Genomic DNA, 72,089 nt, shown 5'->3' with positions numbered 1-72,089 from the left:
AGGATGTGGCTGGGGTGGTGCTGTGAAAAAATCACGGGAAATGAACTCCTCCCATGAGATGCCCTGCTGAGCCAACTGATGCAAGACTACGAGCTGAATCAAACCATAATGACATAGGCTCCTGTACTGCTGGGCCGGGCTCTTCCTCTGCATGACGGAGACCATCCTTTCAATGTTCTGATAAAAGAAGACCGGGATGTTCATCATCCGCACTCGAGTGAAGTGCATCAAGAGGCGAATGTGATATGAGTATACCTAGGAAAATCTGCCCTCACAGGTGAAATAAAGCATAATGAGTCTCAACATGGGGGCATACTGACTCCGGAGGAACCTGAAAGGAAACACACCGGCAAAATGTCTCATGAATGGTGGCTGGACAAAAGGCTCAAAGTGAACTGTATCCAATACCTTATGCTTATTCCAAATTTCCCCGACATTTGGAATCCCTGTAGCCTGTGCAATGATCTCGGGTGTCAAAATGAAATCCACCCCAGCAAGGTTAACATGTCCCTCATGCAAGTGCAAGACAAAGAGGCGGGCCAACTCTCGGTGATGTTGAATTCGAGAGATCCTCTCACAAAACTCATAACAGGACATGTACTGAAAGCAAGAAACTGCCAAAGGACAAGCTTGTAGACCTGCCAAAGAAGTAGGCTCCTCTCTCCTGTGATGGCCACCTTTTCCACCTCTATGTGGCCTCCTCTGTACCTCAACCTCTGACACTGATGCTTGGTCATCACTCTGCTCATACGTTTCGGTTTCTGACATGTTTGAGGAGCAGAGTGGACAAAATGTACTGCTGTTTCTGCTTGTAAAAGTGTTGAATTCTATGCTGTTTCAAGGGGACAATGACATGAGGGAAATGTTACGGGAGGGACCTCTTGCACAAGGAATTGGGAATATATGAATAACAGGGAATTTAGGGAATACATTGCAAACAAATATTTGCATATATACAGGCATACATGTACATAACAAGGATATAGGGAATCATTTACAAAATCACTGCATATAGGAATACATGTATAAACAGTGAACATATGGGAATATGAATACATGCATTAACAGGGAAAGATAGGGAAACATATTTACAAAACTATTTACATATTCACCAACAAATTCTTGTGTTTACACATGCATATGGTGCAGCAAGATTAGGGTTTGAGTTTTTTGATGCTTTGGGAGAGGGGTAGGGTTTGTATTTTTAGTGATTAGGGAGAAGGGAGGGTTTGCATTTTATTTATAAAATAGTATGGGAAAATAGATATGAATGCAAATATGAGTAAAAAGGGAAGGAGGGAAACAATTTACCAAGGGAAATACCTTGAAACAACACAAACCCTAGCACATTTAAACATTAACAATGCAGCCATATAGTGTCTTTTCACTTGCATGATTTGAGGTTAAAACACAAGCATGAGGGCTTACATTCATAACCAACCACCAAAATGATGTGTAGAGAGCCTATCTTGAACAAATTCGATGACTTGGAGGAAGATTGAGCAAATTTGAAAGGAGATTGCAGAGAACAGGTTGACGGGTCGCGCGCCCCTCCCAACGGGTCGCGTGCGCTTGACGGGTCGCGCCCGTTCAAAAACTGAACTGCTGGATGGCCTCTGACGGGTCGCGCGCACCTGACGGGTCGCGCACCTGTCTTGAGCTCGAACCTTGACCAATTTTCGCCCAATGCTCTTGATGTTTGCTCACTCTCTCTCAACCATGCTTTGGATGCACAATGAGACTAATAGGAGGGAAATCGAACTTTTATAAACTCCATTTGAAAAAATTTAATGCTCAAACCCACTTTCTAAAGTTTATCTTTGACACTTTATAAAACTGACTTTTTGGCTTCCTTTTGCCCTGAAATCGACTCTTTTAGTGCTTTTTCTTGATTCTTTTTGCAGGTAGATCATCTGAGGGATCTCGGCAAGGGGACCATGGTTTTCATGATGTCCGCTGCAGTCTTTTGAAATTTCATCACTTTTTACAAAAATTTTAAAAAAATGACCTTGGCTTTAAAAATAGAGTTTTTAAATCCAAGGTGAAAATTCATTGTACAAGATAAAAATATCGAAGAAACATGTTTACAATTCCTCCCTCTGGCTTGCTGAGCACTCATGGACTTTCAGAGACATGACCTTGCAGAGATAAATGACCAAAACCCTAGACCTAGGACTTTGACCTCAAGACAAAACAAGACAAGCTTGAAAGAGCTTAATGACTGATATGACCTGATCCGGCAAAGCCAAGAGGGATATAAATAGACCAGCTCCTCCATTAGGGTTATGGCATGCCTAACGGGATGCAAAACTTGACACTGATGAGACACCTACCTATGCAAATGCAAAGAGCTTTGATCGCTGATGGAGGGCTTTCAAGACCGACACTAATAGGTACCATCATAGATGAAGGGGCTTCTGTGAGTATCCTTTCCTCGACTGCTTGGAAAGCGCTTGGTTCGCCATCGCTTTTGCCTGAGATGAGAAATCTAACAGGTTTTGACAAAGGAACCAGTCGACCGTTAGGGATCCTTCCCAATGTGCCCATAACATTGAGAGGGAAAACCATTCATATGAACGTAATGGTAGTCCAAGGACCCCTAGATTATAATCTACTCCTTGGACGAGACTATATTTATTGCATGGGAGCCATTGTCTCATCACTCTTTAGAGTAATGTGTTTTCCGCACGAAGGAAGAGTGGTCAAGCTCGTAGACCAGCTTTCATTTCTCGGATCACACATAGCAAATAGTCATATACCATCCCTGAATGGTCTTTTCACACAAGGAATGTCTCATCAATCTCCAGTCCGTCCACCTGATGAGCACGAGTGATTTGGGGGACATGACTGAAACCCAGGGGGCATGCACCCTGGTCTGCTTCGGCAGGAAAACTTCGGGTATAGGGTAGGTTTCCGCGAGAGATATATGACTAGTCTGTACTCCCATCTGTGATTGGAAAAGGGGGTTAGACTGGAATAAGATTCCCTCGTCAAAGTTATGTGAGTGGATTGGCTCGCCTTTGTCTATTTCGGTAGACATCGCCGAAGAAGTGTTTTGTTTGTGGTGTGAATAGAACAATCTTTGGTAACCTGAAAGAGGTAGACCTTTCCTGATAAAACAAATGTTTTGTCGGTAGAATAAAAGGTGACCTTGAAACTTTATTTTATACCTGGGGGCATGCAAACCTTTTGGCGTGCAAGCGAAGAGCGACCATTTATTTTTTTTAAATTTGTAGGTCCTCTAACCCTTTAAACTCGTAGGATTGGTAGTTTCCTAACTTGCATAAAGAAAGGATGTGGGGAAAAACTCTAAAATTTGCCGTTTTCATATATGAGACATTCTTGTTATACAACTGGATTAATTGACCAGTTTTAATGCGGACTTCATGCTCGTTAAAAAATAAACATAAGCAATGAGAAAATGTTTCCCCCAGCATTTAAGCTCAATAAAAAATGAACCAATTCCTGGTAAATGATCATCGTGAATGTAATACTTCAACCTTTAAAGCCTTGGTCGTGTTCCCATCATCACCTCCACTCTGTAGCGGCCGATCATTCACCTCCATTTGATTGTTTACCCCTTTTGAGGAACAACTGCGAAGAGTGATCCCGCTAGCCATCCTTGTAACACTGCCGTGATTGGAAAATTCCAAACCTTACCTGGAATCATCTGCTACCCAATTTTATCACTCGTTCCTCAAAGACGAGTCTCCTTTAAGCTCTTTTCAACTGACTCGTAAATATGAAAAGATTGCCGAGCCATTGGCCTCTCCAGCTCGTTAAAGGGACCGGAAGTGCTATCCCTACTTTAGATTTTAATCTTTTTGGACCTAAGGGATTATTACACAAAAAGATCGAGCACTTGTTTTGTTCGACTCGTTAAAAGTATCGAAAATTCATCCCTTTTGTATTGTTTTATACTTTTTCGGCCTTAAGGGATTAGATGACGAAAAAGGAATTTTGGAGTTTCCTTTACGTCCCTTTTCAAACTCTCTAAAATTGAAAAGGACCGAGTTATCTTTGTCGTTAAACTCGTTAAAACCTAATAGCGACAAACTTGTCCATAGCAGACAAGAACAAGTTTCACTATCTCTAGGCTCGTTAAAACATAGCGATGGGTTTGCCTGAAGGGAAAATTATAGAACAAGCATATGTTATCCTCCTCAAGCTTGAAAAAAATAAAGAGGTACTGGTCAGCAATTACTGGGGAAAAATTGGGAAGAAAATTTGAAGAAACTTTGTTGGTAGCAAGTCGCTCTTGAACATGACACTTTCACTCCGCATCCAAATCGGGTTGGGTTGTTTCATTCACTGGTCACATCACCATGGTCCCATCACACCATCCACATTTGGGGTTAATGCTACCAATCCATCACGTCAGTGTCGCCGATATGTTCAAGAGAAGTCACTCAGAGAATTCACCTGTGTCTCACCCGCTGCAATACATTTATGCTCCATTCTTTCATGACCGCCACCCTGAACCTTATATCACCAGATCGTTTTCACCTCCATTAAAATCATTTGCTCCGTTCCGTGTCATTGATGTGGGATTCATTAAGACCCTCCTATGACAGATCACTTCTTGTCGACATCGGCTCATTATCCAAGAAGTCGATCTAGGGACACCCCTTTCAGTACTTTGAAGCTTGCATGCCTCAATGGCAAGTTTCTCACTTCCGGCGACAAGTTTACATCAATGGCCTTCGATCGAAAGATTTTGCGTGGTGTTCGACGCCAAGTCCTTTATTCACACCACGTGAATTGTACTGCAGTACCTTGAGGGTCATTATCATTATCGGTGATTCCTCTCGCGCCTGTTAACAACTTACATCATTGGCTGGTAATCAGGCAATGTCTTTCCATGTTCGACTCCAGACCATCTCTCACATGGATCGACTTGTACTTCGAGTGAAGATAGAACGAGATTGAAGACCCCGGATCTAGTTTCATCCATCCGGGCTGCAATATATATTCAGGGAAATAAAGACATCAAATGTACATCGTTTCTGCACAGATAATCATCCAATCAAAGGGATGATGGCTCTACCAGAATCATCAGTCTACACTCAGACGATTGTCTGTCCTATGTACATGAAAATGAATTTATAAAGCTGAGCATGGGAATGCCCGCCTCAGCTAGATCATGTAAATATTACGAAGATAATGTATTGTATTGTATCTTATTACAGGTCTCCTCCCAGCTTGAAAGAACTTCGGATCCTCATGATAAAGCATTTCACCCGACATCAAAAAAGATTAACGACCTCATGCTTTAGGGGGCACCTGTTATAGAAATTTTTGGGCACTACAACCCCAAGCATAAAATGTCCATAAACCAAGGGCTCCTAAGTCCCTAAAAGTGTTGTTCTAACCCCTAAAGGAACAAGGTCAATTGATTACAGCTTCTCCCAGAAGTTCTCCATGAAAAACTACTCAGAACTGGTCAAAACAGGATCATTTCACCTGCTCCATAGGAAAAGTGCATTGCATCTCACCTAAGTACACTCTGTGGGTGCGTTGCATTTCAAAAAGCCCTTATATGGGGTGCGATGGGTGAGAAGTGACAAATAGCAGTATCAATCCGCGAGGTGGAGAGGCATGGAATCTTCCAAAAACTTCTCCTGTGACACTTGCCTCTCTGAATTCGACCAAGGATGAGTAAGAGATCATCAATCTCCAATTGGAAGCAAGAACTATCAGAGGGAAGACACTAATCAAATCACAAGCTGACTCATCTCCCTTATAGATATCTATATATGGATCCCTCATCCAAGAGATCCAGAGGCTGGAATTTTGCATCTTGTAAGGAATTGCTGTTGGTTTCTTGAGGCAACATCATAGTGTTGGGTGATCTAAGCTTTGCATGAGGTGAAGAAGGGCTTACTTGCTGAGAGGATGATGCTGGGTCAGAACAACTGGTTGTAACTCTCTTGGCTCTTTCTTGATTATCAATAAAGCTATTCAAGTTTTCCTCCATACTCTTGTGTCGTTTATGTTTTATGCATTTGTATGGTCAATTTACATCTGATCCTAGATTGTTTATGATAATAGATCCATGTTCTTGTATAGTGTTATGCTACTTTGATTCTACAGGTACTCTATGAAGCTGGGTGTAAAAGGAAGAAAGTAGCAAAGGACTATCAGAAGAGAGAGGAATCGAACTAGGAGCCAAGTGCAAGACAGTGGTTGGTCTCCTTTATTCTTCTCTCATCTATCTTTCATAAAGGAAAACGAAAATAGTTTTACTTTGTTTCTTTCTAAGGTAGCTACCACACCTTAGTGGGATTAGCAGTTCTGCATAGACACTTTTCCCTGTAACAGCCCCCCCCAATATGACCATTACCTTGGTTTTTAGGCCTCGGCGGAAAAATTAACAGTCCTACAAATATGACCAAAAACCGGCAAAAATGTCGCTCCGTTAGAGCGCTTAGTGGGTGATATTGTAGGATGATGTCAGATTTTGGGGAAAATGTAGAGCGAATAGTGGGAAAACTAGGAGAGGTCATAAATTCTCCAGTTTTCGACCAAATTGGATACATAAAGAGGCTAGGTAGCCATTTTTGGGCATTATGGACTCATTGGAGCAGGTTTCAGAATCAAAGGAGCACTTCTAGATATACTTTTTTCAAATTTAAGTCTATGGGTGCCATGGTCAACCAGAGTGTTGAATCAGTTTATGGAGGATTTTGAAGATGGAGATGACCTTGAAGGGGTTTTCCAACCTCCATGTGTTTTCTACAACAGCTGTGACATCAATTATGTAGCTTTTATTCCTCTTTTCTCTATGTGTTTTGGAGGAGATACTTGTTTATGTACTTCAAGTGGATTGTGGTATTGTTGATGCTATTTGAAGTTGGAGTATGGGGTATTGGTGCAATATGCCTTTGTTTTCTAAAAGTTTGCATGTTTGACTGTAGGTTAACATGTATATGGAATGATAACTCTTGCAGAAGTTTATTTCTTTGAAGGAGAAACTAACCATTCCATTTCTCAGCACTTTATGTACTCTTCTTTTCCTAAACATTGAGCATAATGAGAAGGGGTCATGCCAGAGCTGATCCAAGGAGATGTAGCCTAGAAGGGATGAAATCCTTTAATAGTGGCTAGTGTATTACTAATTGATGCATGCTTCCATTGAGTGTTTTGATTTCATGTTTAAAGTTTTTCATGAAATTAACTTAAGAAAATAGGCATAAAAACGCATGTTTTTACTTGCTATTTTGGAGTACAAATCTCAAGCACATTTTTGTTTTCTGATGAGGATATTAGCATTGAAAAATAATATTCCACATTCAGATCACTACCGTTGAGATCTTTGAGATGGCTATTCCTGCAATTTTCCTAAAATTTTCATGTAATTACCAGATTCCAGAATTCACCTTCATCTTTGACCAATGAATTCTTTAAGACAATTTCAAATATATGGGATTTGAGGAGGTTGATATTGTTGTGGTTATGTTTCCATCAAAATATCTCGATGACTCTTTGGTATAAAATCAAAGTTGGAATTGGTTTCAAATCCACTTACTAAGGGATCCTGAGTTAATTGTAGATCCACATATTTTGGATCTGAGATTTGTTGATTAATAGAGATCCACTTGTTATGGATCTAATATTATTTTCTTTTTCTTTGAGAAATTTGTATAAATGTGGGAGGATATCATTAATCTTAGAAGTGGGAGAGTAGAGTTAGAGGATTGAAGAAGATAGACTATTCTTGTAATCCATTGTAATATTTTGAAGTTGGAATAAAGAAACTATTGTTGTATTCCTTTTTGCTATAGTCTTTCTTGGTGGAATATGCTAAGAGAGGCAAGGATGCCTCTCTTTTCTATATGTTTCCCAACTAGTTTCTTTTTCGTGTCATTTCCTTAGTTTTTTATTTCATTTACTGCCCATTTCTTTATGCTATTTCCATTACTGCAACTATGGTTTCTCTACAAAGTTAGGAAGTGAAGGCAGAGTCTTCATAGTAACTATAAAACCATTTGATCCTCTTAATATCAACAAAAGGAATGTCTTTAATAATTAAAGTATAAGTTCATTGACCAAGATAAAATTTGTGGTATTACATTTATGTAATTTCTTTCCTACAACATCATCTCTATATGTGTGATTAGCCATTTCTAAGTTTCCTTAGCTCATCTCTAATCATGCACATATTTTGTATGTACCTCATAAGATTATGAGCCCCTGGGTTGGCAATTAACTATTGGAATTAATATGCAAAATATTTTTCCCAACACCCTCAACACTAGTCAATCATTCAATTGATTTGACCCTCTGTGCACCTCTACCCAATGGACCAATATACTACCACTCTCTTATGAAGAAGGAGGAAATCAAGCACTAGATCCAAGATCTACTCCAAAAAGGGCTCAATTGACCGAGTTCCTCACCTTGTGGAAGCCTAATTTCACTCATGTAGAAGAAAGATTGTACTTCATGACTCTACATTGTTTATTAGGCCCTGAACAAAATCATAGTTAGGAACTAGTACCCTATTAGAAAATTATATATTACAGAGTAATGGAACACATAAAATATATTGCAAAAATGTAAACACAAAAAAAACATAAAACAAGAGAGACACAGATATACATGGTTCACCCAATTTGGGCTACGTCCATGAAGAAACAACTAGTCCTTCCTTTTAGATTATCCAACAAACTGAAGAGCTACAACCTACAACAGATCCGATGTAATTCTCTCTTCGCTCTCACACAATCTCCTCTCTCTTACTCACTGAGAATACATATCTACATAGATGCAATACAATTCCCTCATATATAGCAAGGGTTTCCTTCTATGGCAAAAAACCCTAAATTAAACATAACATACCATCAAATATATGCCTAATGAATGGCCCAGAGTGACTACAAAATTACAACATTTTACAAGGCAATTTTATATCTATTTTTAGCTTCGGGGGTGCTGCCCCGATCCCCTGCTAGTGGGGGCTCCAAATAATCATTGTCGCCCCCCCCAAATCCCCCAGACGTCACACATTTACGGGCGGCGTTGCTGCCACATTACTAGCTAGGGTCCAATGCAGCGATACCTCTAAATAAAGAAGATAATCAGTCTCCACACCCAACAATCTCCCACTTGGAGACTCATTATAGCAACTCCACCATTTCTTCATTTACTGGACAATGACTCCTCTTTTGACCTGGTTGTTTCTCATATTCTTCATCATACTTGAAGACCAATTGAAACTGAGTAACCTGCCCAACTCCTTCTTCTTACCCAATTCATCCAGAAACCTTTGTAACCAAATCATTTCTTTACTAGCCTCTGTAGTAACTGTTAGAGCCTAGATTTGCCTCGGGCTGAAAAGGCAAGGTTCCAGGACCAACATCAAACCAAGATCAGCCTCGTAGCTAGCCCTACGAGGATAGGAGAGGGCTCTCTCCAGGTCAAACTCGGCAAAAGGTAATCAATGAGGCTCGAGATGACTAAGTTTGCAATTGATCTTAGGCTAGGTATTAAGTGCAAGGATTTGATTTGGTTTTTTAAGGGTTTTGTTGAAAAAATGGGAAAAGCAAATTTGGGCTCGGGGATGAGGCACAGTTTCTGCAGAGGTCTGATTGGGGAAAGGAAGGCAATCATTTTGATGCTTTAGAGTAGGTGATATGGGTAGATCAGACAGGTGAGGAGCTAAGGAGAGGAAGAGAGACTCAAGAATTTTCCTTAAACTGAAGAAAACATGAAAATTTAAACAAATTCAAAGGCAGAGCATAACAGTTATGGATTCCACCTTAATCACTCATTTGTTTCAAATTCAGAAGAAGAAGCATGAAGATGATACAAAAAACACTAGATAAACTTACAATTACTCAGAGAAGCACACCATCAAAACATAAAGCCACATGGATCCCAAACAGTGCTTCAAAACCCTGGTCTTTCCTTTGCCAAAAATGCAGAAATGAATGTACAATAGAGTGCCAAAATTTTCCCAAGAGTCCAACCCTGAAAATGACTTGGAAATTACATAATATAGATAATACAACCTCTTCCCTTGCCTCTAGGGGTCGAGCTCATCCTTCTAGGAGCTGTTTCAACCAATTCTAAACAAAGCACTAAAATCTAGGAAATCAAAACAACTTGCCTCTATAAGGTAGGAAACTGATTCATTCATTAAATTTTCACTCTTTGGTGAATGAATCCTCTAGAACAAGTAACTAAGTGTCAAAATTATGTCATGTTCACTCAATTACATCAAGATAAGTAAAAAATTACATCACAAAGCAAAACTAGTCAAACTGGTCGAATTTCTGAGCTGGAAGGTGAAAAATTGGGCCAAAATCCTTTGTGCGTCGCGCCAATTTCTGTATGCATCACACTACTTTGCTGCTGATTTTGAGGCACTTTATGAAGTCCAAATTGAGCCCAAGTGTTCTTGTTGGAAAGACCTGCCTGTCTACTTTCCAACCCAAGTGGAATTTCTGAATTTGGTGCCCATTTGCCCCTCCAAAAACTCAATCTCCCAAGACTGCTTTCTGTGTGTGAAATTAGGGGCAGAGAGGTCATTTTTAGGGTGTTTTGGACCTCCTGAGGACTCAAAACCTGCCCAAACTTCTTGTCCATGCACCAACAGTCATGATTTTTCATGCTGAATCCAAAAATGCAAACCATTTGTGATTTGGAGCTCCCAATCCTAAGCGTCGCGCCACTGGGAGAAAAAACTTGTGTTGTGCCCAAAAATTTGTCATCCTTTGATGATGGTAGTGAAACTGAGTGTTGTTGTGATATCTGCCACCAAGGGGAACAATGTAAAAAGGGAGTGTTAGGAAGGGGAATAATATGATGGGAATAGGGGTTATGGGGGGGAATTTTGTTCAAGGATATGTAGGAGGGTTTGGGGATTTTATAGTTGACAAATGTGTGGAGGGATAGGGAATATGGGTTTAGTAATGTTTTAGGGTAGGGAAAATAGGGAAAAATGAGATAGGGGGGAAGGGAACAATGGAAAGGAGTGAAAAAATGAGAGGTGAAAGAGGAACCTTGGCATCAACACAACAAGTCTTCAACCCTAGAGCAATAGCTTTGGTGATTTCAAGTGGTAGGGTTTAGGCTTTTTTTTTTTTATTGCAATTATAAACGGCCATAACCATCATCTTATCCACAAAATTGGATGACCAAGCCAAGAGATAGACCCTACTTAGAAATTGGAAGGAATTCCAAAATATTTGATGCAATTGGGAACAATTTCGGGCCTCTGTGGGTGTGCGCCGCGCAGCAAACCCAATGCGTCGTGCTCTTTATATGTGCTGTGCCCGTGTTAACTTTATACTGCGGGGTCGTGCTCTGTGCGTCGTGCTCTTTATATGCACCGTGCCCCTCTGTGTGTGCGTCGCGCTCCTGAAAACGACTCCAAACTCACTCCAAACGCATGCTTTGCACTCTCAATCACTTTGCTATGTTTCTCTATGACCTTGGTGTGCACAATGATTTGGTTGCTTGTGGAAACTTGTATATAAAGACCTTGGAGTCATGGGTTTAATTTTTGCTTTTTCCTTGATTTTTGGTTGAAATAATGAATTTCTTGGCAATTTTTACAGGGATAGCTGACATGTGATTTGGCAAAGGAGACCAGGGCTGTGCCTGAAGAATTCAAGAACTAAAAATTTCAGAAAATTATTACAAAAAATGAAATGTCGACTTGTCTTCAAAACAAAGTTTTGAAGAAAAGTCATAATCCATCCATATGAAGATAAGGATATTTTGAAATAACAACTTATCAAGGACCTCCCTCTGGCCTTCTAGCTTTATTAGAGTTTGTGGAAGACCAAATTGACTAACCCTAGACTTGATGATGAAAATGACTATTATGACCTAGAAACTGCAACAGGACTGCAAATGACTTTAAGATTCGATTTTTATAGATAAAATTGAGCCAAGAGTGAAAAGCATGAGGGGGATGAGTGACAAAAGCCTTTTTGTCGTCAGATTTATGGCATGCTCCTAACGAAATGCAACTGATTGAAAGCGATGGGACACCTAAACATGAAATGCAAAAAGAGTTTTGATCTCTGACGGAGGGATGACCAGAACGACTCTAATAGTAACAACATACTCTACTTTCATTGTTGAGAGTGCAACAACACTTTGCAGTTTTGAAACCTAACGGATAGTTGTTCCACATACAATAAACACATGCCCTATTGTGCTCCTCTTGTTATCTCTATCACCCACCATATATGCATCAACATATCCCTGTAGAGAAATGTTTGAACCACCAAAGCATAATTCTTGATTTGTGGTACTTCTCAAATACCTGAGAATCCAGTTCACCGCCATCCAATGTTCTTTTCCTGGATTTTTCATGTACCTTCTTACAACTCCCACTGCATGTGCAATATCAGGCCTTGTGTATACCATTGCATACATTAAGCTTCCAACTGTTGATGCAGATGGAACTTTAGACATATGAGCCATTTATTCCTGAGCCTTGGGACACACCTCCTTACTTAATTTGAAATGGGTAGCCAAAGTTATACTAACTGGTTTTTCATTCTACATATTAAATCTTTTCAACACCTTTTCTATGTGCTCACTTTGAGACAATGTTAATTTTCAATTCTTCTTGTCTCTAGTTATTCTCATACCAAGGATTGTTTTGCAGCACCCAAATCCTTCATTGAAAATGAGTTCACCAATTTTCTTTTGAGCACATTTATTTCCTGCATGTTAGAACCAGCAACAAGAATGTCATCTACATACAATAAAAATACAATATAGTTGCCATCATTTTTCCTTTTGAGATAAACACAATGATTAGAGTGACATCTAGTATAAGCTTGTTTAGACATAAACCTGTCAAATTCTAGATACCACTGCCTTGGAGCCTGTTTTAAGCCATACAAGCTATTATTCAACCTACACACTAGTTTCTCCTTCCCTTTTACCTCATATCATTGTGGTTTCTGCATATATATCTCTTCCTCCAAATCCCCATGGAGAAAGGTTGTCTTTACATCTAACTACTCAAGATGCAAATCTTCAACTGCTACTAGATTTAAAATAGTTCTGATTGAAGTCATTTTAACAGTAGGAGAAAATATCTCATCAAAGTCTATACCCTTTTTTTGTGCAAGCCCCTTCACCACAAGTCTAGCTTTATACCTTTTCCTACATCCATCTTCTTCCTTCAACCTATAAACCCATTTATTCTGCAATGTTGTTTTACCTGCAGGCAACCTAACTAAGTCCCAAGTCTGGTTATGTGCTAAGGAGTCCATCTCTTCTTTCATGGTTTGCTCCCACTTCTTCCTGGTTTCTACCTACACTACTTCTTCATAACATTTTGGTTCACCAGAATCAGTCAACAATACATAATATAAGGAAGGAGAGTATCGTTCAGGGGGTCTACTTATCCTGGTAGATCTTCTAAGACCACTTTCACGTGTTTGAGGTTCTTGTTGCTGTTGTGGTTGTTGTTGTTGTTGTTCTAGCTGTTTATCATTATGATTTTCAGGCACCTTCACTTTTTTTGTGATCTGTTGAGGCCTCGAAAATCGCTGCCACAACAAAGGGGAAACCACCCGGTCCGGACCTTAGTGCAGCTCCTTTTCCGTTTGGAATAGTGGTTCTGACTGGGGATAATGGGACCAGTTTCCCAAAAAAGTATAAGTGAATGGGATGGATGAATGACTTATGAGATAAGATGATAATGAGCGGATAGCTAAACCATAAACAAAATGTAATAACTATAATCGGATCCCGGGACTTATCACTTGGCAAAGCGTAGCGTTTGATGATCTGTGCTTTAAGGCAGGCATATAAATGACTCTAACACTTTAAGCATAGACGTTTAAACCATTTAAACATTGCTCTACATAATTAGTTATGCAGAGCGATTAGAGCGAATTACTATGCTTAATCATTCATATCATTGATACATGCATGAGTGAAAGGGATAACAAATCAACACAAACATTCAATAGTGAAGTGAAATGACGATTCGCTGTTATATCGCATACATGCATCCAACAATAACAAAGATAATAACACAGCAATTCATATAATAAGAAAGAACACAGATACAGATAATAGTATCATGTAAGCTGATCGATCAATCCAGTACATCAATCACTATGTCGCAGTCCTTCCTTCAAATTGGAAAGCATTCCAAACAACAGACAGTCGTGCGCAATTGTATAAAACAGCCTTCAAATCAAAATTAAGGACCGTTGGTCGAGTTTCACAAAAAGAATATAGACTGAAGCACAATAGTGCAAACTTCAGCCTTTAAGTCTTATTACAAAATTTTACGACCCTTTCCAAAACAATGAAAGGGTCTATAAATACTATACTAATCTAAATATCTAAACAACTGAAAAGCTATTAAATTGGCATCAATAAATGTTTGTTCCATCTTTCTTGGCAATCTGGCAGTTGGCGGCAATGCTTCATTCGATGGGTTCTTTGCCTTTACTCCTTAGCTGACATATCGCCAGCATGGGCTCTACTTCTGGTGGAGTGTTGAGACGCGAAGTTAGCTGAGCATCATATGTAGCATCTTGAATGTCGAGGATCAGGTATCCAAGGGCATCTGTTAAACACTTGAGAGCAGACCTTTGAGTATGTGGCTTGATTAGAAAGAGCCAATATGCATCAGAGGTTAAAGTATTTACTCCGGTAATTAATTTCCTCTGTTCCTCCAAGTCAGGATAACTTGATTCTTCAAGCATACCTGCTGTTGTTATGCTTCCAGGTGTGCACTTGGAGATCATGTTCGCCAAATAAAGTGTATCATTGACTAGGTCGATCATATTGCTGGAAATTATTTTACACCTGGAAGCCGCCCTTTCTACTTTCATTACCTGAGTGTTCCATTCCGTGAAGAGGATGTCTTTGTACGCTTCATGGATTCGGGACAAATTCGCCGCTTTCCCTTCGTTAGTATCTTGCCACTCAATATAATCGGATATGGCTTCTTCGGCCTGATCTAGCTCATTCCTGGCCTTCTCTATTTGCTCACACACTGTTGTAGATATTTCGCATAATTGCTCAGCCTTAGCAAGTTTTTGACATAAAAGTCTGATCTGAGACAGTAATGCGCCATTTATTTGAGTTGCCTCTACTCTGAAGACTTTCACATTCTGTGTGCTCTTGATACCTTCGAGCTGTGTTGATAGTTGAGCTATTCGCTCATCTTTTGATTTCATCATCAGCTCATTTGATGCTTCCAACTGTGACAATGCCTCCGACAATTCTTTTGCCTTCTGAGTTTCGCTTTGGTCTATCCTTTGTCTTTCAATTTGCAGCTGCTGGGTTAACAAATTGTTTTCTTGCTGTTGAGCCAGCAACTGCTCTTCCACCTGTGCTGCTTTGTTTTTTGCCTCAATTACCTCCGCCTGTAATGCATATATTTCATGGTCCTTAGTCTTCAACAGAAGACTTACCTCCGATGCTTTGTCGATAGTTGCTGCAGAATAAGCTCCCGCGAATTGCGACAGCTTTGTTAGATCATCGGAGGGATCCAAATCCTCCTTCCAGACCATATTGCCCGTGACTGTTTGCTCAGGAAAGATAGAAGGTTGATCAAGCCTTCGTCTTTTCTTAGAGCGCTTGATAACGGCTCTATGCTTTGGGCTATAGAAAATATCCAGGGGAGGAATTTCTTCCACCTGGAGAACAATTTGATCGGAAGGGTCCTTATTGATTACCTCGACATCCTGTGAAATGGGTGGGCCGCTGGTTCCTCCTAGAACCTGAGAAGAAGTGGTATCGGGCGCATCGCTTGTTTTAGAGGAGCCTTTGTCTTTGGAGCCTTCTTTACCACTGATAATGGAATCGAATTGGTTCCATTGTTTAATCAATTCAGGATCGGTGGAGGTTTGCTTATGTTGCTATGTATGGGCTTTGCTTCGTTCTTCTTCTTGTTCTAGCTTCTGCTGTTCTTCAAGTGCTTTTCGCTGTTGCTCCTCCAATTCCTTTTTCTGCCTATCTGCTAGTTCTTTCTTCAGTTTTTCTTCTTCTTCCTTCTTCTTCCTCTGCTCTTCTTCCTTCTTTGCCTTTTGTTGCCTTTCTATCTGCTCCTTTTTCTGCCTCTCTGCTTGCTCTTTTCTTTGCTTCTCAGCCTGCAGCTTCTTCTGTCGTTCCTCCTGTTGTTTATCCCGTTCTTTAGTTGTGACAGGAGGTGGGTGTATCTGTTGCCGACCAGGCTCGCTTGAGGAAGACGCTGGAGTTGTGGATAATAAATCTAGAGGCAGAGTTTGCAACCTCTCCTCCCTAAGTTTATTAAACTCAGTCAACGCCTCATCATTGTATTTCATTATTGCAAACTGTTTGGCTTGGCTGATTGTCTCGGTACCTACGAACAGGTCATCAAACATATCCTCTTGATGATCAACTTTCGTCAACTTTGCTTGTTCTAGGGCAGTGTAGGCAGTTTGCTTTGGATCATAGAGTCTGCTTGGGAGAGTGGCCAGGGATAAAGATTGGAGTTTTGTCGCTTCCTTTTCTGCATGCTTGTAATTAAGCAAAGTAAAAACCCCAATTCTTAAAGGAAAAGGGGGCCAGCCTTTCTTCTTCTCCTCTTTGAGAGTTTGTGTGACACTCTCAGCCATAATCTGGTAGCAGATTTCCCGGGCTAACAGCTTGTCTGGGACATATAAAGGGAGGACATGTGGCCTAGCCTTACTCCCAAAAACTCTGATATAGGTGAAATACTCTTCCCCGAACCAACTCGCTATGGCTGGTAAGTCAAAAGAAGCTTCATAGGAAATTCTGGGAATGGGTTTGTCATAGATAGAATAGTAAATGGGCACCATGAAACCATTACAAATTTGGTACAAATGATCCTTGTAATAGGACTTCCACAATTTCTGATGGTATAAATGAATGGGTGTTGGATCTTGGGTGGTCCATCTCCAACCGAGGACAGGAAACTCAGAATTAAAGCACAGGGTATCCATAATGTAAGCGGTATAATAAAATGGCGGGATTTTCCTTTCGGTGACTTTAGTTTTGTGTCTAAATTCACGAACAGCTACGACCAACTTATCAGAAAGAATAGTGGCCCAATCCATAATTGTACTATTGATAGCCGCTTCCATTAAGGGAACCATGTCAATATTGATATTAACAGAGTCATGTAATCCCCACAATCTACACATCATAATCCCCGCATAGCAATAGGGAGAAGCCAAAGAAACGTTGGAGTACTTACCCGAACTTTCATGCTTGTGCTTGGCTGGGTTCTGCCTCCAATCTCGGAGGGGTTCGGATGGTGATTCATTTTCTTTTGCGAATTTCTCCATGAAGGCTCTGTTGTAGACTAGCTCCGGTTCAGGCAGATGATACATTCGCCTTAGGTCATCAGAATTGAATGACCCGAAAATCCTTCCGTCCCTTGTATGAAAAGTTCTATCAGTGATAGGGATTTCTTCAATTGCCCAGCGCACCACATCTGTGTAAGGGAGCACCTGCTCTCTGGCCGCTATTCTGTGTAAAAAGGAGTCGGCCAAGTCTTTGAGCGTTGCATCAGACTTCCTTAGTACATCAACACTAGCCGTTCTCACTGTTACTTGTGGTTGCTCGGCCTCCAACAGATTATATGTGCCCTGCCATGTGGTCCTAGCAAGACCAGCGCACGTAGTGTCAGAGATTAAGCCTTTCTTCGAAATTGGAGCAGCTTGACCTGCAACAGATGTTGTAGTAGAACCAGAACTCCTCTTATTCTTCTTCCCCATCATGTTCAGGCTTTCTTCAACAAACGAACTCTACACAAGTGCAAGAGAAATCGTAACACGAGGAATAATGAAGACAAAGCATAATTGGAAAGGTATATATCACTTGAAGCGTGGCGCTATTAATTTTCGAAAAGTGGCTGCGGATCCAATCACTGGTAAGAGATCGCATATGCATTAATGGTGATTTTAAGGCCTGCTACCCATTAAATGACCTTTACGCTGTTATTCAGTTGAATGACCTCCCAACGCGTGCAACAGATATGCTATGCCTTAGACGCAAGTATTCGTTAATCGAAGGGGCAAAGTTATTAAATACGCATGGATTACCTTATCCCTGCATTTAACGGTTTTTGAAATCTGCGCCTTATCAACCGGTTTTAAATATAACTTTTAAGCTTAAAGCAATCGTTTTTTGAAAATGTCGACTACCGATGAACAATGTCGCATCGCATGGGGGGAGAGTGTTACATTATCGTTTGAAAGTAGCCCTGGCGAACGCCGATTGCGATATTGCATCGGACTAGCATATGAACACATTACCAGATACAATTTAAGTGATTTGCCGAACTTCGATAGCGAATTCGCATCGCATCGGGGAAAGAGCTGGGCGCCTTATAAAAAATGCATGGGATACCGCCGACGGCCGATAGCGATATCGCATCGGGTCGGGGTTTATAACTTGAAGCGTTTTCTCATAAGAGGCAGTGCCGATAGCCGATCGCCAATATAGCGTCGCATCGGGAAATGAGATATGTGCTCTTTTTGTGTATGCAAATAAAACGCCGACTGCCGATAGCGATATCGCATCGGCAAAGGCCAAAGTGCCGTTTAAGTGCGTCTCTCTTGTCATTGCGATATGCGATCTTGCGATCGCTTTATCGCAATAACAAAAGATTGTTTTATTTTGGAAACATTGTTATTCGAAAAAGGCTTCAATTTACATACTCATTTGATTATCATACCTTTTCCGAACTAATTCATTAATACCAATTAATTTTTTAAAAGGGACCCATTTCATATGTTGATTATTTGTAAATACAGATGATATGAAATGGGGGGTTGTTGTAGGGCACAACAATTGGCGATTCGTTGGTAGAACCAGTTATCTCTGAAATTAACATAAACATTCAAGCCTTTCATAAATAGAAACTCAATCAGAAGGAGAAATTTCTAATATAACTAGATATTCATGTGTTCTGACAAAAGTGAATTCCATTTTGTTAACTTCGTCCCATTTAGTTTAAAGAAACCAAATACATAAAAAGTTTCTTAAAATAAGTCTTTATTGGTTCTTAGTGATAAAATAGAAAACTTTCCCACATCAGCCTTTATAATTAACCCCTTTGTCATAGGTAGAGCCTCTGTTGCCAGCAAACATTTATAGTCTCGACAGGGATACCTTTTAACCATAGTATTGTCCACTTTTCCATTCACATAAGAGTGTGATTAACAGAATGAATCCATAAAATGTTTTCATATTTTATTTTTCATCTGTTTTTCTTTGTAATAAATAAGATAAAAAGCCATTGTCCTGGTTTGGTAGCCAGCTTATGACAATGCCATTCACAGGTAATAATTTAACTGATCAAGCCGGCTCGTGATGAGACCCCTTGTCTTGAAATTTCAAGCCATTACCCTGTTTTGGTAGGCAGTATTGGTAATGTCAGTTAAGCTGTTTCCCTATGAACATGGTAAGCAGGCTTATGATAAGACCTCTTATCTTTAATCTTTTATATTTTAGAATTACACTCTGAATAATCACAACCTTTAGTGAATGGGGTGAACAATTTTCTCCTTAAGAGCAGATGGATGACAAGTGAAGAGTTGAAGATACTGAAAAATGGTTTAGCCTCTATTTCTTTTAACAGATAACCTTTGGAGACTAGTTTTGGAAACAGAAAATGATTCAGAACTTTTACTTCCTGAGAGGAGTCTTCAAAATTTAGATTAAAGTTTCAGAACACAAGGATATCTAATTTCCTAGAAACTATTTCTTTTGATTGAGGGTTCTATTATCTAAAAACAGGTATTTATATTATTTCTGTGAGACAGCTTTCTCAAACATAACAAAAGGTCAATGGAGGTACTCTACAGTTTTATTTCCTACTAATCCTACAAACTACGCAAATCTAAAAAAAGGAGAAGGGGTTACCTTCTCAATTAAAGAATTTCTTCAGGATCAGGCCATTGACGGGGAGAGAATCTCTCAACCCTGATAAGCTTTGCAATATAAAAGTTGAATGGCCTATCTTTTCACAGATCTGAAATGGTCCAAGCCACATTTTCTGAAATTTGGTATGCTTACCTTTATCCTCATGGGCCTTGTCCCATTTGAGAACTAAGTCACCAACTTGAAGCTGTTTGGAATCGGATGATGCTGAGTCAAAAGATGCTTTGATGATTTGTTGATGTTTGGCATGAGTGATTCTGGCCTTTTCCCTTTCTTCTTCTAATTTGAGAATTTGGTCATGTCTAAGTTGGATAGAAGAAGACGGAGTCTCTTGAATAAACTGCACTAGGGCTAAAGATGGAAGAACAAGATTTGTAGGCAACACGGCTTCTTTTCCATATACCAGATTGAAAGGAGAGGTCCCTATAGAAGCCTTTTGTGTTATTCTATCAGCCCATAATGCAAAGACCAAAGATTTATGCCAGTTTCTATGATTTTGTTCAACAGTTCGCTTAATGATTTTGATGAGATTCTTATTAGTTGATTCGGCTAAACCGTTCCCCTGGGGATAATAATTGGAAGAATATTTCAGTTTAAACCCCCTTTTAATAGCAAACTCATATATAGCGTTTCCTGAGAAATAAGAGGCATTATCAAAAACAAGAGCGTTTGGAACACCAAACCTGGTAATGATGAACTGGTCAATGAACTCGATGATTACCTCTGCATTTGCTGCCTTCAAAGGAATAGCCTCTACGCATTTAGTAAAATAATCAGTAGCGGTAAGGATATACCTATATTGTTTGGAAGATGGTGGAGTAATTTCCCCGATGATATCTAATCCCCATTGTTCGAATGGCTGTTCAATGTTGACAGGTTGCAGAGGGAAAGCGGATTTTCGTTGTCTTCCACCAGATGTTTGGCAATTAAGGCATTTTCTTACGTACTCATGGCAATCTCTAAATAGAGTAGGCCAATAATATCCAGCATGAATAATCTTGTGAGCTGTTGTGTCAGCTCCAAAATGTCCTCCAGCTGGTCCATCATGTAGCTCCTGCAGAACCTTTAGTGCTTCAGTTTTCTGAAGACATCTTAGCAGGATAGAATCATAATTTTGTTTAAACAACACATCATCAATGAGAGTGAAGTTCTTAGCTTTCAACCTAATGGCCCTTTTATTTTTGTAAGATAAATTTGGAGGAGCATAACCGTTCTTCAAATAAAATATCAAATCAGCATACTGAGATTCAGAATCAGTGAGACTTATCTGATTGATGGATTCAATCTGATCTTCATCGCTTGATTCGTGAATGTTTGATGCTCCTGCCAATATCCTGCAAAAACCTTGGCCCCTAACAATCTTTGCTGGCTTTATTTCTAAATCATACTCTTGAAGCGCTGTAACCCAATTGGCTCTCTTTTCACCCAATTCTTTCTGAATTAGTAGTTGTCTTACCGCTGGGAAAGGAACTACTACTTTCGTGTGGGTTTTCAAAAGGAAGGGTCTATAATGTTTGACTGCTTTGAACACAGCAAAGGCTTGTTTTTCCACATCTGAATAATTCAACTCGGCACCTTGAAGATTTGAACTGAAAAATGATATGGGTGCTTCTAGGTTGTTATCATTCAGTTGTGTGAGTACTGCAGCATATGAAGTGTTGGATGCTATAGTATATAGTGTAAAATGATTAGAAAAATTTGGAGTATTCAAGGCTGGGGCATTGATTATTGACTGTTTGATAACATCAAAAGCTTGCTTTTCTTCTGATCCCCATTTGAAAACTGAATTCTTCTTGATCATTGTCTGAAGTGGTAATACAATCTGTGAAAAATCTGGAATAAATCGTTTGACAAAATTAATCTGACCTAAAAATGACTGCATTGATTTTTTGTTATGTGGGAAAGGGATTTCAGAAATTTCATTAATCCGATCAGGATCAATATAAATACCATCTTTGGATACTATAAACCCTAAGAGTTTTCCTTGATCTAGAGCAAAGAAGGACTTTTTTGGGTTTAGGGAAATACCATATCTTTTGCATCTCTGAAAGATCTGATTTAAGTCGTGCAAATGATTATCTCTCTTTTTAGAGTATACAGTAATATCGTCTAGATAGACGACTACTGATCGATTAATTAACCCTCTGAAGGCCATATCCATAGCAATCTGAAATGTCGCTCCGGCATTTATAAGACCAAAAGGCATTTTCTGATATGCATAGGTTCCCCATTTTGTCCTGAATGTAGTTTTGAGCTGGTCATCGGGATGTACCAGAACTTGATTGTACCCTGAAAAACCATCTAGAAAAGACATCAATTCAGAACCTGCCACTGATTGGAGAATTTGCTTCATAGTGGGCAATGGGAAGTTGTCTTTTAAGCTCGCTTTGTTTAAATTCCTGAAATCAATACAAATTCGAATGTCGCCATTTTTCTTCCTGACTGGCACCATGTTAGAGACCCAGTTTGAATGTCGGACTGGGAAAATAATTTTGGCTTTCAAAAGCTTATTAAGCTCCGACTTAATCTGGCTCTCCAAATTTGGGTGTATTTTTCTTAATTTTTGCTGAATTGGTTTTTTATCAGGAAGCATAGGAATGGTATGCTGGATAATAGATGTATCGTATGTCTTTAAGTCATCATATTTCCAAGCAAAAACCTGTTTGTTCTTTCTCAACAATTTAATAAATGCTTCCTTTTCGTTCTGAGATAGTCCTGTTCCTAAATTGATGTTTTGAGGAGACTCGTTGGTTCCTAGATTTATTAATTCAAACCTAAGGGTAGAACTTTGAAGCTTTGTGTTAATTACAGGTTTGAACCTGTCTTTAATATCATAAAGGTCTTCTAATTTTACCACTGGTTTGGGGATCGAATTTTCTTTGGGCACTCCTTTTATCTGGGAATCATGATCATCTTCCTCGATAACTTGCTTATCATAAGAATTCTCAGAAGTTAAAAACTGCAAAATATCATCGTCATGATTAAATACTCTCCAATTAGTGACATTGTCGGGAATTGAAGGTCTGAAAAGTAATTCTACGGAAAATCTATCAAGGCTGTAGTCTTCAGAAGGTAGAAGCTTTGAAGCTACATTGGCTAGTAAATCTGCGGCTGCATTTTGAGATCGAGGTATAGAAGAAATGTTGAATGCAAGAAAGTGTGAGGTAAGTTCTTGAACGAGCGATTGGTAATGTTTAAGGTGAGTCGAAAGGCAATGAATTGCATTTCTAACCTGTTTGACAATGATTTCTGAATCGCCGAAAACCTTTAGATATTGTACCTCCAGACCGATTGCTTTATATAATCCTTGGATTAAAGCCTCATATTCGGCTGTATTATTAGTGCACTCAAACTCTAACCTACAAGACAACATTGTCTTTTCTCCTTGCGGACTAACCAATATACATCCAGCTCCTGAACCTTCAGGGGACTTAGAGCCATCAAAATACAGAGACCAAAATAAAGGAATATTAACAAAAGTATCTACATTTTTCTCAGCATCATTAAAACATCTGGACCTATCAGTTTGTGAAAAATTTTCTATTTGAGATGTAAAATGATTGACTGAAAAAGGAGATGGTTGGGCAACAAAGTTGCCAAAGAATGATTCTGCCGAATAATTCCCCAAAATGTTGTTGTTGAATGCCACAGGTTGGTTTTCTTGCTCGAATTCAGTAACTGTGTGGGTCATATGTTTCTCACGATCGATCCTTATCTGATTTGGCTTTCCCTTGTAGGGAAGCCACATATGTGACCAATCTGTGGAAATATACCCATGTAATTTTTCGGACCAATCTCTGCTTAAAATCAAACCATAAAATTCAGGTATGTCTGCGATTAAAATGTCAATTCTCTGGACAATTCTGGGGTCGGCTGACAACCTGATGGTTACAGAATTAATTTCTCCCACAACCTGCACTTTAGTTCTATCCAACTGTACAATATGAATTGCAGACTTCTGGGGTTCAATGTTCAGCTTAGAGCAAATTGAAGCTGGCATTATATTAGATGAGGCCCCTGAATCTATTAAACAGTTGTGTAGGTTTCTATTATAAATCTCATAAGTGAGCAGGAAGGGTGGAGTTTGAGAATTTGATTTATCTCCGATTAAGACTGAATCAGTAATTTCAACCATACCTGCGGGAGGTTGGCCTTGATCGTTGGCGGCTCTTGTACTGGGAAGGGGAGTAGAGGGAACAGCGTTTAATTCTTTGAGAAGTAGCTTTTGCTGATGTTTCAGTTTACTAAGTTCAAACATGGCTATATTTGCCTTGGTTTTCTTCATATCATCAACAATGTTATATTCCATTGAATCGGATACCACTAGAGTCTTGGATGTTGAAGGAGCACTAGAAGTTGAAGGCTGGTTTTGAGGAACTACCACAGATGACTTTTTTGGGGGAACTTTTTCCTTTGTTGTAGTAGCGCCTGCGCTCCTCTTCTTTGAAGTTGCCTGGGCGGGTTCAGGAGTGCTTTTACTTCTTGTAGTAACCGGAAAGGCTTCTTCTTCATTCTCCATATCAGAGTTTGGGAGTATAAAATCCCACATTCCGTGGCATTCAGCTACTTCTTCTTCATCATCGATCTGTGAAGGTGTTTCCTCTTCCTCTTCTTCTTGGTCCGAATCAGCGTTAGATATAACATTAGGTGGCTTTGATTCGGTTCTCTTAAAAGTCCTAAATGGTCTTTTGCTTGAAGTTTTGGCCACCTGCTTTTTAATCTCAACCATTTCATTAGACAATGTTTTAAGGACCTTTTGTAAACCTTCCATGTCATATGGGTCCTTCGGGGTTTTCTTCTTGGAATCTTCTTTAAACGAGACTTTTTTAGCTTTTCTATCTTCTAGAACAGCTTTCTTTTCAAGAGCATTGATGCGCTTTTCAACGGCAAGTGCTTCTTTCATATTTTCAGCTAAGGTAGGTTTGCCAGCCCTGTCTACAAAGATAGCTATGTTGGCAGGTAGGGCAGTGATGTACCATTCGCTTTGGATTTGCTCACTTGGTTTAGAAGCGGTAGGGATTTTATTCAGTAGTTTATTAAATCTGGCATTAAACTCCTTTATTGGTTCCCTGTGCTCTATTCTCAAATTGGAGAGGTCATTTATTAAAGTTGCTAGGGATCTATCATCTCCATATTTGGTGAGAAACTGCTCTTGGCATGTATTCCAACTGGTAATCGAACCAGAGGGTAAGGAGAAATACCAGGATCCTGCTGATCCTTGTAAAGTGTAAGGGAAAAGTCTTACTACGACATCTTGCTCTGTCACTCCTTTTAGGTTAACTGCTAACATGAAATTGTTGATGTGTTCTTCAGCCTGGATCCCATCATCTGGATTGAATTTAGGCAGCCATTTTTCGGGGTCATTGGGTAGATCATGCAATGGTCCAGGCATGTTGACTGCTCCTGGCCTAGTCCATGGATCTGCCATTATAATGGCGGCAGTGGTTGGGACTACTGCTGGGATTCCGGATGTGTTGGAAAGGGTTGAAGATGAGGAGTGAATAGATTGGGATATTGAGGTTTCTGTTCCCTGGTGAACAACAATATGTAATGGAGGAGTGGGTGGTTGACTTTGCAGATGAGGAGATGAAATGGAGGAAGTGGAAGAAAAATCCCCAGTATCAGATCCTTCAGTATTTTTCTTTGGCTTTTTCCTTTTGGGTAAAGGAAACTCAGTGGGTTCAATACCAAGTTTTTCGCTCTTAAGTCTGGTAAGAGGATGTGTGAGGTTGAACTGCGAAGTCGCACTGCTTTCTGATATCTCAGATTTCTGTGGTGAGATCGAGAAGCTCTGAAGTTTATGGATTAGAGACTGGACTTCAGGAGATTCAAGACTTAGCTGTTCTGGGATATGATGGGATTGAGCAGTGGTGGTAGATTCCTCTTCTTCTTGGTTATGGGCTGGAGAACCAGCATGCAATTGAGAAGAACGAGGAGATTTGGAGGGAGAATTACTCTTAGAATGACTTGCCGATTTAGGTCGGCTTGCCATTCACAGTTAGGCCCTCCTTCTAGCGCCAATTTTGTTGAGGCCTTGAAAATCGCTGCCACAACAAAGGGGAAACCACCCGGTCCGGACCTTAGTGCAGCTCCTTTTCCGTTTGGAATAGTGGTTCCGACTGGGGATAATGGGACCAGTTTCCCAAAAAAGTATAAGTGAATGGGATGGATGAATGACTTATGAGATAAGATGATAATGAGCGGACAGCTAAACCATAAACAAAATGTAATAACTATAATCGGATCCCGGGACTTATCACTTGGCAAAGCGTAGCGTTTGATGATCTGTGCTTTAAGGCAGGCATATAAATGACTCTAACACTTTAAGCATAGACGTTTAAACCATTTAAACATTGCTCTGCATAATTAGTTATGCAGAGCGATTAGAGCGAATTACTACGCTTAATCATTCATATCATTGATACATGCATGAGTGAAAGGGATAACAAATCAACACAAACATTCAATAGTGAAGTGAAATGACGATTCGCTGTTATATCGCATACATGCATTCAACAATAGCAAAGATAATAACACAGCAATTCATATAATAAGAAAGAACACAGATACAGATAATAGTACCATGTAAGCTGATCGATCAATCCAGTACATCAATCACTATGTCGCAGTCCTTCCTTCAAATCAGAAAGCATTCCAAACAACAGACAGTCGTGCGCAATTGTATAAAACAGCCTTCAAATCAAAATTAAGGACCGTTGGTCGAGTTTCACAAAAAGAATATAGACTGAAGCACAATAGTGCAAACTTCAGCCTTTAAGTCTTATTACAAAATTTTACGACCCTTTCCAAAACAATGAAAGGGTCTATAAATACTATACTAATCTAAATATCTAAACAACTGAAAAGCTATTAAATTGGCATCAATAAATGTTTGTTCCATCTTTCTTGGCAATCTGGCAGTTGGCGGCAATGCTTCATTCGATGGGTTCTTTGCCTTTACTCCTTAGCTGACATATCGCCAGCATTGGCTCTACTTCTGGTGGAGTGTTGAGACGCGAAGTTAGCTGAGCATCATATGTAGCATCTTGAATGTCGAGGATCAGGTATCCAAGGGCATCTGTTAAACACTTGAGAGCAGACCTTTGAGTATGTGGCTTGATTAGAAAGAGCCAATATGCATCAGAGGTTAAAGTATTTACTCCGGTAATTAATTTCCTCTGTTCCTCCAAGTCAGGATAACTTGATTCTTCAAGCATACCTGCTGTTGTTATGCTTCCAGGTGTGCACTTGGAGATCATGTTCGCCAAATAAAGTGTATCATTGACTAGGTCGATCATATTGCTGGCAATTATTTTACACCTGGAAGCCGCCCTTTCTGCTTTCATTACCTGAGTGTTCCATTCCGTGAAGAGGATGTATTTGTACGCTTCATGGATTCGGGACAAATTCGCCGCTTTCCCTTCGTTAGTATCTTGCCACTCAATATAATCGGATATGGCTTCTTCGGCCTGATCTAGCTCATTCCTGGCCTTCTCTATTTGCTCACACACTGTTGTAGATATTTCGCATAATTGCTCAGCCTTAGCAAGTTTTTGACATAAAAGTCTGATCTGAGACAGTAATGCGCCATTTATTTGAGTTGCCTCTGCTCTGAAGACTTTCACATTCTGTGTGCTCTTGATACCTTCGAGCTGTGTTGATAGTTGAGCTATTCGCTCATCTTTTGATTTCATCATCAGCTCATTTGATGCTTCCAACTGTGACAATGCCTCCGACAATTCTTTTGCCTTCTGAGTTTCGCTTTGGTCTATCCTTTGTCTTTCAATTTGCAGCTGCTGGGTTAACAAATTGTTTTCTTGTTGTTGAGCCAGCAACTGCTCTTCCACCTGTGCTGCTTTGTTTTTTGCCTCAATTACCTCCGCCTGTAATGCATATATTTCATGGTCCTTAGTCTTCAACAGAAGACTTACCTCCGATGCTTTGTCGATAGTGGCTGCAGAATAAGCTCCGGCGAATTGCGACAGCTTTGTTAGATCATCGGAGGGATCCAAATCCTCCTTCCAGACCATATTGCCCATGACTGTTTGCTCAGGAAAGATAGAAGGTTGATCAAGCCTTCGTCTTTTCTTAGAGCGCTTGATAACGGCTCTATGCTTTGGGCTATAGAAAATATCCAGGGGAGGAATTTCTTCCACCTGGAGAACAATTTGATCGGAAGGGTCCTTATTGATTACCTCGACATCCTGTGAAATGGGTGGGCCGCTGGTTCCTCCTAGAACCTGAGAAGAAGTGGTATCGGGCGCATCGCTTGTTTTAGAGGAGCCTTTGTCTTTGGAGCCTTCTTTACCACTGATAATGGAATCGAATTGGTTCCATTGTTTAATCAATTCAGGATCGGTGGAGGTTTGCTTATGTTGCTCTGTATGGGCTTTGCTCCGTTCTTTTTCTTGTTCTAGCTTCTGCTGTTCTTCAAGTGCTTTTCGCTGTTGCTCCTCCAATTCCTTTTTCTGCCTATCTGCTAGTTCTTTCTTCAGTTTTTCTTCTTCCTTCTTCTTCCTCTGCTCTTCTTCCTTCTTTGCCTTTTGCTGCCTTTCTATCTGCTCCTTTTTCTGCCTCTCTGCTTGCTCTTTTCTTTGCTTTTCAGCCTGCAGCTTCTTCTGTCATTCCTCCTGTTGTTTATCCTGTTCTTTAGTTGTGACAGGAGGTGGATGTATCTGTTGCCGACCAGGCTCGCTTGAGGAAGACGCTGGAGTTGTGGATAATAAATCTAGAGGCAGAGTTTGCAACCTCTCCTCCCTAAGTTTATTAAACTCAGTCAACGCCTCATCATTGTATTTCATTATTGCAAGCTATTTGGCTTGGCTGATTGTCTCGGTACCTACGAACAGGTCATCAAACATATCCTCTTGATGATCAACTTTCGTCAACTTTGCTTGTTCTAGGGTAGTGTAGGCAGTTTGCTTTGGATCATAGAGTCTGCTTGGGAGAGTGGCCAGGGATAAAGATTGGAGTTTTGTCGCTTCCTTTTCTGCATGCTTGTAATTAAGCAAAGTAAAAACCCCAATTCTTAAAGGAAAAGGGGGCCAGCCTTTCTTCTTCTCCTCTTTGAGAGTTTGTGTGACACTCTCAGCCATAATCTGGTAGCAGATTTCCCGGGCTAACAGCTTGTCTGGGACATATAAAGGGAGGACATGTGGCCTAGCCTTACTCCCAAAAACTCTGATATAGGTGAAATACTCTTCCCCGAACCAACTCGCTATGGCTGGTAAGTCAAAAGAAGCTTCATAGGAAATTCTGGGAATGGGTTTGTCATAGATAGAATAGTAAATGGGCACCATGAAACCATTACAAATTTGGTACAAATGATCCTTGTAATAGGACTTCCACAATTTCTGATGGTATAAATGAATGGGTGTTGGATCTTGGGTGGTCCATCTCCAACCGAGGACAGGAAACTCAGAATTAAAGCACAGGGTATCCATAATGTAAGCAGTATAATAAAATGGCGGGATTTTCCTTTCGGTGACTTTAGTTTTGTGTCTAAATTCACGAACAGCTACGACCAACTTATCAGAAAGAATAGTGGCCCAATCCATAATTGTACTATTGATAGCCGCTTCCATTAAGGGAACCATGTCAATATTGATATTAACAGAGTCATGTAATCCCCACAATCTACACATCATAATCCCCGCATAGCAATAGGGAGAAGCCAAAGAAACGTTGGAGTACTTACCCGAACTTTCATGCTTGTGCTTGGCTGGGTTCTGCCTCCAATCTCGGAGGGGTTCGGATGGTGATTCATTTTCTTTTGCGAATTTCTCCACGAAGGCTCTGTTGTAGACTAGCTCCGGTTCAGGTAGATGATACATTCGCCTTAGGTCATCAGGCTTGAATGACCCGAAAATCCTTCCGTCCCTTGTATGGAAAGTTCTATCAGTGATAGGGATTTCTTCAATTGCCCAGCGCACCACATCTGTGTAAGGGAGCACCTGCTCTCTGGCCGCTATTCTGTGTAAAAAGGAGTCGGCCAAGTCTTTGAGCGTTGCATCAGACTTCCTTAGTACATCAACACTAGCCGTTCTCACTGTTACTTGTGGTTGCTCGGCCTCCAACAGATTATATGTGCCCTGCCATGTGGTCCTAGCAAGACCAGCGCACGTAGTGTCAGAGATTAAGCCTTTCTTCGAAATTGGAGCAGCTTGACCTGCAACAGATGTTGTAGTAGAACCAGAACTCCTCTTATTCTTCTTCCCCATCATGTTCAGGCTTTCTTCAACAAACGAACTCTACACAAGTGCAAGAGAAATCGTAACACGAGGAATAATGAAGACAAAGCATAATTGGAAAGGTATATATCACTTGAAGCGTGGCGCTATTAATTTTCGAAAAGTGGCTGCGGATCCAATCACTGGTAAAAGATCGCATATGCATTAATGGTGATTTTAAAGCCTGCTACCCATTAAATGACCTTTACGCTGTTATTCAGTTGAATGACCTCCCAACGCGTGCAACAGATATGCTATGCCTTAGACGCAAGTATTCGTTAATCGAAGGGGCAAAGTTATTAAATACGCATGGATTACCTTATCCCTGCATTTAACGGTTTTTGAAATCTGCGCCTTATCAACCGGTTTTAAATATAACTTTTAAGCTTAAAGCAATCGTTTTTTGAAAATGCCGACTACCGATGAACAATGTCGCATCGCATGGGGGGAGAGTGTTACATTATCGTTTGAAAGTAGCCCTGGCGAACGCCGATTGCGATATTGCATCGGACTAGCATATGAACAGATTACCAGATACAATTTAAGTGATTTGCCGAACTTCGATAGCGAATTCGCATCGCATCGGGGAAAGAGCTGGGCGCCTTATAAAAAATGCATGGGATACCGCCGACGGCCGATAGCGATATCGCATCAGGTCGGGGTTTATAACTTGAAGCGTTTTCTCATAAGAGGTAGTGCCGATAGCCGATCGCCGATATAGCGTCGCATCGGGGAATGAGATATGTGCTCTTTTTGTGTATGCAAATAAAACGCCGACTGCCGATAGCGATATCGCATCGGCAAAGGCCAAAGTGCCGTTTAAGTGCGTCTCTCTTGTCATTGCGATATGCGATCTTGCGATCGCTTTATCGCAATAACAAAATATTGTTTTATTTTGGAAACATTGTTATTCGAAAAAGGCTTCAATTTACATACTCATTTGATTATCATACCTTTTCCGAACTAATTCATTAATACCAATTAATTTTTTAAAAGGGACCCATTTCATATGTTGATTATTTGTAAATACAGATGATATGAAATGGGGGGTTGTTGTATGGCACAACATGATCTCATCAAGCACTGTATATTCTCTGTTTTCTTTTTCCTATTACTTTTCCTGCATCTGATCGTTATACAAAACATTTTCATTGAATATGACATCTCTGCTCCTAATTATTTTGTGTTTTTCATAATCATAAAATTATAACCAAAATCATTAACACCATATCCAATAAAGGTACATTTCTTTGATTTTGCCTCAAGCTTTGTTCTATTTTCTTTATTAATGTGGACAAAGGCTTCACAACCAAAAGTCTTTAAAAATGAGTAGTTTACCTTTTTACCTATCCATGCCTCCTCTGGAATGCCACCATCCAAGAAACTTGAAGGCCCTCTATTTATTAGATAAACAACAGTATCTACAACATCTGCCCAAAAATTTAAAGGCAATCCTGCATGCAATCTCATGCACCTTGCATGCTCCATGATTGTCCTTTTCATCCTTTCTAACACACCATTTTCTTGTGGTGTTCCTGGAATTGTCTTCTCTCTACGAATTCCATTCTCTAAACAGTACCTATCAAACTTTTTGTTGCAATATTCACCTCCATTTTCTGATCTGAGACACTTCAACCTTTTTCTGTCTTATTTTCAACCAAATCTTTCAATTTCTTGAAAGTATCAAATACATTAGATTTATTTTGAATACAATAAATCTAGGTTTTTCTGGTTGCATCATTAATAAAAGTAACATAATAACAAGAGCCACTGAGAGATGATACCTGAGCAGGTCCCCAAACATGTGTATGCACAAGCTCTAATTTTTTGCTCTTATTTTCTTTCTCAAATCTGAGGAATCTGACTCTCTTCTTTTTTCCATAAACACAATTCTCACATAATTTTAAATCAACATGCTTCAAACCTGGAAACAAATTTCTTGAGTGAAGAATCTGCATCCCCTTCTCACTCACGTGCCCAAGTCTATGATGACACAATGTTGTATCTTCTCCTGTAGAGGTTAAAGCATTAACATAATTAGAAATACCATTGCATAAATACAATGTACCAACCTTTTCTCCTTTTGCTATTACCAGGGCTCCTTTAGTGACCTTCCAGGTTTTATCTATAAAAGTAGTCACACAGTCTTCACCTCCCAACTGCCCTGTTGAAATTATATTTTTCTTCAGATCTGGAACATATCTTACCTCCTTCAATAGCCATTGATTTCCATTCTGTTGTTTTATGAAAATTGTACCAATTCCAATGATTTTACAAGGTTTATCATCACCCAATCGAACCTGTCCAAAATCTCCTTGAACATAATCATGAAAATGTTCCCTATCAGGTGTGTCATCGAATGAGGCCCCTGAATCTACCACCCAAGCATCAATAATATTTTCTAATGAAAGAATCAACGCATCTTGCAACACATCACCTGTCACATTCGCTTCATGATTGTTTTCTTTCTGCACGTCTCCTTCGTTTCCCTTCCGAGACTTGTAGTCTTTCTTTAGGTGTCCTTTCTTCCTACAGTTCCAGCACGCTATCCCTAATCTAGACTTGGATCTGCCTTTCCTTGACTTATTGCAATATCTTAGACTCTTTTCCCTTTCCATTTTTCTTCCCCTAGTCTTCACATTCAAAGCATTTCCTGATGTCTCACTGGAGCTTTTCCATCACATTTCCTCGCTAAGGATTGCACTAAAAACATCATCAAACTTTAAAGTGCTAGATCCAGAGACAGAGTTACTAATGGCCATAACTAAACCATTCCAACTTTCTGGCAATGAGCACAGAAATAACAAAGCCCTAACTTCATCATCAAAAGTTACCCCTACAGAACTTAACTAACTAGTAACTGTATTAAATTCATTTAAATGATCAGCAACAGATCCACGTTCTGACATATTCATATTAAATAAATACTTCATAAGAATACCTTATTTGAGGCCGAGAGTTTTTCATATAGTTTGGCCAATGTCGATATTAAACCCTCTATTGTCATTTCCTTTGAAATATTAAAGGCTATCGACGCCGCTAGGCATAGTCGTATTGTTCAAAGTGCCTTTCTGTCGAGAATATCCCATTCTATGTCTGTCATACTCGTCGACTTCTTTGTCTTTCCACTCAATGGTAGGCATAGATCTTTCTGATACAGATAATCTTCCATCTGCACCTTCCATAGTTGGTAGTTTTGGCCGTTAAATTTTTCGACCCTAAACCTACCATCTTTCGCCATTGCTCCCACTCAAACCAGGAACCCTTCTCTCCTGTGAGTTATCAACCAAATAGACCTTCGGCTCTCATACCAGTTGTTAGAAAATTATATATTACAGATCAATGGAACACATAAAATATATTGCAAAAATATAAACACATAAAATACATAAAACAAGAGAGTCACAGATATATGTGGTTCACCCAATTTGGGCTACATCCACGGAGAAACATCCAGTCCTTCCTTTTATACTATCCAGCAAACTAAAGAGATACAACCTACAACAGATCCGTTGTACTTCCCTCTTCGCTCTCACACAATCTCCTCTCTCTTTCTCACTCAGAATAAAAATCTACATAGACACAATGCAATTCCCTCATATATAGTGAGGGGTTGCCTTATAGGGAAAAAAACTCTAAATTAAACATAAATTCTACCGTCAGATCTCCGCCTAATGAACGGCCCAGATTGACTAGGAAATTTTACATCTATTTTTAGCTTCAGGGGCACTGCCCCCGTTCCCCCGCTGGGGGGGCTCCAAATAATCATTGTCACCCCCCCTGGATCCCCCTAGCGGCACACATTTATGGGCGGCATTGCCACCACATTACGAACTGGGGTCCAATGTGGTGATACCTCTAAATAAAGAAGATAATCAGGCTCCACACCCAACATACCCAATTTCTTGGATTAATGACCTTCTTTACCAGCAAGTCCTAATAGATCCAATTGATGTATGGGAGACTTATTTCAAATCCAAGGTGGGTCTTTTTGAATGGTTAGTCATTTCCTTTGGTTTGACAAATTACCCAAAAACTTTTATGAGGATGATGGATGATATATTGCACCCTTTCACCAATTATTTTGTGGTTTTATAAATGGATCATATCCTCATATTCAACAAGAGTTGGGAAGAATGCTTGTAGCATATTTAGTAGGTCCTTCATACTCTGTGGAAATGCATGTTGTGTGCTAACTTTAAAAAAATCTCCTTTGGCATGAACAAAGTCTAATATCTATGCTACATTATTGATGAGCAAGGTGTGCATGTGGATCCAACCAAGATCTAAGCCATTTTGGATTTCCCAACCCCGAAAAATACTTCATAGCTTATTGGGCCTTGCTAAATTCTACTAAAGATTCATGTTTTGGTTCTCTTATATCACCTAGCCTTTAAATCAAGTAACCAAGGGAGGAGAAAAATAAAATTATTTTTTGGTCTAAGTCACAACATAAGGCATTTGATGATCTGAAACATCACCTTTTCTCTACATCAATACTCATCCTTCCAAACTTGCAATAACCATTTGAGATTGAGATAAATGCCTTTGACTACACCATTGGTGAAGTCCTCACTCAACAAGGACATGCAATGGCCTATCAAAGTGAAACACTCTCTAATATTGTGTGCAGATACCCCACCAATGATAAGGAGATGTACTCCATCGTGTAGTCCTATTGACAATGAAATAATTATATTCTAGGGAAGGAGATGATCATACACATTGATCAAATGGCTCTACAATTTATGGAGACACAAGGGAAGTTACAGAATGAAATTCATATGGAATGGTCCACATACTTGCAATAATTCCATTTGAACATCAAATAAAACAAGAGTGGCACAAATGATGTTGTATATTGCCTCAATCATCCCCTAGTTGTGGCACTAAATATAGTTATTAACTCTTGGGGGAACAATACCTATGGGTGGAAATAATTATGTTGAAAAATGCAACAAAAATTTCTCAATTTGATTTTTCCTTGATTAAATTGAGAAAAATTGAATTTCCACATCAACATACAACTTGGATGCAATTAACTTGTGTGACATGGCTTGTGTCACCTAGTTTACTCAATAAAATTGAGTTGGACGAGTTAGAGTTTAGTTAAGCATGTGTGATTGCTAATTTGTACCAATAAAAGTTAGTTATCTCCAGTTGTTTTCAATTAATCCAATTCCAACTGTTGGAGGAACTAGTGGAAGGTCACTTGTGAAGTTGGACTTCAATCAAACTTAGTGATCATCCAATTAACTGATCAATCATCCCAAAATAGCTAGTGCATGTAGAGAATTCAAGTTACCAATAGAGTGTAACATCAATTGTAGACTATTCTTGAGTGTATAGGTGTTGCATGTAGTAGGATGATCAACCTTGGGAATTTCACAATCCATTTTGGAGAAATTGATTAACAGGGTGAGGCTAGAGTATGCCTTGGAAGGCACCTATAATTTCATCTCATGGAGGTGGTATTAGATGAAAATGGCTTGCTAGAATACATCAACAAAGAGGAAGAGTCCAACTAAGGTAATCACAGACCAACCTTTTGACTTGGTAGCTAGCCCTACCAAGCCAGAGAGGGCTCTCTCCAAATAATCACAGCCAAGAGGGCTAGATTGATTAGGGTTTTAGGCTATATAAATATTAGAGGTTGTTTGATTTGATTTGATTGGGTTATTGCTGGATGAGGGTATTAGGTCAAAGAGGCTAGGTCAGGGCAAATCAGATTTGATTGTAGATATTCAAAGGGGCAAGGTAGGCAAGAGGATTAGCACTTAAAAGGTGATTTGGTGAGATGATTTAAGACTGATGAGGAGTTAGGAAGAGCATAGGAGATGTATTCTTCCTAAACTGAAGAAAAATGGACAAATTATGATAAATTTCCCAAAACAAAGCATGAGCAAACATGTATTCTTCCTATCAACTTGAAAATTATCATATAACAGACATGAAATGGTTTATGAACTTACAAAAATTTCATAAAAATGATAACAGAGAAGAAACAATGCTAAACATTCATACCACGTGCATCCCAAAGAAATAATTGCAACTCATATATTAAAACTGGCCAAATTCTGATACAATAGTGTCTTTGATCAATACTACAACATCCAACTGAGTCTAATCTCTGAAAAAATTGAAGGGAAGATATAGACATAAAAACAACCTTCTCTCATCCTTATGGGTCTAATCCATAAGTTCAGGAAGAGATCCACAAAAATAAGAACTGATACCTAGAGTGTAGGGAGCTCTAAGTGACTGCTCCCTAATTACATTGAAACTAATTTATTTGACTTGATGATAACTTTTACTTGATGAATCTACCCCTAGGTAACTTATCCACATCATTATTACATTTACAACATCAATTACATCAGTAAAAATTTTATTTCCAAGGATGAAAATCAAATCTGGAGAAAAACAGTGAAAAATAGGGGAACTTGTCAAGTGCACCATCTTTCTGTCAAGTGTGCCCTCACAGTGTCAAGTACACCCTCCATCTTGCAGGCTGATTTTGACTGCCTTCCCGGTGTCCAAATTGAGCTCAAGATAGCTCATTGGAAAGCGTGTCCTGTCTAGTTTCCAAATCGTCCTTCAGTTTCCAAAATGGACTTTATTTGACCCTCCAAAAGTTGATTCTCCCAAGACTGGTCTGTGCGCAGTGCCTAGGCCAAAATTGAGGCAGAAACATGATTTTTTGCTTGTTTTTTGCCCTTTTCACCTGCTAGTTTTGAAAACTAAGGTTGGAAACGTGGTTTTCTTAAATGTATTTGTCATTTTTCATCCATCAGTGGTCTCTAGTTTCTCAAAAAGTGCCCCAAAAAAGTGTGTAACACCTAGGGCGCTATGCATTGACCATGCTGCTGATATAAAATTGTCCAAAAACACACAGAAAAGACAAAAATTGCAAAATGAGCCAAAATGCTTCAAAATTGGTGAAGTGGCTGATGTTGGTGTGGCTAGGCATGGAGTGAAGCCTCTGCAAGTATACCAAGTTTCTTCTTCTCTTCTTGGTGAGTTAAGGCTTCAATTTTTGCATTTGCCGCCTTGAGCTTTTCCCTTGCATTTCTTTCTCTTTTGGCATAATGTTTTTCCATTCTCCTTTGAATGTTGTTGTCCTTTTTACATTTCTTCAAAAAATTCTCCAAGTGATCATTGATGGCCTGAAGCCAACCTTCCTTGTCGTCTTTGATCATATCCAAGAATTGATCATCAAGCATAGCTTCATCAACTATCTCTCTTTGTCTTTGCCTTTCAATTTCCAAGGCTCTTTTCAAACCTCTGGTTCTAGGCCTGCCTCTTGGTGCTTTTTCATCTTTCTCTTCAAGAAAACCATGCTTTTCAAGTGTCTCTTCTAACAAAACCTTGGATTTTTCTACCTCCCTTTGAGTTGTGATGTATTTTACCTCATCAATGAATTGCTTGGTCTTCAACTGCTTATTCTCCTGCTCAAGGAAGTTTATGACAAATTTGGCCTTGTCAAGATTAGTTTGGAGTTCTCTAACCTTGGCATCCTTTCATTTGATGACTATACTGATGTTCTCATCATCATCATGCTCACTTAGGTCAACAAGCTCAAAATCTTGTTTAGTCTCATGGAGGTCCTCCTCATGTCTGATTTCTGCCATGGTGTCTTAATGTCAAAACCCTAGGGAGGTATGATCTTGGTGGAATGTGGTTTTTAGGAATAAGGAATGGGAAAAGGAAATTGAGGGAGATGGTGCTAGGGATTTATGAAATGGGGGAGGGGACAGGGAGTAGTTATATGATGGAATTTAGGATGGGGAAATTGTTTATAGGTTGGGGGTTGGGAGCCTAGGTAGTTGTAGCACCTAGGGTTTAGGGTATTGAGATAAAGGGTTTAGGGAAAGGGAATTGTAATGATGGAAGTGTAGGGGAATGAAATTTGGGAATTGAGAGTGCAATGGTGATTTGAGGAAGATACTAGGGTTTGAAATGAGTAAAACACTAAATCTTTAATGAAACCTCAAAACACCATAACAAATGACTGTAGGAGGAAGAAGAATGTTGTATTTATCTGTTACTCACTTGTTAGAGGTTGAAGAAAACATTGTTGGATATTTGGAGGCAATTTGGTGAAGTTTGGAAGCATTTCTGGCTTTCCTGGACAAGTGAGAATCACCACAAGGAAGTGCGCCCTCTCTTTGGCAAGTGTGTAGCACCAGAAGGAAGTACGCCTTGCCAAAATCAAGTGCGTAGCGCCATCTTCCAGCTGAGTTTTGAAGGGGTTCCCAGTGTCCACATTTCTCCCATGACATCTCATTGGAAATATACCTTTCTTTTCTACACAATGGACCTATCAAGCACTAAAAATGATCAAGTATAGATCCTCAAAAATCCGTATTCCCAAGAATGGTAAAAAAGTGCAGAATGGGGGTGAAGAAAAGCAGTGTTCTCTTGCAGGCAACATTTGGAGGCTTTCCACAGCTCCCAATTGAGCTCATGATAGCTCATTGGAAATAAGTTTCTATCTAGTTATCATTTGATTTGTCAAGTAAGTCATTTGGACACTCCCTCTAGGAGAAAAAATGATTTTCCCAAGGTCACTCCAAAAATGTAGAAAACGTCTTGTAGCAACTATATTTTTGAGATTTCTCCACAACCATGACACCCGCGTAAAAAATGAAGAAATTTTTGTTCCTTGGCCTATAATGGAAAATAACCTCGCTCACTTTTGTCAAATTCATCTCTGTTTAGTCAAAAACATAGTTTGAAGAAAACCTGGCCCTATGTGTGGCAAATGATTTTGTCCCTTGGAATGACTTTTTTGAAAAATGATTGAGACATGATGTTTATGAGTTGGAGTGGCTTCATACTTGATGATATGACCTCTCGTATGCCTCCTATGCTCAGATGTCTCTGATTCCATAGCAAACCCTAGCTCAATGGGAAAGGCAATTAAGGTTTAGTAAAATGATGATTTAGGCACCCTTGGGAAGACAACTCCCTTTAGCATTCACTTAACCTTTTGAAACTTTAACCTTTCAATTTACTATTCCCTTGAAAAATTCATCTTTTTATGGTCTTTGATAACTCTTTGAATTTGAATTTTTTGGTGGCTTGGCATCTTTGGAACACTTAGTTAACAACTTGGGATGATGAAATTATTACATTTAAAAGACATACAATTACATAATGAAAATATAAAAACTTACATTTCAACTCAAAATTACATGATGAAATAAGCATTTCCCTTTACAAATAATCTTCACATGGTGAAGAGATTTTATTTAATCACCCTTTACTTACTGGTCTTATGCAAAGGAATGGAGTTTTATCAGAACCTTGGAAACCCTAATGACCTACTGAAACCTTGAAAACCCCTAAAAGACCTAATGAGACCTTGAAGGACTGAATTTCAAGATGACATAATGGCCTCATGAATGATACAAATGGTATGATAAAATTAAATTTATGGATGATGTATACTCAGCAAGGTTGAAATGAACCAGCAAGGGGTAAAATTCTAAAAGGAGAAAAGGAAACCCTAATTCAACCTTCAGTGACCAAATTTTTGCATGATGACCTAGTGGAATGACAAAAATTTCAAAATGGGACCCTAATATGATATGAAAATAGGATTTTTGATCACTGAGGGAAGTATGCAAATACTGACACTAATACTTTGCTCAATGGTAGAAAAATGTAGCAAGGCGAGGAGAATAATCTTGGAGGGAGTACGAGATCACATTATCTCAAATATCCAAGGAAAAGTAACTCCATTCACAATGTGGAAAGCATTGATAGAATTGTTCGAGAATATGTGTGACCATAGGAAAGTGGCACTTAAGGATAAAATTCGGAGTATCAATGTTATGCAAAATTTACAAATGCAGAAAAAAGAAATTTCCCTAGACCTAGTGGACTGGTCTAGAACAACAAATCACAAATAATGTAGGGTTACCCTTATATAAATTGAAGAATGGGAAATCGACTTAATTTGAATTCACCACAAGATTTTATTTCCTCCTAGTTTGTAAGCTCCAATTGTAGCTCCAAATGATATAATTAGAACATTCTTATACAACCAAAATATGCGAAGGATCCACAACATCTACATAACATAATTCAATTACCGTAATCAATGAATTACCAAGGCATTGAAATACATGAATGTAAATGTAACACAACATGTATAGGAAAACATGATTTTATATTCATAGAAATAGGAGAGATTTTACAACCAAGAATAATAGTTTATCTTGTAGAGATCTCCCCATGCAGACTTGTCCTTCCTTATCAAAAATCACACCTCAATTTCACCCCAATGCATAAAGATGATGACTCTCTTAGATTCAAGGCAGAAGCATGAGGGCATCATCAATATCCAAAAGGAAACCCTCACGTTATGGATGACAGTAAATTTATAGGAGAGGGATGGTAGTTTAGGATTTACCATAATGAGATTGAGATCCACATACGATGGGAGGAAGAGCTCAAGCGATAAGAGGTGATGTCTCTAAGGTAGGATTAGATAGGAATCAAGCTTCTTATCCAAGGTAAATGGTTAAAAAAACCCTTGGAAGCTTCTAGAAGAGGAAGCTTCAGAAATATTTTTAATTTTCTTGAATTTATAGAATCAACGCCAGCAAGGAGCAACTAGTGCTAACCAATGCTGGTATAGAAGAGAGAAATTGGCATTGAAGGTAGGTGGCTAAAGGGACAAGGTGCATTGGGGCTAAAAACATGGATTTTGAGCAGTTAATCCCAAAAACTCAGAATTTTTGGAAAGGTCATGCTCAGGGATTTATGTAGGAATAATGGAAACATGTTCATAGATGTTGATTGATCTCGTTTGTAGGCCTATTGACCATATGTGAAAAAAATGGCCTATAACAGATTTCCCCCTAAAGTGTGAAGTTAGAAACAGTAAATGATGATTGAAGTGCTTTACCTTGTGACAAGTTCAGATCAAGAACAACTGGTTGATGTTGGCATTATGTTCTCTGGTATGGCTATATGTTACAGATGTTGTACTTGATGGCAACTCCCATGACAAGGCTCTCAATTTATTGAAAAATAAGAAGGACGCAGGAAATCAGTTCAGAAGGTGCGTACCCACAGGTACACCTTGCAGGGACCATGTCCAGAGTCGCAGGTCAGCCATTCAAGAGGTGCGTCCACCCAGTGCACACATTTCAAGGCAGAGAAAAGCTCACGTGGGGGTTTCTTATGTTTTACACTTGGTATCTAGCCGACGGTATTGTGTTATTATGGTGTCGGCTCGTGGTATTGTTCCATGATTTGAGGAGGAGCTTGCCTATATAAAGCAAAGGAGATCATTTGGTTTGAGCAGGTCTTTGGTTGAATATCTTATGAGGCTAGATCTGGTCTAGATCTAAAAAGGCGAATCTTCTGAAAGACTGAGATCTCTTTGGCGCATGATCAGATCTGTAGATCTGACTGTTTGGGTTACTCTTAAAGTCTTGAAATCATTCATACCCGAAGGTACGCAGGTTCAGTGAAAGGCAAGTGCGCCGGGACGCAGTGCAGTAAGAAGAGACCTGCGTGGGGACGCAGGGCAGAGTAATATTCAGGTGCGTCCGGGACGCAGTGCAGTAAGAAGAGACCTGCGTGGGGACGCAGGGCAGAGTAATATTCAGGTGCGTCCGGGACGCAGTACAGTAACAGGCGCACTGCGTGGGGACACGGAGCATAATAAGGATCAGGTGCGTCTCTGAGCAAAAAGACGCGGCGCGATATTATTTCTGGGTGCGTCCCTGCAGCAACAGGACGCAGTGCAGTTGAAGGAACAGTGCGTGGGCACGCAGCACAGCAGAAGGATCTCTGCGTGTGGACGCAGGGGAGCAGAAGGTTAACTGCGTCTGGTCACAGGCCACAGAAGGGAAAACTGCGTCTCTATCTTAAGATGTTCTGTTGATTGAATTTCTCTGTTGATAAGGTGTTCTGGGTTAGTTTTGTTATTACTGATCTGATAACTGTAGTGGACTGTAACTGTTATGTACTTGATGATCATTTGATGCTTTATGAAAAGAAGTAGAGGGTTGTAGCTCCCTTCCAGGAGAAGACTGGAAAACGAGAGAGAGTTGTAGCTCTCTGCAGGTTGCAGCCTGCGTACTAGTAAAGGACTGCACCAGTACAAAATCATTGTAAAAGGAGTTTCTAATTTGAAAGAAGATAGAGACATATTGCAGCAGGTGGTTTTCACCCACATTGGGTTTCCACCTTACATCTTGTGTTCTTTGGTGTGACTATCTGTTGTCTTTGTTCATGCTCATTATTTTATGGTACTGGCATGCAAAAATAATTCAAAGATCAAATAAGGAAGATTTATTAAATTGCTAGATAATACTGATTCACCCCCCCCTCTCAGTATTATTTCCAACAATTGGTATCAGAGCAGGTCCTTCAGAGAAGCTTGATCGCTTGAAGGTAGATCGTTCATCATGAACTACTACGAGAGAGAAGCATCAATCAGGCCACCGGTTTTTGATGGGACAAACTTCAATTATTGGAAGGTAAGAGTTACTGCATATCTTCAATCTCTTGGTACAGAAGTTTGGGACATTGTTGAAACAGGCTACGCTTTTCCTTCAGCTACTCCTACAGATCCAGATGAGAAAAAGAAGTATGAAACAAATGCAAAAATAGTCAGTACTCTGTTAGGATGTATATCCCAAACGGAATTCATGAAGGTAATGCACTACAAATCCGCAAAAGAGATATGGGACAAAATTGTCACAAGCTATGAAGGAGATGAACAGGTAAAGCGTGCTAAACTTCAAACTCTCAGGATTCAGTATGAGACTCTCAAGATGTATAATGATGAAAGTGTGGCTAACTATTTTCTTCGGGTAGATGAGATTGTTAATTGTATGAAAAATTTGGTTGAAGAAATAAGAGAGGCTATAGTGGTTGAAAAGGTTCTAAGATCATTGTCCCCCAAGTTTGAATCTAAAGTATCTGCTATAGAAGAGAAGGAAAATCTACGAATTCTCACTATGTCTCAGCTACATGGAATTCTAACTGCTTATGAAATGAGAAAGGGAGGTCCATCAGACAGAAGAGAAGCTGCTTTCAAGACATCAGGTAAAGAAGATTATTATGAAGCAATCCACGTCCCAGAAGAAGAGGAAGAAGAATCAAATTTTGTCAGAAAACTTCAAAGAGGTTCTGGAAGATTCAGAGGTAAGTTACCTTTTAAATGCTTTGCTTGTGGAAGAGTAGGTCATTATGCTGCAAAATGTCCTTATAAGGATAAAGGAAAGGAACCTGCTAGATGGAACAAGAAACAAAGTGCAAATAAGAAAAGCTACTACACCCATGAAGATAGTGATGGTCTATCGAACAGTGATGAAGATGAACGAGGTAATGAATATAAGTTGTTAATGGCATTTGAAGATGATGATTATATGGATGCTATAGATGTGGATAACCTTTTTGATGAAATTACTAGACTCAAGAGATGTATAGAAGAAAAGAATGTGATCATTGATACTTTACAATTTCAAATTGATGAAAAGGAAAAACATCTTGAAAAACTAGAAGGAGAAATTGTTGGTCTTAGAAAAGAGATTGAGAAAACAAAAACTATTAATCTTAAGTTTGTCAAAGGATCTGAAACTTTGGATAAGATTATCAATGTGCAGTGGTCTCCTCTAAACAAGACAGGTCTGGGCTACAATGGAGAAACCTCTCAAGCATCCACCTCTAAGAGTTATCTTGATGCAGCAAGAAGAAATGAGCAAAAGAACAATGAAGATCATCAGGTAAAGCAGGGACGAATTACAAACAGAAACTATCAGGGGCAATCCATCTTAAGGGTGAACCAGCCACAGGTAAAATCTTCTCAATTTGGTTCAAGAATAGATGAAAATAGAAATTACAATCAGTTGGCTGGTAGATTCGATAACCGCAGAAGTTTCTTCAATGGACAATGCTTTTCTTGTCATAACTTTGGTCACAAAGCAGCTCAATGTGTTGCATATAAAACAATCATGACTAGGGAAGCTCAAAAACAAAGAAGTATGACAGGGATTACAAAAAGGACCTATAACAACTTTTCGGTTCTTGAAAATGAAGTTGAATGTTCTATTTGCAATAATTTTGGGCATGAAGACTCTGAATGCAGGAGCAGGTTTCAGCAGAAAAAGGAACAAGCCTCAAGCACCAAAACATGGAGAATAAAGGAACCTCAAACAGAAAGATGCGGGATAGCTTTTTATGCAGAGGGACAGGAAAATCTATGGTACATTGACAGTGGATGTTCGAAGCATATGACAGGTGATAAAGAAAAACTTGAATCTTATTCTGCTCTAGAAAAGGGAAAGAAAGTCTTTTTTGGAAATGATACTCCTGCAACTATAAAAGGAAAAGGCATTGCTCAGTTAAAAGAAAAGGTCAAGGCTGGAAATGTTTTGTATGTAGATGGATTGAAGCATAATCTTCTAAGTGTCAGCCAGATGTGTGATCAAAGAACCGAGGTTATATTCAGATCGAATGGATGTCTTGTTCGTGATCTTGATACAGGTAAAACAGTGCTCAAAGGCAAAAGAACTCCAAATAATCTGTACATATTTGAAGAAGGACAACAACAATGCTATCTGAGCAAGGATGAAGAGCACTGGTTATGGCATCGAAGGTTGGGACATCTAAGCTTCTCACAAATAAGGAAAGCGTGCAAATATCAGGTAGTTCGCGATCTTCCAGATATCAAAATTCCTGACAACACCATATGCAAATCATGTCAGTTTGGAAAACAAACCAGAACTAACTTTCCAGAGAAAGAAGGATCAGCTAGCATGCCTCTTGAGCTAGTACATACAGATACATGCGGTCCCTTCAGGAAAATAACACCTCGAGGAGAAGAATACTTGATATTATTCATTGACGATTTCTCCAGGTTTGTCTGGTTAGGACTTATGAAGCACAAAGATGAAGCATTCGAAAAATTCAAATCCTTCAAAGCCTTGGTGGAAAATGAATCAGGTCACAAAATTAAGTGCCTCAGATCCGACAGAGGTGGGGAATTTACGTCAAATGAATTTTTCGATTTCTGTGAAGAACATGGGATAATAATAGAATTCTCTACAGCAAGAACTCCCCAGCAAAATGGAGTTGTGGAAAGAATGAACAGAACAATCCAACAAATGGCTCGTGCTATGCTTGATGAATCAAGAACTCCCGCTACTTTCTGGGGTGAAGCTGCACATGCTGTGGTTGTTATTCTCAACAAAACGAATGTCCGGGTGAACAACACTCAAACTCCTCATGAGCTTTGGAATGGTAGGACTCCTTCGGTAAAGCACTTCAAAATCTTTGGGAGCAAATGCTATATCAAGAATACTGATGAGCAGCTTGGCAAACTTGAACCTAGAGCAGATGAAGGCATTCTTCTTGGTTATTCTCCATATAGCAAAGCATACAAATGCTACAATAAAAGACTTGGCAGAATTGTTGACAGCATTGATGTAGTGGTTGATGAGAAGGGATACATTCCTAGGCAAGTACATCGTGAAGACATCGAAGAAGATGAAGGCTACCCTCAAAGACAGAATGATGAAGAAGAAGAATCTCAAGAAGAACCTCAAGAAGAACCAGAGGAGCAAACAAGAATAGAAGAAAAGACTCCATCCAGATATGTTCAGAAGAACCATCCAGAATCTCAGATTATGGGACAGAAAGAAGCAGGTGTACAAACTCGAAGAACAATTGCAGAAGCTTCAAGCTACTTAGCATTACTCTCCTCAACTGAACCACAAAATGTGAAAGAGGCATGCAAAGATGAATGTTGGGTGAAAGCAATGGATGAAGAACTTGAGCAGATCGAAAAGAACAACACTTGGGAGCTGGTTCCTAGACCAAAAGATAAGAATGTTATCGGGACAAAATGGGTCTTCAAAAACAAATTGAATGAAAATGGAGAAGTAATTAGAAATAAAGCCAGACTTGTTTGTAAAGGGTATGCGCAGCAAGAAGGAATAGACTTTCAAGAAACCTTTGCTCCTGTTGCAAGACTTGAGGCCATCTGAATGTTTCTTGCTCTCTCAAGTTTTCAAAACTTCAAAGTATTTCAAATGGACGTGAAATCAGCCTTTCTGAATGGAGACTTGGAAGAAGAAGTATACATTGAACAACCAGATGGGTTCATTCTTGGAAATGATCCAAACCTTGTATGCAGATTGAAAAAGGCCCTCTATGGTCTCAAACAAGCTCCAAGGGCTTGGTACTACCGCTTGGACAAATATCTTCATCAACAAGGTTTTTCAAAAGGTTCAGCAGATAGCAATCTTTATATAAAAGTTGAAAATGACAAATTGCTAATACTTGTTGTGTATGTAGATGACATTATTTTTGGCAGCAATGAAGAAGCTATGAGTCAAAGCTTTGCCTCGGTCATGCAGAAAGAATTTGAAATGTCCTTGCTAGGAGAACTGACATATTTCCTTGGTTTGCAAATCCAACAAAAGGAAGGAGGAATCTTTTTATCTCAAACCAAGTATCTCAAACAGATTTTGAAGAAATATGGCATGGAAGATGCAAAACCAGTATGTACACCCATGGTCACAGGATGTAGTCTCAGTACAAATGATGAATCTGCAGCAGTACATCAACCAACCTACAGATCTATGATTGGAAGTTTACTTTATTTGACAGGTACCCGACCGGACATCATGCATGCAGTTGGAATAGTTGGAAGATTTCAGGCAAATCCGAAGGAGACTCATCTTCAGGCAGTGAAGAGAATTTTCAAATATCTTCAAGGTACTCAAAATTATGGCTTATGGTATCCTAGAGATACAGATCTTACTCTTCATGCTTATACAGATGCAGATTGGGCCGGAAGTGTGGATGACAGGAAAAGCACAAGTGGTGGTGCGTTCTTTATGGGTTCTAGACTGGTATCTTGGTTCAGCAAGAAACAGAGTTCAATTGCCTTGTCTACAGCTGAAGTGGAATATGTTGCTGCTGCATCTTGTTGCACCCAACTCCTTTGGATGATGCAGACTTTGCAGGATTTTCAAATCACTTGTACACCACCTATCCCCATCTTATGTGATAACACAAGTGCAATCAGCATCTCAAAGAATCCAGTTATGCATTCAAAAACCAAGCACATATCAATCAAGTATCATTTTCTCTGGGAACAAGTGCTTGAACAGAAGGTCAAGTTGGAGTATGTTCCTTCTAAGGAACAAGTTGCTGATATTCTCACCAAACCATTGCCCAGGGACACTTTTGAATACCTCAGGAAAAAGCTGGGGGTTGTTGATGCATCATCTTATTGTTGAATCTTTTCTGATTGATGGTACAGGTTCAGGGGGAGCATATAATGCATTGTTGGCATTATGAAGGATGGTCAGAAGGAGATCTTGGAAATAGCTGCAATATGTCTCTATCTCTTTCATGGTGGATTATGGTTCTTTGTTACAGATCTGGTTCTTTTTCAGGGGGAGCATGATCTTAGGGGGAGCATACCCCTTTGCCCTTGATGTCAAAGGGGGAGAATGAAGCTGAAGATTGTAAGGTTGCCATCAAGTCCAAAGGGGGAGATTGTTGGCATTATGTTCTCTGGTATGGCTATATGTTACAGATGTTGTACTTGATGGCAACTCCCATGACAAGGCTCTCAATTTATTGAAAAATAAGAAGGACGCAGGAAATCAGTTCAGAAGGTGCGTACCCGCAGGTACACCTTGCAGGGACCGCGTCCAGAGTCGCAGGCCAGCCATTCAGGAGGTGCGTCCACCCAGTGCACACATTTCAAGGCAGAGAAAAGCTCACGTGGGGGTTTCTTGTGTTTTACTCTTGGTATCTAGCCGACGGTATTGTGTTATTATGGTGTCGGCTCGTGGTATTGTTCCATGATTTGAGGAGGAGCTTGCCTATATAAAGCAAAGGAGATCATTTGGTTTGAGCATGTCTTTGGTTGAATATCTTATGAGGCTAGATCTGGTCTAGATCTAAAAAGGCGAATCTTCTGAAAGACTGAGATCTCTTTGGCGCATGATCAGATCTGTAGATCTGACTGTTTGGGTTACTCTTAAAGTCTTGAAATCATTCATACCCGAAGGTACGCAGGTTCAGTGAAAGGCAAGTGCGCCGGGACGCAGTGTAGTAAGAAGAGACCTGCGTGGGGACGCAGGGCAGAGTAAGATTCAGGTGCGTCCAGGACGCAGTATAGTAACAGGCGCACTGCGTGGGGACGCGGAGCATAATAAGGATCAGGTGCGTCTCTGAGCAAAAAGACGCGGCGCGATATTATTTCTGGGTGCGTCCCTGCAGCAACAGGACGTAGTGCAGTTGAAGGAACAGTGCGTGGGCACGCAGCGCAACAGAAGGATCTCTGCGTGTGGACGTAGGGGAGCAGAAGGTTAACTGCGTCTGGTCGCAGGCCACAGAAGGGAAAACTACGTCTCTGTCTTAAGATGTTCTGTTGATTGAATTTCTCTGTTGATAAGGTGTTCTGGGTTAGTTTTGTTATTACTGATCTGATAATTGTAGTGGACTGTAACTGTTATGTACTTGATGATCATTTGATGCTTTATGAAAAGAAGTAGAGGGTTGTAGCTCCCTTCCAGGAGAATACTGGAAAACGAGAGAGAGTTGTAGCTCTCTGCAGGTTGCAGCCTGCGTACTGGTAAAGGACTGCACCAGTACAAAATCATTGTAAAAGGAGTTTCTAATTTGAAAGAAGATAGAGACATATTGCAGCAGGTGGTTTTCACCCACATTGGGTTTCCACCTTACATCTTGTGTTCTTTGGTGTGACTATCTGTTGTCTTTGTTCATGCTCATTATTTTATGGTACTGACATGCAAAAATAATTCAAAGATCAAATAAGGAAGATTTATTAAATTGCTAGATAATACTGATTCACCCCCCCCTCTCAGTATTATTTCCAACAGTTGAGACCATGATCTATTACAATACATTTTCATCATGATATATTTGCTGAGGGAGACATACCCATGATCAACACATAAGCTAACATTACATGTACAATCATCAAGAAGTTTATCCGGACCCATGCTTGAATGATTGTCTTTATGATCATATCCATCATTCTATCTTATATTAATCCTAAAAGCACAACCTTTATGGATGAAACTATATCTAGGGTCTTCTATCTTGCTCACTCGATCGTCCAATGTACAAGTCTAACCATGAAAATAAATGTGTTTGAGTCAAACATGGTAGAAACCATCTGATTACCAGCCAATGATGTAATCTAGTAACAGATGTGAGAGAAACCACCAATGATGTTAATGGTTCTCAATGTACTGAAGTACAATCCGTATGGTGTGAATGAATGAGATGAAGTCAAACACCACAGAAAGTCTTCCAGTTGAAGGTCAATGATGATGACCTGTCATTGAGATCAAGGAAACTTTCCATTGATGTATGCAAGCCCTGAGGTACCAAAGGGAATTTATAAGTCAACTTCCTAGATAATGAGTTGATGTCAAGAGGAAGTGACTTGTCACAGGAGGTCCTTCATGTATCCTCTGTCAACAACACAAAATGGGTATATAGATTTGATACAAAATGATGTTTATGTGGAATTGGTTCAAGAACGAAAAACGTGAAATGAAGACTTAAGAGTATCATAATAGATATCAACTGAACGACTTCTCTTGAACATATCAGTGACACTAAGTAGAGTTAGAAGCATTGACCCAACACCAAATGTAGAGGCTTTAGTATGGTGTGATGAACCAGAAAAACAAGCATATTCCCAACCCAACAACAATGAAGTGGAATAGTGTCATGTTCAAGAGTGACTTGCTGCCATTAATAGTTAGAATACCATGTTTTCCCAATTTTCCTAACCATATCTAGTGAGTACCTCTTTATTTTTTTTTCAAGATTGAGGAGGATAACATATGCTTGATTTGTAAGTTAATCCTTTAGATGAATCCCTCTGAGTATTTTTAAAGAACCCTGAGAAGGAGTGGTTCGGTCCCGTCATGTTTTATGAGTCCATCGTTGTTTGATGCTTTTATGATTCTAGCGAAAGTCTAGATTGACTCCTTTTTCATGTTTAGAGAGTTTGAAAAGGAGGCAAAAAAAAAAATCCAAAGGTTCCTTTGGGTAAAATAGTCTCTTGAGTCCGAAAAGGAAGAAAATGATACTCAGGAGAACCTCTTAGCCATGTTCGACTAAGCTATTGTTTTTTTGTAAATAGTCTATCCCAGTCCGAAAAAGGGTTAAACTTATACTGTGTAGACATATTTTCATTTACTTTAAATAGTTCAAAAGGGCAAATGCTCTACAATATTTTCATGTTTAGGGAGTTTGAAAAGAGCTAAAAGAGGACTCCTTGAGGAACGAGTGGTATAAAGGGTAGCAATTGGTTCTGATCATCATGGAAGTGATCAAAATGTGTGAAGGTCAAGAGGCTAGCTAATAGACCACTCATCGCAGTTGTTCCTCAAGAAAGGGTAAAACAACCAAGTGAATAGTGTATAATTGGCCAAGAATATGGTGACAATGAAATGACAAAACTAAGGCTCATCTAGTAGAAACATGCTGATGAAAAAGAAAATCACAAGAGGTATGATGAAAATAGCTTCATTTTTACACAATATTGAAACATGGGAAACTATGCTTGAGAATACTTGAATATGGTTTCATTTTTTCACAAGCTTGAAACATGAGAAAAAATATGCTTTAGGGTGGTTTCATTTTTACACAAGCTTGAAATAGAGAAAACTATGCTTGAAATAAGTTTTCATGCCCCCAGCATAATGACTCAATTCTAGGCACATACCCCCCAAGATTCATTTCATTCACCAAAGTAGACTATTGGTTACTAACATGTCGATGAAATTAAGGTTCATTTATGAGAGCAAGTGAAAGAATCGACTGGGAATTTATGAGATATAATAAAAGACTCCAATTTGAAGGGGATCTATTTAATTTTTTAATGATCTTGACACCAGAAAAGGAACTTTGCCCAAGGCACCTTGTTTCACTTTTTAATGAGCTTGACACAAGAAAAGGATCAGAGTTGTTCTTCCATTGGAAGAAAATTGCTCTGGAAAGGATACATATCAAGGGATCTAAAAGAAATATCAGGCTCTAATGCCCCCAGTAAATGACTCACCATACCTCCTACTAGATCTAGGCCAAAAGAAGTTGAGTAAACAATGAGAGGCTCTTCTTCAATAGTAGGTAAGGGCATGGGATATGTCGCCACATAATTAATCTATGGTGGGGAGATACCACTTGCATATAAGGACCATTTAGGGAAGTTGGTTGATTGGGAGTCAAATTAGGACTAACAAATGAAAGTTGGTCAATGGTCACAATTCTTCATTCATGCGGGAAACACATCACATGAAAGAGTGAAGAGACAAAATCTCCCATGTTGTAAACATGGTCATGCCCAAGCAGTAAATTAAAATCCAAAGGGCCTTGGACTACCATCACATTGATATAGATAGTATTTCCTCCCAAAGTAATAGGAAATTGAGGAAGGATCCCTAACGATTGATTGGTTCCTTTGTTAAAATCCAACAGATTCTAGGTAATAGGCACAAGTTGTGGAGCACCGAAATCTTGCCAAGTTGTTGAGTAAAAAAATACTAATATATATGCATTCGTTTATGATTGTGCAAGGTACGGGCATATTATAAGCATGTACTATGATTTGGAAGTTCATGTAAGAAGGAAGATGATATCCTACTAGTCCAATCCAATCAAAGGAAGTGACCATACTACTTTGAGGGGGTGTTGTGGGAATGGGAGAACTACCCCCTTGTGCTATGGGAATAGGATAACTACTCCCTTTTGCTATGGAAAAGGGAGGATTTCCCCCCTATGCCACGAGAATGACAAGATTTCCTCCCAGTTCATTGGAATATGAAGAAACAAGAAGAAGCTAAGTGGTATGAGACTCACTTTCTATGGGAAAAGTACGATCAAATGAAGGTGGAATCAAGTCAACCATTTTCTCAACTGATGGTTGGTCAGGAACAGACTCATGTGATTCACGTTCAGAGGGAGTGGGATTGACTGGAGATGGATCCTAATCAATCACTTTATCAATTAGTGGAGGATTAGGGGAAAGCTTCTGGTAACTAGCTGGAGGACGAGGTTGAGAAGCCTTAAGGTTTTCCAACACTTTTGAGGCTTCATCCATATAAGGAAAAATGTGAATAGGATTATTCCCTTCACATAACCTATATGGAAACTTAACTTTACCATTTTTCTCATGAACCTTATGATCAATAGTTAAAGGTTTGTCATCAACATGATTTCTAGAAGTTGATGGCAAAGGCCAATCTGATCCAATGGACCACACTTCTAACACCTATGCAATACTAGGACAATCTCTAAGAAGGTGATCACCCTTACATAACTTGCAAGGAAATTTAGATTTGTGGGGCTGATTGGAAAGTTCCTCGATACTAGTTTCATTGGTAGAAATGATTGTTTAGTTTCCCCCTGCTTATTTTCCTTCTTCTTATTCATCCATTTCTTCCTCTTCTTAGCTTCCTGATTACTAGAATCAAGACTTTCACCAGGAGAGGAGGAAGAAATAGATGAAGAAATAATAGGTAAATAAGGAAAAGGGTAAACTTTAGGATCAACTGGAGGTTGATGTTGTTTAGATGGAGGTCTACTTGGTTGAGGAGCAGTTTGGACATTCGGAACCATAGGGGTTGAAAACAACCAAACTGGGAAATCAATGGTAAATCTAGGAAGAAACAACGTTACATATAAGGAGCACCAATATTTCCAAAATAAGGAAAAGGACTAGGATTCCTGTCAATGGGGTTTCCTTGACTAGTAGGATCAAGAATTGTTGCCATTAGTCTCAACCTAATATCCACTAAGGAGTCGTTCCATGGGGAGGATGTTATTCTGCGGTCAATTAATTGATTTTAGAAATTAAATACACAAAATAAAACAAAGGGGTAACTAGGAAAAATGGATTACCAAGCAACTATGGATTGCAATATACCACCTTTGAGAAACAAGGATTTACGTATGGGCATGCAATATACCTAAATGTTGTGTTCGATGTGTCACAATATACATGGTGCTTGACTCGGTTATCTATGGTGGGATAGAAACTTAGTGGGGACATCCAAAATATACTTGATAGTACATGGAAGTGCAATCTGTGTTAGTGTTGTCTAATGCGTAATCGTACGCTGAGAACATTCCCATATACTTTTCATGCATGGAGCGCCATCTGATATGCCCTAATGTAAGTGGAGAATGGCCTGATACACTTACGTAGGTGGAAAAAGATTTCACCCTCAAAATGCAACGCTGGCAAAAAATGACAACTCCTATGTTTATACACGCTAGAACACATCTCTAGCCTACACCTCTATGTGTGTCATTAAGTTTCAAATGCTCCTTAGATTAATTGAGTGATCTTTAGAGTTTATCTTGAATTATGTTTCAATTTCAAGGCTCAAAACTAAATGTCACCTAAACACACCTATGATGCAACTAATATGATAAAAATAAGTATTTTCATTTTCCTTTTAACAATGAAAGGCATAATGAAAAAGGGGAAGAAGAAATAAATCATCAATGCAACAAACAAGTGATGCAACAATCAATTTCCTCAACTTTACTATTCCAATCAAAATCAAAGCCCTATATTCAATGAAGATAATTGGTTTGATTTTATTTTAATGTTTAAAATGCAAAGAAACATATGAATGCAACTTGATTGCTAACGAAAAGAAACCACACACACTTTAAATATAATGTAAAAGTTACTTTTCAAATTCAATAATCAATCTATGCATACAAACCCAAATCGACAAGAAGAAAGAAAGAACGAAACAAAATCTTATCAAAATGGTGATGACACTCAGAGGTGATTAACACTAATGCACAATTTAGTCCCCCAAACGATTAAGGGGGAATTTTTTTGCAAAAAAAAAAAAAAAAAAACACACACAATTTCACACAAGGGATTGGCTTCTCAAAGATATACAAAAACTCAGAGACTCAAGGAAAACAACATACCAAATCAAATCAAAGAGAAAGGCAAGAAATGCAATTTTTTTGCATTCTATTGCATTAGCACAGGTGCAGAGTAGGAGACAATGCGCTGCGGTGTAGGTGCAGAACAGGATAATATGCACTACAGTGTAGATACACTAGATCAACACAGATACAAAATATGAGACATTATGATGTAGCGAAGGTACAAAGAAGGGTAAGGTGTGCTGGGCTACTCTGTCTTAGAAAATAGAGATGTGTTGGGGTTGTTTCAGTCAAAGCACGACACAAGAAACCCAACCAAGCTCAAACATATATTTTCTTAAGATCAATCAATGTCTGAGTGAGCCAATTAAGGTCAATTTAAGGATTGAAAAGGTGCTAAGGTCAAGGAAATCACTAAGGGAAGAATCGTTCCCTAGTGGATTCACCAATTTGTTGATCGTTGATGAAAATAAATCTATTATAGGCCATTTTGTTGCATATGGTCAATACGTCTCCAAACCGGATCAATCAACACCCGTGAACATGTTGGCATCATCCCTACACAAATCCCTAAGCATGAAATTTCCAAAAAGTACGATTTTTTGGGATTAACTGCTTAAAATCAATATTTTTAGCCCCAACACTAGTTGCTCCCTTCTGCACTAGCGTTGGTCAACACTAGTTGCTCCTTGTTGGGGGTGTGCTGATTCTAGAAATATGGGAAAATGAAAAGTGTTTCAGGCAAAAGTAATTTCCCTTAGAGAAATTGAAGAAAGTAAATTTTCACCAATTTGTTGATTGCGAACAAAATTAATTTTCCTTGACCTAGTGGACTGGTCTAGAAAAACAAAATACAAAGAATATAGAATTTTCCTTGGAGAAATTAGAGAATGGGAAAGAGGCCTACCTCGAATCTATAGAAAGCTTCTCATTCCTGCTCGCTTGTAAGATCCAATTATATCTCCAAGTGCTATAATTAGAACCTACACACACCACTGAAACAAGCAAAGGATCTTCAATAACCAAGTAGCATAATCTAACATGTTTATTCAATGAATCAACAAGGCATTGAAATGCATCAGTGCAAACATAACACAACACATATAGGAAAACAAGATACTCTTTGTATTAATAGAAATAGGAAAGAGTTTACAACCAAGAATAGTGGTTTATCTTGTAGAGATCTCCCCAAGTTGACTTGTCCTTCCTTGTCACAAAGCACACCTCAATGTAACCCTAATGCATTAAGATGATGACTCTCTTAGATTCAAGGAAACAACATGAAGGCATGATCAATCTCGAAAAGCCAACCCTCATGTTATGGATGGCAGCAAATCTATAGGAGGGGGATGGTAGTTTAGGATTTACCATAATGAGCTTGAGATCCACATATGACAGGAGGATGAGCTCAAGGGATCAGAGGTGAAGTCTCCAAGGTAGGATAAGATAGGACTCAAGCTTCTTATCCAAGGAAAATGGTTAAAACAACCCTTGAAAGCTTTTGGAAGAGGAAGCTTCAGAAATATTTTTAATTTTCCCGAATTTCTAGAATTAGTGCACCCCTAACAAGCAACAACTAGTGCTAACGAGTGCTAGTGTAGAAGGGAGAAACCAATGTTGAACGTAGGTGGCTAAAGTGGCATGGTGCTTTGGGGCTAAAAACAATGATTTTGAGTAGTTAATCCTAGAAACTCAAACTTTTTGGAAAGGTCGTGCTTATGGCTTTATGTAGGGATGATGACAACATGTTCACAAATGTTTATTGATCTAGTTTACAAGCCTATTGACCAGATGTGACAAAATGGCCTATAACAATCAAGATGCAGAAGAATGACACTATTCCGGAGTATCTGAGCAGGTTCACACTATGTCATGATGAACTTGGTGGGGTTAGTGTTAATTTTGCAGAAGAGTACTTGGTAAGCATAGCCCTTTTAGGCCTTCCCAAGAGTTGGCATAACTACCAAGATTTGGCAAACGAGAGGGAGAAAATACCAAATTGGGAATGATTATGGTCTGATTTGGTACAGGAGGAAATAAGGTGGAATACCAAAGATGGGACTTCATCCAAGGGTGAGGATGAAGAAAAATTTGCATTGGTTGGAAAGGGAAAGAAGGGAAAAGGGAATAAATATCAATCCAAACTAGAGTCCAACCAAGGGGGCAAGAAGAAAGATTTTTCCAAAATTAAATGCTTCCATTTTCAGGAATTCGAGCACTGTGCCATGAAGTGTAAACACAAAAATGCAAGCAATAAGGACTCAATAGGAGAAAACCACTCAAGCAAGAGAAGACAACCACTCAATCATAACCATCCAAAGAAGGAAGAAAAAGAGCCAGGGAAGTTGAGAGAGTTCCATAGGATGCGAGAGAGACTGTGGGCACTCCTTCAAATTTGCACAGGAATAGAAAGTCACCTGATCAGTACATTGGCTACATGGATCTAATGACAAAGCTTGTAGAGACTAAGCCATCCGCTTTTGAGAAAGCAGTAGAGAAACATATATGGGCAGGGAAAACTTTAAGGATGGAAATTTATCTTAAATTTTATAAACCTTGGTGAATCTCACTAGTCCATAATATGCAATTTGTAAAATGTTTGATGATACTTTTGTAAAAATATTCAAATGTATAATAGTTTTATACAGTCTCTATATAAAAATTTGGCGATTTTTAAGGTAAAATATTTTATACTGTAAAATTTAAGCAAATCATTTTTATAAAAAATGGAAATTAGAGAATCTTTTTTTTGGAAAAATAATGGGAAATTAGCCCACTTTCGAATATTATCCCCTAAAATTTCCCATGTATATGGGTTCATGTAATGGTGGAGGAATACAAATGCATTGTAAAGAAAAATGTTTGGGAAGTGGTCCCAAGACCAACAGATAAATCAGTAGTGGGTTCGAGATGGATCTTCAAGGTGAAGCAGAAAGCATACAAAATCATAGAGAAGTATAAGGCCAGATTTGTGGCCAAGGGCTACTCTCAAGTTGAGGGAATTGACTATGAGGATACCTTTTCTCTTGTAGCAAGGTACTAATCCATTAGATCAATTCTTGCTCTGGCTGCATATATAGGGTGGAAGATCAACTAGATGGATGTAAAAATAACATTTCTCAATGGGGTTATTGAGTAGGATGTGTACATCAACAAACCATAAGGTTTTGATACATTTGATCAAGAGTCTCATGTGTGAAAATTCAAGCGAGCATTGTACAATCTCAAAAAAAAACCCATGCTTGGTACATCAGGTTCGGTAACTATCTCACAGGTTTGGGCTTCACCAAAATTGAAGAGGATGAAAAACTCTATCACATCTTGGTGGAATTTAAATTGATTATTATTGTCTTATATTTTGATGAACAATTGATAAGATATTACAAGGAGTCCTTGTAGGATAATTTGAAATGAAGGACATGGGTCTTATGCACTACTTCTTTAGGTTGGAGTATGGAAAGGCGATGGGGAATTGTTTGTCTCCCATAGAAAGTATGCAAATGAGATACTACATAACTTATGCATGGAGAGTTTCAAACCCATGTAGACACCTCTAGTGATCAATTGGAGGAAGGAGGATGCCACTTCAGGTGAAGAAGTGGATGCTACCATTTATTGGCATCTAGTGGGTTCACTCATGTATCTTGTGAGCACACGAATAGATCTGTGTTATGTAGTCAACCAATTGAGGCAAGCTATGGTTAGGCCAACCAAATTATTTTGGAAGGAAGCTAAGAATGTTTTACAGCACCTCAGAGGCACTCCCCAATTTGGAATATGGTACCGACAGACAAGGGGAGTGAATTCGTATGGCTTCATAGATGCATATTAGGTGGGGATTCCATTAGACTGAAAAAGTACATCAAGTGGAATTTTTAGTGTTGGGTCCATAGTTGTTTCCTGGTACAACAAGAAGCAAATATTTGTTGCACTCAGCTCGGTAGAAGTAGAATACATGGCTGCAAGTCAAGAAACATGTGAGGCAATTTGGATGAGAAAGATACTTGTTGTATTGTTTGGTTAGGTGATGGATCCAACTATGATCTACTATGATAATCACAATTGCATCAAGTTCTCTGAGAATATTTTTTTTCATGATCGATCCAAGCATATATATATCGGTTATCACCGTATACGGGACCATGTTTAGAGGCGAATAATGTTTCTTCAGTACATTCTGATAGAGGAACAAGATGTTGTGATTTTGACAAAGGCCTTGTCAAGAAGGAAGTTTGAGTTATACAAGTGCAGGATAGGGGTGGTTGATAATCACTTTCTCGCTGACAAGGAGTGTTGAAAAATGCAGCAACAGACAACTTGGATGCAGTTCACTTGTGTGACATGTCTTGTGTCACCCATTTTACTTAGTAAATTTGATTTGGAGGAGTTAGAGTTCAGTTAATCATGTGCGATCACTAATTTGTAGAAATAAAAGTCAGTTATCTCAAGTTGTTTTCAGTTAAACTAGTTCCAACTATTGGAGGAACTAGTCGAAGGTCAATTTTGTAGTGGGACTTCAGTAAAACTCAGTGATCATCTAGTTAATTAATCAATCAACCCAAAATAGCTAGTGCATGCAAAGAATTCGAGTTACCCAATTGAGGTGGAGATTCCAAGGTAGTGTAACATCAATTGTAGACTAGTCTTGAGTATACATGTGTTGCATGCAGTTAGATGATAAAACTTGGGAATTACACAATCCATTTTGTAGAAATTCTTAAATAATAGAGGCCTAATTTTTCAAGGAATTTCGAAAGGAAATAGGGGATCAAGCAGAGGTAGAATTGACTAAGTCTAGGTCAGAGCTTCTTAGTGAGTAGAGAGATAGGTTATGCACTTGCAAATTGTGCTCGGTTGAGAACAAAAAATGTAATACATCTTTATTCATCAGATTAATGCAAGCAAAGATTGGGGTTTTTAGCCAATTGCTTTTCCCAAGAAAAAAATTTGTTTTCATGTGTGTTATTTCTTATTACAAGTCTAAACTTTTTGTTTTATATTGTGAACTAACTTCTATAGAGAAGTAGAATAGGTTTGTGTCATGTGATTTTGATCAAAACTTCATTAGAAATTGCAAATCTACACAATAATTTCTACAAATTATACAACAATGATTCAGAATTCACTACCACATACTACATGTTGATGGCATGCAATAAATTTCCAGACTTCCATCTCTAGGATACACTATTATGCTACCTGGGCCACCTTTTTGTTCCTTCAAGTGATTGTGCCAAGTTGATTTGGGAGGCACATTATATTTGGGTAGTAGGGCACTTTGGTGTGGAGAAGATAGTAGTAGTAATTCAAAAATATTCCTACTAACCAAAGCTTTGACAAGATGTACATCAGTATATCAAATCATGCAACACTTGTGCCATTGCTAATCCAACCATAAAAAAGAGGGTTGTACACTCCTCTACCTACCTCAAACAAGCCTTAGGATTCAATCTCCATTAGTTACATGTCATGTTTTCCATCCAACAAGCGTGGAAATAATTGTGTGTTTGCGACGGTCAACTGTCTCTTGAAGATGGCCATTATAACACCTTGTAATAAGAGTATCACAATTGAAGTCACTGCTAAAATATTCCTTGATTATGTTTGAGTTTATTTCAGGCTACCTCAAATCATTATTTTAGATAGGGATAAAAATTTCCTTAGTACCTTTTGGTCTAGCCTACGATGTCTCATTTTAACATGTTGACGAAATCAACTGCTATCTTTCATCCCAAATCAAATGGAAAGATATAAGTGTTTAATAATATGATTTTGCATATCTTGCACATGTGCAACTCCAAGTAGCTATGTACATGGGATGAAAAAGTTCCATATGCTTAACATAGCTATAACATAACCCTCCATAACACTATTGGCCATAGTCATTTTCAGGTGCGCTTGGGGTTCCGTCCGTTGGCCCCAATTGATGTAGTTATTCCCATTGCATATTCACAAAATAAGTATTCTCATGATCATATTGAGGTAGATAGGGCAGAAAAGTTTCTTGAGTAGATCCAACACCTCCAACAACAGGTCCAAGTATCCTGCAGAAATCTGATTCCAAGTACAAGCATTGACAGGACCAACACAAGGTTCCACATAAATTTTAGGTTGATGATAAGGTGAGGTTACACTTACAAAAGGATCACCTCACGGGCCTAATAGGAAGCTTATACCACTCCAATATGGACCATACATAATCACAAAGGTGGTGAGTGACAATGATTTTGATTTGATAATTCCCCCATTCCTTGGCTTGTACCCAGTGTTCAATGTGGAATTTCTTTGACCATATTATCCACCTCCATTGGACACCTCAGAGGTAGCTGAGAAATTGGATTCCACAAAGATAAATGTTGAATGCATTGAATGTGCTACAATGGATTAGATAATTGACATCAAGACAAAGGGCTCCCACTAGCAACACATCCAACACTATTGGGTCATGAAATTCAGACAACTTCTTCACTAAGGCAAGTGGCTCACCAGGAGCCAAATTCAACGGAAGTTTCCCGATTTATGGGGTAAGTCAATGCAATGGAGAAAATTTGTTCTTAATGGGGGAGGATTGATCCTGGTGGATATCATTGGCCATCCACCTACTTCATTGTCTCAAATCATAGTTCTCCATCTTCACAATTTTTGTACAATTTTTTAGGACCTAAACTTTCAGGGCCATTTGGAGGCCATAAATGTTTTTTCTTTTGGCATGGCCAAGGATTGAGGTTGTAGCAATATTTAGAGCTAGTGTCCATCCAAAATGTATAATTCTCAGTTATACATTATCATTTTTCTACAGATCATGCCAAACAAATATTGTATACAAAAGTTATGGCCCCGTGAAGTTGATGTACCAACTAACCCTAGTGGGGCCCACGTGCCTTTTGGTGTTTCATCTGCTAGGGTTATGTTTTTATATGTTTGGGGTTTCCTCATTGAATATAATGTTAAAAATTTCCTTTCAGCCTCATTGTAATTTACTCATGTGAAGGCACATAGCCATCACTTCTCTTCTTAGAGATAAGCTAACACCATTCGAGCTAGTTTGTTTCATTATACATTTTTATAGGTTCAACACCTTCCATTTATTAATAGAAGTCAAGTTTCACTGTATCTCTATGTTTTGGATATAAATATGTATTTTCATTTCATTCCCTTTATAAATATGGATAAGTATAGCTTTGATTTGGTCTTCCAGGTGTCTTATTCCTTGAATTGAACTTGATGATACCTTTATTTTAAATCCAACTTGGTCAAATATTTTACTTTCTACAACTAATCTAATAGAGCATCAATCCTTGGTAGGGGTACATTTCCTTAAGTATAATCTTGTTAAGCACTCAATAATTGATGAGCATTCACCAAGTCACATCCTTGTTTGGATAATTGTGATGGGTGACCCACAAGGTGGGGTATATGAATGAATCACACCATGCTTCAGTAGCTATTACAACTGCATCTTCACTTCACTTCTTTATGAAATAGACTATTTGTATAACCCAATATTTGGAAATGGAGAGTCCAACAAAAATTGGATATTGTGTTCCAATTCCTTATATGGTGGTATCCCTTTAGGCTTTAGGAACACTCCCTTGTATTACTATGGAAACCCTCCTAGTTGTTTTATTTTTTTCTTTAGTACACCACTCCAACAGTTCCTTTTCCCTTATTAACTCCTCACTACACTAGTTTTCTCTTAAAAATATTAAAACATATTTCTTTCTAGAATTAATCAATTTCTTAGCTTGGTTGGAACTTACCAATGAAATCTTAGACTTTCCTTTGTTTGCCTTGATGATGAATGATGAATGATTCTTAATGAGGTAGTACTAGTTTTTTGTTCACATGAAGAATGCATCTCATATGTACAATTAGGGGATCTTGAAAATAGATCCACATACATCAAATGGAACCACTTCTAATTATACTCCATTAATAAAATCAACAATGATAGGAAATTATTTTACACTATTTTGTTAACTTGATTTTTACATCCTTATTTACCCATCCCAGTGGATATGGACTAGGATTATCATGAACCTTTAAACCAAGTTCATTGACCAAATCCACTGCTATGAGATTAGATTGTGAACCTAAATCAAATAGGCCATTGATTTTGGTCTTCTTGGTCTATATTTTAATGTGGAAGAGCTTGGTCATCTCCTTCTCTTCTCAATGATGAAGGCTATTGAGGCTCACCTCCTCTAAAACTAATGTGAAAACAATATTCTCGTCCACTTCAAATATGATTTCCACTTGATTTCTTGATTCTATGGTGAGAATATTATTTTTCTCCCCATGCTTCTTCTGGTTCTTCAAGTTCATATTTGGATGTAGTTTCCAAAACTTCTCCTTAGTTTGACCATCAATGTTGTAGTGATTGAAAATATTTCTAAGATCCTTTCATTGATATGTAATGGTTAATATATTCTTATCCTTGCCCCATTTCCACTTTTTATATTCTTCTTCGAAAGCTTCTTGGTTCTCTTTATTCTTTGAACCACTTGACTGCTTTTATTTTGGTTTGTGTTTTCTAGGTACTATGTGTTATATCTTGTTTTCCCAGCCTATGTTAGATAGAGGAACCCTAGCTCAACCTCCTAAGTTGTTGTATTGAATTCACTCTTGTCCCTCCTTGATTTTTCCCTTTCACTAGCCCATCACTTCCATAGGCCTACCATCCTAACATCCATTGCTCCATTGCACTGGGACACATGAGTAACCTACATGTATTTGGCATGAGATTAATGGAGGTAAAATTTCTAGAATAGGTCACTCCCGAGGAGATCAACTCGACCCACTTGTTCCTAATTTGTTTATGGGTCAATTATTAGATAGGATTCCTAACTTCCCATGGCCCTAGGTGTGTAGATGCATCCTCCCAAGTTACTAAATAAAATAAAATAAAAAAATCCTTTATAGAGAGACCATGTCAAGAGGATAAGGGAGTCATATAGAGAGTATAGCTCAGTGATGTTGGTGGATTTTTGCCACAACTTCTCTTACATGTGAGATGAGCCTAGTCTTCTGGTAATTCGAAGGAAGAAAAATTTCAATGATTGGGGATGAGATCACATTGTTACTAAGTTATATTATTCCTTGTACTTATTATACTAATATTAATGAAAATTATTTCCCTTCCAATGTCTTTCTTATGATATTGAAATCTTGATCATTTTATGTATTGATTTTATTTGCTAATATAATATACCTTCCACAAAGGCAAGAATCATCTTTGAATGGTTTTTCTTGTGTGTAGAAGATTATCTCTAGAAGTTGGAGTGGGATCTATACATAAGAGTAGGATATTTAATAGCCAAGGATCTACAAATATACACCAATATGTGATGGTTGAAGTGAAAACTCTTTCGTTTTTTTGTCTCTTTTGTGTATGTGGATGGTGGTAGTATATCTACTTGGGATTGAGTTTGAATATTCACACACTATTTGACAGATCTAGAGGTGAGATAGAAAATCTCATTAGATTTTGAGTGAAATTTAAGCTAAAATTTTTCTTGTCCACATGACCCATCCACTATTATTATCTTGAAAAACATCACCTACTTTTGTAGATAGACACCGCCATATATGTAAAGAATACATTTGAGATCTTGGTAGAGATACCCAACATAATAGTTGTCTTCCTAAATTTAGTGGTGTACTTTTGTACACTCTTCTCTTATTTCTTCTAGAAGTAATGTTGCTTGATCCATTGGTACTCTACATAACTAATATGGTATAATTGGGACTTTACGAGGGTTTTCAAGTTATCTAACCTAATTACTAGGGGTCACCCTCCATCCTAAGTGTCTTTGTATGAATTTTTAACAAGGTTATGGCATGGCCCTCTAAATTCAATCTAGTTCCTCATCTATATGGTGAATTCTAAAATGTACTTCTAATTACTACAATCAATGATTCATTTTTAGGGCATCAATATCACCTCCATATGTATTTACATTGAAATTCACTTTTGTGTTGAATAAGGACAATAAATGGGTAATGACACTCAAACTTGGTTATTATTTATTGGGTTCTTTCCTTCACTTTTTTTTGGATCTTCATTATTTCCCAATTCCTCGTAGATATGACCATTGGGTTGGAACCCTCATCTTCTCTAATTTTAATATTTCTTGTTAGAGCCACCATAAGGATGTCCATATTGTGATTTACATTGGTAACCTACACCTCTAGACTCATAAATATCTCTTATCTTCAATCAAGGTTATTGTGAACATACTCATTATCCATTTCTAGGGTTTTATGAATTTCCACTGAAACCACTATTTCAATCCTATACAGCTTCCCAAAAGATTCCCTAGATAAATTTACTATGATACCAATATGATCTTGTTGATAGTGATGGAATCCTCCAACAATAAGGGGTCTCCCTGGTATGAAGTCCTAGTTAGACCTCACACCATTTAGGATAGGATCCCCATCCGAAATATGGGAATGGCCACCATTACAATGATCTTAAGGATATGCCTTGTCTGCAATAAATAACATAAGAGACCATGTACATAGCTTTGATATAAACAAGTGAGGAAGCTTTGTGAGACACCAATTGCAAAGCATAAAAGGCACTTCCATAGAAGGGAAGGAAAGAGTGAGCCTCACTAAGAAAAGTAATAGCACTATCATAAAAGAGACACACAAGAGCAATGAAAGACTCATTAGTTAACTGAAAAAATAGTTCACAAGATAACAACGACCATGAAAGAAAATAACAACAAGCATTCAACAATATATATACCAAATCTAATGAAATAGTTAATTTTTTTTAGTAGTTATGGACATAAACATATACTGCAAATATTAAAGGAATAGTCTTACAATATTTAGGATACTTGCATGAAAGTGCGTTAGCTATAAGAGCTTCAAATGATTAAGTGAAAGTTCCAAGTACACAATTACAATGGTGAAACAATAGCCCCGATAGTGGAACATGAAGCTACTACTTGCTTCTTCAAAGAATGATCTTCTCTCCTATGCTAAACTAGAGAAGCCAAGGCTATCTCTTCAAAGGTCCAAGCCCTTTTCTTGAGTTATAAGGGTTTATTTATAACAAGTCAGGTGACCTTTCACCTTACCTTGTGACTCTCAAGCTCCCTCACGACTCTTGAGCTTCCATATATGACCTTTGGTCTTCCACTTACACATTTTACATTTTCTCATTATTTTCAAAATACAAAATTACATATGAAAAAAATGTGACTATACTCATAAGATAAAATAATACATCATTCTTAAACTTATGGAAATTGTACCTCGATGATGGTGACATGTAACTTTTTAGTAAGATATTGGTGCCAAGCTTTGTACTTTGTTGTTATGTTCTCAACCTTCAATAGTAGGTTTGGATTTTATCTAATTTTACACTCTAGTTCATTCAAATATATGGTCTTCGTGTCTGTCTCAATGTTGCTCAACAACATGATTAAATTCATGTGTATCTTGGTTGGCTCAGTCACATACTGCAGAATAGATTCTTTGGTCACCTCGATCTCATCTTGAATGGTCGTATGTTTGATATTGTTCAAGAAATCTTATATTTCTTTCCTAATAGCATTCTTTCCATTTACTTATGTAAATGTACCAACATAAGGTATCATGTGAATCCTTACCAAGGAATGCAATCCATGATATAGTCGTGAATATGTTGATATGATGTTGGTTACAATAGTATGGAGTGGCTCATAAATTTGTATAAACATCCTGATTTCTTCCCTATCCATATCAGCATCCTGTCTTCCTTTCCTAAAAAACACCACATGTATATTCAGGTATTTTGCGCCCCAATCTTGGATCACATCTATGGTTGTGTATGTTGTCTTTAGGTTCTTTACCATATTCTATGATCCTTTATGTACTTCATGTAAGAGCACCACTGCCTCATGGAGAGTGATCATCTCATCATATAATTGCTTCATGGTGTCTTCCAATGACTTCATTTCTTCAAGTATTGTTCCCTTCAAATCCTTTCTACTAGCACTAATGGAAGATTATATTTGATTATCAACCATGAAATGATCAATCTATTGCCTTGCAGTAGCCAAATCCTTCACTAATTGGTCATTTTCTTTCATCAAGAAATAAATATTCTCCTTAATGTCTTTCACAAAGGTTGCATTCATTATTGTGACTGCTCTTATATTCTTCTTATTATTCAGCAAAATAACCCTTTATGTGTTGAGGGAAACAAGGTAATGAGGATCATTCGGGAAATACATTCTCCTTTCTTATACTATTATGATCTTCAGTTTATCGAAGGTGAAGTTTGAAATGTCCATGGCCCTGCCATCCAATGGAGGAACTATTCCCATTTCGCTAAATGGGATATGGCCACCAGTATGAGGAGGTGGGGGACAATAAGTTGCTTGTTTTTAAAATGACATAATATATGATTCTTGATCATCCTCCCCTTGTTCGTCATCTATTTTTTGGGACTGCAAATCTTCCTCCTGTTTCCTCCTGCTTGCTTCTTCTTCTTACTACTTTTGTCATTCTTCTTCTTCCCTCTACTTCTACAAAGATTCTTCCTCTTGTTGTTTCTTCTTCCTTCATCTTCCTCCATGCTTCTTATAAATCCTTTATTTTCCTCTCCGCTTTAATTGTTCCTTTGGTGTTTGGATCTACTTTGAATTTTCTACTCCTTTCTTCTTCAAGATCATCCATGATCTTTATCTTTAGCTTGACAACACTATCTTGAGTAGAAACTTCCTATTAGTTCCCTTCTTGAAAAATATTTGGTATATGAGTTATGTTACAAGGTCTCACCTCATCACCTAACGTATTTTATTTGGAAGCATTGTGCTAATTGTTAATATTTTCCTCATCTTCCCGAGTGATAGGAACGTATGGCTACGAAAAATGTAGCTTATCATATTGTTGTTTGCATACTCCGCTGGGGTTAGATCAATGAAAACTTATTTCACCAAATATGAGGTGGCTAAGTTCTACAACTTCTTCTTTTGTTGCCTTTAAACTCTATAGCTCATAAAGCCCCACTTGCAAAGGAAGGATAGGCTATGGTGACTTCTTTTTCTTTGCAATAGCTGTGATAGTACTTAGAAAAGTTGATATCCAATCTTCTACATGAACACCTTATCAATCACATATTTTGGCATAAGATTTGGACGTCTTTGAGAACCAAAAATTATGATGTATGTGTCCTGAGAAGAACTGAACCAATCTGATACTTCAACAACTACTTCTTTAGCTTGGTCAGTCATGCAATGAACCTCAACTTCAAAGATAATATGGTAAAGCACAACAAATAAGTGCTCCACTAATTTTTCAAAAACTCCATTATAACTGATTTATGAAAGTAGCTTGTAATAGATATTAACAAAGAATTTTTGTCAAGTCCACGTCCACTCTAGACCCAGAAACTCATTTCTAGTGCAGATTCCATCTAGCAGGTATGTAGACATAAATAATAGAGGTTTCCTTCTTTGGGCATCCTTCTTCGCCTTTGAAACATTAATTTCAGTTGTTGCGAAAGTATATCCAAAAAATTGAGAATATTTCTTTCTGTAACCATTGAGTAAAGCATGTAAATCCATCCTTCTTCACAAAACATAGAGTTTTCCTATCCATACAGTTTGCAACACATAGCCATGAGGTATTGGTAGACTTTATTTAATGATTTTGTCCTATAGATCCCCTCTGGATTTTAGCAAAATTTAGTTGGTTCCTTCCACCATGATATGATCACATCTTTTGTATTCAAATGAGACCAAACTGCATAATACTTAGAGTTCATATATTCTTCATGCTTTGGTAGTTTGTAATATGAATGGAGATCATGTTGCTGATATGTCACGATCTCTCACCCACTCACACTATAAAGAATTATTTTCTTGGAGTTTAGACCCTATAGTATCCATCTTATTTCTTTTGCACACATTAGTACCATATATCTACATGCAACCATGTGACACCTAGATCTATTGACATTAACGTAAACCTCTTTGTCCTCCAAATCCTATGGGAACTCTTTATTATTGAAAGCATATTTTATGATCTGCCATGTTATAGTAGAATACTTATCGATGAAACACAAGGTATCTTCTAAAATGGGTATTCTTGGTTTAGAACTCCCCACAACACCATTAGCACTAATTTCTATGGCCTCTTTACTTGGTTCTTGTCTTGTAACCGAAGGAATTGTGTCAGTGGAGCATGAGAGACTAATAAATTCTTAATAAACAACAACTGGAATTGGAAATGAACTCATGGAAGCACAAAGTAAGTTCCATAGAAAACCACCTATTCTTTCAAGCTATCAAATGAAAAGGAAGTAACTAAGAGGGGAATTGTTCAATATTAGAGCACAAGAGGATAAAATTGAGGCAAAGTAACCTGACTGGTCATTGGAAGTGTGAAATGCGCAATGGAAAAGAGGAGAGATTGTGTGTGATGGGTCAACAAGAGGCAAGGTTGAAGGTCTAAGTCTTATGACTACACAATGCAAAATTTTTGAGAGAGAGAGGGTTCCTTAACTACGTAGTTTGCATCAATAGTGGATAAGAGGGTGCATACTACTAGTTCAAAGTGAATAGTACACAATTGTGGCCAATTTATACACATTGTGCAGTCACAATGGGCACGATTGGCACAACTGCTTCCTGGAATTGTGTAATGCACATTTGAGGAGAGACAGGTCTTGGGAGGTGTGCATGTAGCATCAGTTGAGAGCTAGACTTGAGATCTGTAGCCTGAAAGAGAGAAATGCACAGTTGGAGAGATGAGGATGTAGATCAACTCTAAATTCAACAAAGTATTCATCAACAACAAGAAAGGAGGCTTGTGGGAAGATTAACATGCATAAATATGTTCATTCAAAACGATTACAAGAATGCGAAAGGATTTGGAATATGAAACGACAATAGAAATAAAGCATGCAAGAGATAAATGACATATGTAAAAGCTAAATATAGAAAAAGCAACACTTGTAATGTAATAACCATTTAAAAACGACACTTACGAAAGAAAATAATGACAAAAGCAAAAGTAAAAGTGGATAGAAGCGACAGTGGTCAAAATTACCCAAAATAGCTACACACATGCAACTGAAGGCTCCTTGTGCTCAAGAAATGTGAAAAAATCAAAAGATGCATGTGATAATGAACTTCAAGCTATCTTATTATATAGTTGAGCACTCATAGAACTGGGGTTAGGGTTTGTGAATGAATGTCGAAAATATAGGAGCTAGGCTTAGTTAACTTCCACTTGTGAAAGTGCTAACTTTGGAAAGTGTGCCCAAACTTTCATCAAGTCATGTGCACTAGCTATCCACAAGGAGTTTGCACTATCTATCACCAAGAAGTGCGTAGTCAAATGCCTCTAGGACCTATGCAGTTCACTGTCACAAGGGACTGCATAATTAATTGGCAGAAAATATTGTGTAATTTCTTATCACAAGGAATTGTGTAGTTTACTACCAAAGATGATTGCACAAACCCTATTATTAAGGCTACAAGTGTTGGAGGTGCCCCTACAGGTGTTGGGTGCAGTTGGATGACTTGATGTTGCTACTGCATGTGTTGGATATGTTGCTACATGTGTTGATATGCTTCTCGATGTGTTGGAATCATTGGAGTTGTTGCAACATGTTGTGGAGACGTTTCTATAGGTGTTGGAGATGTTTTATGATTTGGTGGTGTTCCTATAGGTTTTGGAGGTAGTTGGACAAGTTTGTTAGCACTCAGTAATTTCTGTAGGCTGAAAAAGGAATCCTAGAGGTAGACTAGAATCTAGCCCTTCTAGCCTAGAGAGCGCTATCTTACTTAGGTTACTCAACAAAGAGGATATTAGGCTATTTTATCAACTCAAAAAAGTTTGATTTTTAGAGGTTTGTTGATGAGAAAAGGGGAATATCCATTAGGCATGGAGTCATGTCAAATTAGATTTTGTCCGATGAGATGATGGAAAAATAGAGGGTTTCTCCACAGGGGAAAGGTAGGCAGATTTGGTGGTGGATTTATATAAAATTGTTGTAGGAGGTGAATGTAGAAAGGGTGAAAGAAAACCACATTAGAGCATAAAATAATGGATGAATTCTAAAGTGATGCTTTAAGTTGATAGCATTGATAACTTGGCAAACTAAAATAGAGCAATATTAAATATGAATTCTGAATTAATCATTTGGTTTTCCAAGAAATAAGATGCACATTAAAGAGATGTAAACAGATAGATAACTTACAAGATCAAAGGAGCACAAAAACACCAAAATTATGACTCAGGAATCCCTGCAAATTCCACCTCTGTATTTCATTCATTCACTCGCAAAAAGTTTTCGAAAATACAGTGCACAAATTATTTTCATCTAATATCAACTAATATAACCACTTAAAATGATTTTGATATCTTTATACATCATCAAAGATTTGATCTCCTACCCTAGGTGGTCGAATTCATTGACCAAAACCAACTTTTTACTAGATATATCCAAAAACTAGTGCATATACTGAAAAATAGGATTAGTTTCACCTACTACCAATCACTACCTAATACATCATTGACTTGGAATATTTGCAATTAAGCCTTAAATACACGTTCTAAAACAATATAACACCTATCCATGTTGGGACAGGGTCCCCTAGGTCAATTTTGTTAAATTATTGTAAGTCTCCACATTTTGAGGAGCGAAGCGCGAGTAGCCCAAGTCAAATAGGAGTCAAGGGGTTTTAGGAAGGTCAAAACCCCTTATATTTTGGTATTGTTTTGAGATCCTCCCATGTTTCGTGGACCATGCTATTGTAAGGGTAAAGGATATATAAAGGGATTTCTTAGCAATTATAAGGCAACAACTTGAAGTATGATATGTTTTGAGTATGTAATTGTAGATCTTTTTGTGTTTTGAGCGAAGGGGAAGGCTCCTACAACTGAGTGCGCGGGGACCTTGGCAAATCTGCAACTGGGTGCATGGGCCCCTTAAGCTATGTGCGTAGGGTATGGAAATTTTTATAAGGAAGATATGAAGTAATAAAAGATATTTGAAGCATTTTTGTGTCTATTTTTATGCACTTATGTATTTTTTGTACTTACGTGCAACTAGATAGTATTTATCTATAATTTATCTTAATTACTCCCCGAAAATCTGGATCAACTGTTAGATGTTATTTTATGCATGATTAGATGGTTATGCAAAGCTTATAACTCTCTTTAACTGAAAATCATTTTAGTTTCATGAATAAGGGTTCACGAAGGTTATATATGAGCTAAAACTACATAAAGTGACTTAAACCACGTCGCATAACCTTCTGGATGCAGAAGCCTAGTTCTAGAATCCTCCAATACTGCCTCGGGTTAGACTACAGCTTGCACTATGCGAGTTTTTGCAAAAACGGCCGGTAGTGTAGGGTTTTGTTGGTTAATGCAGCTAAATCTGAGCCTTTGTCCAAGCCCCCTCAAGCCAACAAATGGTTACGTTGTCGGGACAAAGATCCATCTGAGGGATGTGTGATGTGGCATAAGTGGATACTGACTGAGAAGGAAATTGAGAAGTGGATAGATCAGAAGCTGCATGACTTTGTAGGTGAGAAGAATAGAAATCCACGCTTATCAAAATAAAAGTGGTTACAAAGGTATCTTTACACAAAATTACATGAAGTTTTATTTTCATCATTCCCCTGCAAGTTATACGAGTGGTTGTCCAAATTAGCAAATAGCGAACCTACTTGTAATCGCGACGATCACATTGTGTGGACTCCAAAACTCGTCAGACACCTTGAAAGAACTGATTTTAAGGTTGTGAGGGTTGTTGATTATTGGATTGATAGTATCTTGGGTGGTTTCATCACTCAATTTGCAATAGATACATCTATGTGTTATAGCGAAGCCGAATGACGATTCTTCCAAGGTCCGAGAGGTAAGTACCTGAAATCACTAAAACATGGATTAAAATTATTTTATGTGAAAAGAAGGTTTTTCCTTTACCTTAATGTTTAATAGGGATCCAACTGGATCTACGCGAAGTGGAAACTATTCAGAGTAGATCAAGATTTTTTTTTTGAAAGTGAATACATTCCCTTA

The sequence above is a fragment of the Pinus tabuliformis genome, chromosome 7, assembly GCF_031772625.1.
Source record: "Pinus tabuliformis cultivar Carrire ecotype Pingquan chromosome 7, CPIR1, whole genome shotgun sequence".
NCBI classification, from domain to species: domain Eukaryota; kingdom Viridiplantae; phylum Streptophyta; class Pinopsida; order Pinales; family Pinaceae; genus Pinus; species Pinus tabuliformis.
Note: the sequence above shows the minus strand (reverse complement) of the source record.